Source organism: Triticum aestivum, chromosome 4A (assembly GCF_018294505.1).
Source record: "Triticum aestivum cultivar Chinese Spring chromosome 4A, IWGSC CS RefSeq v2.1, whole genome shotgun sequence".
NCBI classification, from domain to species: Eukaryota; Viridiplantae; Streptophyta; class Magnoliopsida; order Poales; family Poaceae; genus Triticum; species Triticum aestivum.
In genome coordinates this window covers 12,448,615-12,520,703 of record NC_057803.1, presented here as the reverse complement: position 1 = coordinate 12,520,703, position 72,089 = coordinate 12,448,615, and the positions used below count along the sequence as shown (strand labels likewise).

At 44.2% G+C, this 72,089-nt stretch overlaps 1 long non-coding RNA gene and 2 other non-coding genes across 3 annotated transcripts; 1 reads left to right on the top strand and 2 right to left on the bottom strand.

The window, feature by feature from the left end:
* Nucleotides 1-39,197: 39,197 nt before the first annotated feature.
* On the bottom strand, nt 39,198-39,271 carry TRNAI-GAU (transfer RNA isoleucine (anticodon GAU)). Its single transcript has one exon. It is a non-coding gene; the product is annotated as a tRNA-Ile (tRNA).
* A 145-nt stretch (nt 39,272-39,416) lies between these two features.
* LOC123084788 (uncharacterized) lies at nt 39,417-48,697 on the top strand. The gene is made up of 3 exons (XR_006439402.1): nt 39,417-39,652; nt 40,193-40,266; nt 47,897-48,697. It is a non-coding gene; the product is annotated as an uncharacterized lncRNA (long non-coding RNA).
* Nucleotides 48,698-51,632: 2,935 nt separating this feature from the next.
* Nucleotides 51,633-51,706, bottom strand: TRNAI-GAU (transfer RNA isoleucine (anticodon GAU)). The gene has a single exon. It is a non-coding gene; the product is annotated as a tRNA-Ile (tRNA).
* Between the last annotated feature and the right edge of the window lie 20,383 nt (nt 51,707-72,089).

The window sequence follows — 72,089 nt, the reverse complement described above, 5'->3', positions numbered from 1 at the left end:
ATGATCATGAAACTTCAGAACAAGATACTACTGAACCTCGTAGATCAACCAGAGTAAGATCCGCGCCAGAGTGGTACGGTAATCCTGTTCTGGAAGTCATGCTACTAGATCATGATGAACCTACGAACTATGAAGAAGCGATGGTGAGCCCAGATTCCGCAAAATGGCTTGAAGCCATGAAATCTGAGATGGGATCCATGTATGAGAACAAAGTATGGACTTTGGTTGACTTGCCCAATGATCGGCAAGCAATTGAGAATAAATGGATCTTCAAGAAGAAGACTGACGCTGACGGTAATGTTACTGTCTACAAAGCTCGACTTGTCGCAAAAGGTTTTCGGCAAGTTCAAGGGATTGACTACGATGAGACCTTCTCACCCGTAGCGATGCTTAAGTCTGTCCGAATCATGTTAGCAATTGCCGCATTTTATGATTATGAAATTTGGCAAATGGATGTCAAAACTGCATTCCTGAATGGATTTCTGCAAGAAGAGTTGTATATGATGCAGCCGGAAGGTTTTGTCGATCCAAAGGGAGCTAACAAAGTGTGCAAGCTCCAGCGATCCATTTATGGACTGGTGCAAGCCTCTCGGAGTTGGAATAAACGCTTTGATAGTGTGATCAAAGCATTTGGTTTTTACAGACTTTTGGAGAAGCCTGTATTTACAAGAAAGTGAGTGGGAGCTCTGTAGCATTTCTGATATTATATGTAGATGACATATTGCTAATCGGAAATGATATAGAATTTCTGGATAGCATAAAAGGATACTTGAATAAGAGTTTTTCAATGAAAGACCTCGGTGAAGCTGCTTACATATTGGGCATTAAGATCTATAGAGATAGATCAAGACGCTTAATTGGACTTTCACAAAGCACATACCTTGACAAAGTTTTGAAGAAGTTCAAAATGGATCAAGCAAAGAAAGGATTCTTGCCTGTGTTACAAGGTGTGAAATTGAGTAAGACTCAATCCCCGACCAATGCAGAAGATAGAGAGAAAATGAAAGATGTTCCCTATGCTTCAGCCATAGGCTCTATCATGTATGCAATGCTGTGTACCAGACCTGATGTGTGTCTTGCTATAAGTCTAGCAGGGAGGTACCAAAGTAATCCAGGAGTGGATCACTGGACAGCGGTCAAGAACATCCTGAAATACCTGAAAGGACTAAGGATATTTCTATATGGAGTGACAAAGAGCTCATCGTAAAAGGTTACGTTGATGCAAGCTTTGACACTGATCCGGACGATTCTAAATCGCAAACCGGATACGTGTTTACATTAAATGGTGGAGCTGTCAGTTGGTGCAGTTCTAAACAAAGCGTTGTGGCAGGATCTACATGTGAAGCGGAGTACATAGCTGCTTCGGAAGCAGCAAACGAAGGAGTCTGGATGAAGGAGTTCATATCTGATCTAGGTGTCATACCTAGTGCATCGGGTCCAATGAAAATCTTTTGTGACAATACTGGTGCAATTGCCTTGGCAAAGGAATCCAGATTTCACAAGAGAACCAAGCACATCAAAGAGATGCTTCAATTCCATCCGGGATCTAGTCCAGGTGGGAGACATAGAGATTTGCAAGATACATACGGATCTGAATATAGCAGACCCGTTGACTAAGCCTCTTCCACGAGCAAAACATGATCAGCACCAAAGCTGCATGGGTGTTAGAATCATTACTGTGTAATCTAGATTATTGACTCTAGTGCAAGTGGGAGACTGAAGGAAATATGCCCTAGAGGCAATAATAATGTTATTATTTTATTTCCTTATATCATGATAAATGTTTATTATTCATGCTAGAATTGTATTATCCGGAAACATAATACTTGTGTGAATACATAGACAAACCAAACGTCACTAGTATGCCTCTACTTGACTAGCTCATTGATCAAAAGATGGTTATGTTTCCTAGCCATAGACATGTGTTGTCATTTGATTAATGGGATCACATCATTAGGAGAATGATGTGATTGACATGACCCATTCCATTAGCTTAGCACCCGATCGTTTAGTATGTTGCTATTGCTTTCTTCATGACTTATACATGTTCCTATGACTATGAGATTATGCAACTCCCGTTTACCGGAGGAACACTTTGTGTGCTACCAAACGTCACAACGTAACTGGGTGATTATAAAGGAGCTCTACAGGTGTCTCCAAAGGTAAATGTTGGGTTGGCGTATTTCGAGATTAGGATTTGTCACTCCGATTGTCGGAGAGGTATCTCTGGGCCCTCTCGGTAATGCACATCACATAAGCCTTGCAAGCATTGCAACTAATGAGTTAGTTGCAAGATGATGTATTACGAAACGAGTAAAGAGACTTGCCGGTAACGAGATTGAACTAGGTATTGAGATACCGACGATCGAATCTCGGGCAAGTAACATACCGATGACAAAGGGAACAAAGTATGTTGTTATGCGGTCTGACCGATAAAGATCTTCGTAGAATATGTAGGAGCCAATATGAGCATCCAGGTTCCGCTATTGGTTATTGACCGGAGATGTGTCTCGGTCATGTCTACATTGTTCTCGAACCCGTAGGGTCCGCACGCTTAAGGTTTCAATGACAGTTATATTATGAGTTTATGCTTTTTGATGTACCAAAGTTTGTTCAGAGTCCCGGATGTGATCACGGACATGATGAGGAGTCTCGAAATGGTCGAGACATAAAGATTGATATATTGGAAGCCTATATTTGGATATCGGAAGTGTTCCAGGTGAAATCGGGATTTTGCCGGAGTACCGGGAGGTTACCGGAACCCCCCGGGAGGTATATGGGCCTTAGTGGGCTTTAGTGGAAGAGAGGAGAGGTGGCCAGGGCTGGGCCGCGCGCCGCTCCCTCCCCTAGTCCGAATAGGACAAGGAGAGGGGGCGGCGCCCCCCTTCCTTCTCTCTCTCCTCTTTCCCCCTTCCCGAATCCTATTCCAACTAGGAAAGGGGGGGGGGATCCTACTCCCGGTGGGAGTAGGACTCCTCCTGGCGCGCCCTCCTCCTGGCCGGCTGCACCCCCCCCCACTTGATCCTTTATATACGGGGGCAGGGGGCACCCCTAGACACACAAGTTGATCCACGTGATCATATTCTTAGCCGTGTGCGGTGCCCCCTTCCACCATAATCCTCGATAATATTGTAGCGGTGCTTAGGCGAAGCCCTGCGACGGTAGTACATCAAGATCGTCACCATGCCATCGTGATGACGGAATTCTTCCCCGACACTTTGCTGGATCGGAGTCCGGGGATCGTCATCGAGCTGAACGTGTGCTAGAACTCGGAGGTGCCGTAGTTTCGGTGCTTGATCGGTCGGGCCATGAAGACGTACGACTACATCAACCACGTTGTGCTAACGCTTCTGCTGTCGGTCTACAAGGGTACGTAGATCACACTCTCCCCTCTCATTGCTATGCATCACCATGATCTTGCGTGTGCGTAGGAATTTTTTTGAAATTACTACGTTCCCCAACACAGGGGGCCCACGAGGTAGGGGGGCGTGCCCAGGGGGGTAGGGCGCGCCCCCACCCTCATGGGAAGGGTGTGGCCCCCTGGTGAACTTCTTGCGCTCAATATTTTTTATATATATTCTGAAAACGTCTTCTGTGAAGTTTCAGGACTTTTGGAGTGGTGCATAATAGGTCTCTAATATTTGCTCCTTTTCCAGCCCAAAATCCCAGCTGCCGGCATTCTCCCTCTTTATGTAAACCTTATAAAATAAGAGAGAATAGGCATAAGTATTTTGACATAATGTGTAATAACAGCCCATAATGCAATAAATATCGATATAAAAGCATTATGCAAAATGGACGTATCAACTCCCCCAAGCTTAGACCTCGCTTGTCCTCAAGCGAAAGCCGAAATCAAAAAATATGTCGACATGTTTAGAGATAGAGGTGTCGATAAAAATAAAATACGGACATGAGGGTATCATGATTATTCTTAGAACAACAATTTATATAATTATTGTCATATGATCTCTTATGCTAGAGTAACAATTAAATCACAATTCCAAGTATGAATCATAAACTTCATTGAAAACTAACAAACTATAATCTCAGTCATTGGAGCAATTGCAATTTACCATAACATAGGAAAGAGTCAATATGAGAGCTTTTCAGCAAGTCCACATACTCAAGTATCATATAGTCTCTCACAATTGCTAACACTCATGCAATACTTATGGGTATGGAGTTTTAATCGGACACAGAGCAAGATAGGGGCTTATAGTTTTGCCTCCCAACGCTTTACCTCAAGGGTAATGTCAACAATAATAGTTCATGAAAACTCACATCTAATTAGCCATATATACCAGGATATTTCCAACATGTTGTGCTTGCCAAAAGATAAAATGTAAAAAGGAAGGGTGAAGATCACCATGACTCTTATGCAAGGTAGGAGATAAAAGTAAAAGATAGGCCCTTTGCAGAGGGAAGCAGAGGTTGTCATGCACTTTTATGGTTGGATGCACAAAATCTTAATGCGAAAGAACGTCACTTTATATTGCCACTTGTGATATGGACCTTTATTATGCAGTCCATCACTTTTATTTCTTCCATATCACACGATCGTATAAAGTTTATTTTCTCCCACACTAATAAGTTATACATATTTAGAGAGCAATTTTTATTGCTTGCACCGATGACAACTTACTTGAAGGATCTTACTCAATCCATAGGTAGGTATGGTGGACTCTCATGGCAAAACTGGTTTAAGGGTATTTGGAAGCACAAGTAGTATTTCTACTTGGTGCGATGAATTTGGCTAGCATGAGGGGGAATGGCAAGCTCAACCATGTTGGATGATCCATGACAATATCATTTATCTCAGATGTAAGAAAACATAACCCATTACGTTGTCTTCCTTGTCCAACATCAACTCTTTAGCATGTCATATTTTAATGAGTGCTCACAATCATAAAAGATGTCCAATATAGTATATTTATATGTGAAGACCTCTCTTTCTTTATTACTTCCTATTAATTGCAACGATGACCAAAACTATGTTTGTCAACTCTCAACAACTTTTATTCATCATACTTTTTCTATGTGAGCTCATTACTCTCCATAAGATCCATATGATCTCTTTGTTTCCTTTTTTATTTATTTATCTTTTCTTGTATTCACCTTGGATCATGGCAGAAATAATCAAGCCCTTGACTGAACACTAATCTTTATTATATATAGCTCACGGACTCGATTACATAGAGGGATCATAAAGCAAAACTCAAAACTATATCATGCTAAAAGGCTTTTATTCTACTAGATCAAGATATTATCAAAAGGATCGAACTAAGAAAACGGTAAAGATAGAAGTGATGGTGATATGATACCAGGGCACTCCCCCAAGCTTGGCAGTTGCCAAGGGGAGTGCCCATACCAGATACTCAGTTCTTCTTTGTTGGTGAAGAAGGTGGAGTTGTTGGTGATGGATAGTCGCACATCGAGCATAAGAGATCTTCTAACTCGCGGATAATGCCTTTAAGTGCGATGATATGCTCCTTCAACAAAATATTTTCACGTGTGAGATACTTATTTTGTATACGAGCTAACTCAATCATCTTGAAAGTTTCGATCTCAGTTGGGGTAAGAAGATTTTGATCATGTTGAAGGATGTCTTCTGTTGCCGGAACTTCGCCCTCCGTGGTCTTCTTGATCCCTTCATCCTTGTTGATCTCCATGGGTTCTTCTCTCTTCAGCTCTATCTTCATTAGCCAAGCATCGTTGCCCTCATGGTTGGAGGAGGAGGGAGACGACATAATGCCTGGCCTTGATAACCCTGACATAAAACAACTCGAAACAAAGACAGGAGATTTTTGTGTGATACGATGGTCAAAACCTTCGGGAGGTTATATAATGAATTTTTACCAACCAAAATACGTGTTGTGTAAGAAAATGGAGTCCAGAGAGCGCACAAGGTGCCCATGAGGTAGGGGGCGCGCCCTCCACCCTCGTGGAGGCCTTGTGTCCTTCCCGGACTGCTTCTTATTTTTCTATTTTTCTAAGTATTCCAAAACGGAGAAATATTGCCTTAAAACTGTTTTGGAGTCAGTTTACTTACCGTACCACATACCTATTCCTTTTTGGAGTCTGAAACGTTCCAGAAAGTGTCCCTTATGTATTCCTCCGGGGTTACGGTTTCAATAACATTGGTTTCAACATTTATGGGATTACCTGAGATATAATGTTTGATTCTTTGACCGTTCACCACCTTCGGATTTGTGCCTTCGAAGTTGTTGATATTTATGGCACCGGAACGATAGACCTCCTCGATAACGTAAGGACCTTCCCATTTAGAGAGAAGTTTTCCTGCAAAAAATCTTAAACGAGAGTTGTATAGCAATACATAATCACCTACATTAAACTCACGCTTTCGTATCCTTTTATCATGCCATCTTTTAACTTTTTCTTTAAACAACTTGGCATTTTCGTAGGCTTGGGTTCTCCATTCATCGAGTGAGCTAATATCAAATAACCTCTTCTCAACGCAAGTTTAAAATTATAATTGAGCTCTTTAATAGCCCAATATGCCTTGTGTTCTAGTTCGAGAGGTAAGTGACATGCTTTTCCATAAACCATTTTATACGAAGACATACCCATAGGATTTTTATATGCAGTTCTATAGGCCCATAATGCATCATCAAGTTTCTTGGACCAATTCTTTCTAGACCTATTGACAGTCTTTTGCAAAATTAATTTGAGCTCTCTATTGCTCAATTCTACTTGACCACTAGACTGAGGGTGATAAGGGGATGCAATTCTATGATTAACATCATACTTAGCAAGCATTTTACGGAAAGCACCATGAATAAAATGTGAACCACCATCAGTCATTAAATATCTAGGGACTCTAAATCTTGGAAAAATAACTTCTTTAAGCATTTTAATAGAAGTGTTATGATCAGCACTACTAGTTGGAATAGCTTCTACCCACTTAGTAACGTAATCAACAACAACTAAAATGTGTTTATATCCATTAGAGCCAGGAAAAGGTCCCATATAATCAAATCCCCAAACATCAAATGGTTCAATAACGAGTGAATAGTTCAGAGGCATTTCTTGACATCTACTTATATTACCAATTCTTTGACATTCATCACAAGATAAGACGAACTTACGGGCATCCTTGAAGAGAGTAGGCCAATAAAAACGAGATTGCAATAGCTTATGTGCAGTTCTATCTCCAGCATGGTGTCCTCCATAAGCTTCGGAGTGACACTTGCGTAGGATCTGTTCCTGTTCATGCTCAGGTACACAATGTCTAATAACACCATCTACTCCTGTTTTATAAAGATGTGGGTCATCCCAAAAGTAATGCCTCAAATCATAGAAGAATTTTTTCTTTTGCTGGTATGTGAAACTAGGTGGTATGAATTTGGCAACAATGTAATTAGCATAATCAGCATACCATGGAACAGTATGAGAAGCATTTATGACATTTAATTGCTCATCAGGAAAGCTATCATCAATAGGTAGTGGGTCATCAAGCACATTTTCTAACCTAGACAAGTTGTCTCCAACGGGGTTCTCAGCTCCCTTTCTATCAACAATATGTAAGTCAAATTCTTGTAGCAAGAGAACCCATCTAATAAGTCTAGGTTTAGCATCTTTCTTTTCCATAAGATATTTAATAGCAGCATGATCAGTGTGAATAGTTACTTTAGAACCAACAATATAAGGTATGAACTTATCACAAGCAAATACAACTGCTAAGAATTCTTTTTCAGTAGTAGCATAATTTCTTTGAGAATTGTCTAGGGTTTTACTAGCATATTGAATAATGTTTAATTTCTTATCAACTCTTTGCCCTAGAACAGAACCTACAGCATAATCACTAGCATCACACATAATTTCAAAGGGTAAATTCCAATCAGGTGGCTGAACAATAGGTGCAGAGATCAATGCTTTCTTAAGTATTTCAAATGCTTCTACACAATCATCATCAAAGACAAATGGTATATCTTTTTGTAATAAATTAGTCAGAGGCCGAGAAATTTTGAGAAGTCCTTAATGAACCTCCTATAAAATCCGGTGTGACAAAGGAAACTTCTTATACCTTTGATGTCCTTGGGGCATGGCGTCTTTTCAATAGCATCAACCTTGGCTTTATCAACTTCAATACCTCTTTCAGAAACTTTATGCCCCAAGACAATACCTTCATTAACCATAAAGTGGCACTTTTCCCAATTCAAGACAAGATTAGTTTCTTCACATCTCTGCAAAACTCGATCAAGGTTGCTCAAGCAATCATCAAAAGAAGATCCATAGACGGAGAAATCGTCCATGAAAACCTCACAAATCTTTTCACAAAAGTCAGAGAATATAGCCATCATGCATCTTTGAAAGGTAGCAGGTGCATTACATAAACCAAAAGGCATACGTCTATAAGCAAAAGTACCAAAAGGGCAAGTAAAAGTAGTCTTTGATTGATCCTTGGCTGACACAGGTATTTGAGAGAAACCAGAATAACCATCTAGAAAGCAAAAATGTGTATGTTTGATCGATAAAAGGTAAGGGGTAATGATCCTTTTTAGTGGCCTTATTTAATTTGTGGAAATCAATTACCATCCTATAACCTGTAATAATTCTTTGAGGAATCAATTCGTCTTTATCATTAGGAACGACAGTAATACCTCCCTTCTTAGGGACACAATGGACAGGACTTGCCCACTGACTATCAGCAACGGGATAGATTATACCTGCCTCAAGGAGCTTTAGTATTTCCTTTCTTACAACTTCTTTCATTTTAGTATTCAGCCGTCGTTGATGATCACGAACTGGTTTAACATCTTCTTCCAAATTTATTTTATGTTGACATAGAGTGGGACTAATGCCCTTAAGATCATCAAGAGTATACCCAATAGCAGCACGGTGCTTCTTCAGAGTTTTCAATAATCTCTCTTCCTCATGCTCTGAAAGGTTAGCACTAATAATAACAATATACATCTTTTTCTCATCAAGATAAGCATATTTAAGAGTATCAGGCAATGGTTTAAGCTCAAACACGGGATCACCCTTGGGTGGAGGAGGATCCCCTAGGATTTCAACAGGCAAATTGTGTTTCAGGATAGGTTCCTGTTTAAAGAATACTTCATCTATTTCCCTTCTTTCATTCATAAACATATCATTTTCATGGTCTAGCAAATATTGTTCTGACCAATAATTTCATCCTTACTAGGTAATTCTTCTTCACGGTGTTATCTACTAAATTTAGAGAAATTAAATTCATGAGACATATCATCTAAACCAATAGTAACAACATCCTTTTTGCAATCTATCTTACCATTAACAGTGTTTAAGAAGGGTCTACCAAATATAATGGGGCAAAAGCTATCTTGTGGGGAACCAAGAACAAGAAAATCAGCAGGATATTTAGTTTTCCCACACAAGACTTCAACATCTCTAACAATTCCCATTGGTGAAATAGTATCTTTATTGGAAAGTTTAATTGTGACATCAATATCTTCTAACTCAGCGGGTGCAATGTCAAGCATAATTTCTTTGTATAAGTCGTAAGGTATTGCACTTGCACTAGCACCTATATCACATAAGCCATGATAACAGTGATCTCCTATTTTAACAGAAATAACAGGCATGCCTACCAAAGGTCTGTTTTTATCTTTAGCACTAGGTTTAGCAATTCTAGCAGTCTCATCAAGGAAATGAATAACATGCCCATCAATATTATCAGACAAGAGATCTTTAACAATAGCAATATTATGTTCAACTTTAACTTGCTCAGGAGGTGTATATGTTCTAATATTTCTTTTACGAACCACAGTTGAAGCTTTAGCATGATCCTTTATCCTAACAGGGAAAGGTGGTTTCTCAACATAAGAAGTAGGAACAATAGGATCATTATAAGTGATAGTCTTTTCTTCAACTTTAATAAGTGCAGCTACTTTTACTTCTATGGGAGGATGATATTTAAACCACTTCTCCTTGGGGAGATCAACATAAGTAGCAAAAGATTCACAGAAAGAAGCTACTATCTCAGAGTCAAGTCCATATTTAGTGCTAAATTTACGGAAAACATCAGTATCCATAAAAGATTTAACACATCAAACTTAGGTGTCATACCTGACTCCTTACCTTCGTCGAGGTCCCAATCTTCAGAGTTGCGTTTAATTCTTTCCAATAAATCCCATTTGAATTCAATAGTCTTGTTCATAAAAGAGCCAGCACAAGAAGTATCGAGCATGGTGCGATTGTTATTAGAAAGTTGAGCATATAAATTTTGAATAATCATCTCTCTTGAGAGCTCATGATTGGGGCATGAATATAACATTGATTTAAGCCTCCCCCAAGCTTGAGAGATGCTTTCTCCTTTGCGAGGCCAAAAATTATATATATAATTGTGATCACGATGAACAAGATGCATATGATAAAACATCTGATGAAATTCCAATTTCAATCGTTTGTAGTTCCATGACCCCGTATCATCACATAGCCTATACCATGTCAATGCATCTTCCTTCAAAGATAAAGGGAAGACCTTCTTCTTAATAACATCTCCGGGTACACCTGCAAGCTGAAATAATCCACAAACTTCATCGACATATATTAGGTGCTCATCAGGATGCGTTGTTCCGTCTCCTGCAAAAGGATTAGCTAGCAGTTTTTCTATCATACCCGAAGGAATTTCAAAGCAGACATTTTCATTTTCAGTAGGTTCAGTAGGTTGAGGAGCAACTCTTTGCTCTACTGGTCGGGGTGAAGATACCCCGAACAAGCCCCTCAGAGGATTACTTTCCATAGTAACAAGTGACAGTAAATTTCAGCACACTATATAAATTTTTCCTTACCAAATTTCACCTACCAAAGGCTCTTCACTCCCCGACAACGGCGCCAGAAAAGAGTCTTGATGACCCACAAGTATAGGGGATCTACCGTAGTCCCTTCGGTAAGTAAGAGTGTCGAACCCAGCGAGGAGCAGAAGGAAATGATAAGCGGTTTCCAGCAAGGTATTCTCTGCAAGTACTGAAACAAGTGGTAACAGATAGTTTTGTGATAGGATAATTTGTAAGGAGCAACAAGTAACAAAAGTAAATAAAGTGCAGCAAGGTGGCCCAATCCTTTTTCTAGCAAAGGACAAGCCTGGACAAACTCTTATATAGAGAAAAGCGCTCCCGAGGACACATGGGAATATCGTCAAGCTAGTTTTCATCACGTTCATATGATTCACGTTCGGTACTTTGATAATTTGGTATGTGGGTGGACCGGTGCTTGGGTACTGTCCTTACTTGGACAAGCATCCCACTTATGATTAACCTCTATTACAAGCATCCGCAACTACAACAAAAGTATTAAGGTAAACCTAACCATAGCATGAAACATATGGATCCAAATCAGCCCCTTACGAAGCAATGCATAAACTAGGGTTTAAGCTTCTGTCACTCTAGCAACCCATCATCTACTTATTACTTCCCAATGCTTTCCTCTAGGCCCAAATAATGGTGAAGTGTTATGTAGTCGACGTTCACATAACACCACTAGAGGAGAGACAACATACATCTCATCAAAATATCGAACGAATACCAAATTCACATGACTACTAATAGCAAGACTTCTCCCATGTCCTTAGGAACAAACGTAACTACTCACAAAGCATATTCATGTTCATAATCAGAGGAGTATTAATATGCATATAGGATCTGAACATATGATCTTCCACCAAATAAACCAACTAGCATCAACTACAAGGAGTAATTAACACTACTAGCAACCTACTAGTACCAATCCCGGACTTGGAGACAAGAATTGGATACAAGAGATGAACTAGGGTTTTGAGAGGAGATGGTGTTGGTGAAGATGTTGATGGAGATTGCCCTCTCCTGATGAGAGGAGCGTTGGTGATGACGATGGCGATGATTTCCCCCTCCCGGAGGGAAGTTTCCCTAGCAGAACAGCTCCGCCGAAGCCCTAGATTGGTTCCACCAAGGTTCCACCTTGTGGCGGCGGAGTTTCGTCCGAGAAGATGGCTTATGATTTTTTCCTCATCGAAAGACTCCATATAGAAGAAGATGGCCATCAGAGGGCCACCAGGGGGCCCATGAGGTAGGGGGGCGCCCAGGGGGTAGTGCGCGCCCCCACCCTCGTGGGCAGGGTGTGGCCCCCCTGGTGAACTTCTTGCGCTCAGTATTTTTTATATATTCTGAAAATGTCTTCCGTGAAGTTTCAGGACTTTTGGAGCTGTGCAGAATAGGTCTCTAATATTTGCACCTTTTCCAGCCCAGAATCCCAACTGCCGACATTCTCCCTCTTTATGTAAACCTTGTAAAATAAGAGAGAATAGGCATAAGTATTGTGACATAATGTGTAATAACAACCCATAATGCAATAAATATCGATATAAAAGCATGATGCAAAATGGACGTATCATCGTCAAAGAGTCATCGATGACGGAGTACATTGCGTCCCAAAGGCTCATGTCCACGGCTGCGAAGTTCACTGGAAGAAGACGAGGAATCGAGCAATGAAGGCGACGCAACAAGACTAACTCGAGTGGATTGGGCAGAAACTAGATCCCGCCGAAATCACCGATGCCGATTATGAAAGGGGATTGGGGTTCCACAGAGACGCTTCTAAGGAAGTGTGTGATGCCCATGGGCATTCCCGTCGCTGGCAGAGACCAAGGATAGTGTAATGGTTTTCACCTGAACCCAAAACCGCCTTTGTGAGAGCCTGGCTTAATAGGAATGATAGACTACTCATATCAACAAGGAATTCCTTCTTTTTTAGAAACCCATTCGAAAAGAACTCCAAAAGTTAAGCGTGCTTGGCTTGGAGTAATTCTAGGATGGATGACCGACCAGGAAGTTGGTCCTGGGTGCGCATGAGTGAGGACAAAGTGCGCATGAAAGACTAGTGTTAGTCTATGGGCCAGTCTTGAACTCGCCACGCGTAACAGGGCATTACAGCCTTCAACATCGGACCACGAAGAGGTTCCATCATGATGCCTCCCGGGGAGAAAATGACGCCCTCGAGCGACATCATCACTGAGATTTCACCGGGAACCCGAATACCACCTTAGAAGTCCCACATCAACATCACAACACAGAGATCTAAAGGAAAGAGACACATGTGAGCTAAGGCGAGAGGAACCCTACACCTAGCAAAGAGCACACACAACAATGACCCCCGGGACGCTGAGAGCAGGGGCATTGGACTTGGAGGACAACGAGCATATGTGCCTGTCGAACGGCGTGGAAGGAGGCCAGCAAAACACCGATGACAATAGATGCGGCGACAACAGACGACTCAGACGAGAAAATGGATCTTGCCATGGAAGGGGTAGTGGACTGTGAGTGGACGGGGACGGAGGAAGCGGCGGGCGGGGAGAACCGCGCCGGTGCCGAACGCAGGCAGCAACAGTGGCAAGGTGATGTCTATATGAAGATTGCCCTTTTGAGATTGCAAGCCGCTTCACCCAGATTGGCAATACGAGCACATGCCTGTGAAATTTAATGCTCTTAAGCGTCCAGGGAGGTGAGGAGATGTTCGTCATGATAGAAATATGCCGGTTCATGATGTCTATCAAATCTGTGGCAACATTGATTCCTGGAAGCATTCTCTTGTTGAGTGAACCATGGCGAGATGTGTATGGGCCTTTGGTGATGAGGAACTTTTTGAACACTTGGTGGCTTCGAGGGAACCAAATGCAAAGAACTGTATGTTGGGGATGATCGATGCATTATCAAATGTTGTTTTCGTTAAGCTTGCGATTACACTTTGGGTTATTTGAACGACAAGAAAAAAAGTGGTCCATGACTGTATTTTCCAAAGTCCTCTATCTGTGCACCTTTTTGTGGAATGGTGTCTGGTAGAGCTGGAAGGAATCAAGTCCATATCAAGCACTCTTGTGAGTAGGCATCTACTATTCCGGCCTCTCGATAGCCTTGGCGAGCAACTTGAAAACCCCCACTCGATGGCTATGCTAAGATAAATGTGGACGGGGGACTATCCCGTAATGGTGATGTTGGAGCCGACATGGCGGTGTGTTCTGATGAAGGGGGAAACTTCCTCGGCTCCTCGGTACTCGTCCTCCCAGGTTTGACTGAATCAACTACTTTGGAGGCCATCACTTGCCGTGAAGCACTCACACTGGTGGCGGGTCTTTGATACGTCTCCAACGTATCTACTTTTCCAAACACTATTGCCCTTGTTTTGGACTCTAACTTGCATGATTTGAATGGAACTAACCCGGACTGACGCTGTTTCCAGCAGAACTACCATGGTGTTATTTATGTGCAGGAGCAAACGTTCTCGGAATGACCTAAAACTTCACGGAGACACTTTTCAGAAAATAAGAAAAATACCTGCCAAAGATGAAGGCCAGGGGCCCACCACCTTGCCACGAGGGTGGGGGGCGTGCCTGCCCCCCTAGGGCGCGCCCCCTACCTCATGGGCCTCCTGTTGCCTCTCCGACTCCAACTCCACCTCCATATATTGAGTTTCAGGGAGAGAAAAATCAGAGAGAAGAAATCATCGTGTTTTACGATACGGAGCCGCCCCCAAGCCCTAAAACCTCTCGGGAGGGCTGATCTGGAGTTCGTTCGAGGCTCCGGAGAGGGGAATCCGTCGCCATCGTCATCATCAACCATCCTCCATCACCAATTTCATGATGCTCACCGCCGTGCGTGAGTAATTCCATCGTAGGCTTGCTGGACGGTGATGGGTTGGATGGGATCTATCATGTAATCGAGTTAGTTTTGTTAGGGTTTGATCCCTAATGTCCACTATGTTCTGAGATTGATGTTGCTATGACTTTGCTATGCTTAATGCTTGTCACTAGGGCCCGAGTGCCATGATTTCAGATCTGAACCTATTATGTTTTCATCAATATATGAGTGTTCTTGATCCTATCTTGCAAGTCTATAGTCACCTATTATGTGTTATGATCCGTTAACCCCGAAGTGACAATAATCGGGATACTTACCGGTGATGACCGTAGTTTGAGGAGTTCATGTATTCACCATGTGTTAATGCTTTGTTCCGGTTCTCTATTAAAAGGAGGCCTTAATATCCCTTAGTTTCCGTAAGGACCCCGCTGCCACGGGAGGGTAGGACAAAAGATGCCATGCAAGTTCTTTTCCATAAGCGCGTATGACTATATTCGGAATACATGCCTACATTATATCAATGAACTGGAGCTAGTTCTGTGTCACCCTAGGTTATGACTGTTACATGATGAACTGCATCCGGCATAATTCTTCGTCACCGATCCATTGCCTACGAGCTTTCCATATATTGTGCTTCGCTTATTTACTTTTCCATTGCTATTGCTATCATCACTACAAAATACCAAAAATATTACTTTTACTACTGTTACCTTTTGCTACCATTATCACTACTATCATATTACTTTGCTACTAAATACTTTGCTGCAGATATTAAGTTTCCAGGTGTGGTTGAATTGACAACTTAGCTGCTAATACTTGAGAATATTCTTTGGCTCCCCTTGTGTCGAATCCATAAATATGGGTTGAATACTCTACCCTCGAAAACTGTTGCGATCCCCTATACTTGTGGGTTATCAAGACCATTTTCTGGCGCCGTTGCCGGGGAGCATAGCTCTATTCTTTGAGTCACTTGGGATATATATCTGCTTATCATTATGAAGAACTTGAGAGATCCGAAAATCAAGATCTATCCCTCAACTACGAGGGGAGGTAAGGAACTGCCATCTAGCTCTGCACTTGATTCACCTTCTGTTTTGAGTAAGCTTGCGACACCTACACCTGCTTCTGCTATTCGTTCTGATATGTCGCATATTATTGATGATGCCATTTCTGCTATGCATGATACTTATGATGAAACAACCTCTATGCTTGATACTACTATGTCACTTAGTGCTTTTCTTGATGAACAACTTGCTAGGGCTAGAGAAATTGAAAATATTGAATCTGATGATACTGATGAAAGTGATTATGAAGAACCACTTGCCATTCCTAAGGGTTATGTTTTTGATCAAGATGCTTCTTTAGCCATTTTAGCTTGCAGAAATAGAACTAAACTTAAAAGATTATTAGCTAAATGGAGTAAGCAATCTCTAAATGCTAGAACAAAATCTGACCCTGCTTTTGCTACTTCACCTATCTTTGTTACTGATAAGGATTATGAATTCTCTGTTGATCCTGATATAATTACTTTGGTTGAATCTGATTCTTTTCATGGTTATGAATTTGAAATTGTTGTGGCACATCTTACTAAATTGAATGATATAGCCACCCTATTCATTAAAGATGAGAGAACTTGCTACTTTTATATCCTCAAAATATTTCCGTTCTCATTAAAGGGTGATGCTAAGATATGGTTTAATTATCTTGATCCTGGTTGTGTGCATAATCCCCAGGATATGATTTATTACTTCTCTGCTAAATATTTCCCTGCTCATAAGAAACAAACTGCTTTAAGGGATATATATAATTTTGTGCAAATTGAAGAAGAGAGTCTCCCACAAGCTTGGGGGAGGCTTCTCCAATTACTTAATGCTTTGCTTGATCATCCTCTTAGGAAAAATGAAATACTTGATATCTTTTATAATGGACTAACCGATGCCTCCAGAGATTACCTGGATAGTTGTGCTGGTTTTGTCCGAAGAGCCAATTCCTGAGCCTATTCCTAAACCAACTCCGAAGAAGAGGGGTATTCTATTTCTCTGTCCTGAAGATATGCAAGAGGCAAAGAAATCTATGAAAGAAAAGGGTATTAAAGCTGAAGATGTTAATAATTTACCTCCTATTGAAGAAATACACGGTCTTAATTTACCGCATGTTGAAGAAACATATAATCTTAATCCTTTACCTATTGAAGAAACTCATGGTCTTGATAACCCGACACAGGTAGTAAAGGTAAATTCTCTCTATAGATATGATAAAGTTGTGATCCCATTTACTAAAATTGCTAGCCCATGCTTAGATGAGTTTGATAAATTTATGGCTAAGCAAGAAGATTTTAATGCTTATTTTGGTAGACAATTGAAATACAATTCAAATATGCTTGGACACTTGGGTGATTATATGGCTAATGTTAAAGGTGAACTTAAACTTATTAGTAAGCATGCTTCTATGGTTACCACTCAAGAAGAACAAGTACTTAAAGCTCAGAATGATTTGCTCAATGAATTGAACAGTAAGAATAATGATAATGCTGTTAGAGTTATGACTAGAGGTGGTAGAATGACTCAGGAACCTTTGTATCCTGAAGGCTATCCTAAAATAATTGAGCAAGATTCTCAGAGAAATAATATAGATGCACCTAGCTCTTCTAAAAAGAAGAAAAAGAAAAATGATAGGACTTTGCATGCTTCTAGTGATCCTATTGTTGAAACACCTGAGAATCCAAATGATATTTCTATTTCTGATGCTGAAACACAATCTGGTAATGAACCTGAAACTAGTGATAATGTTAATGATAATGTTCATGATGATGCTCAACCTAGTAATGATAATGATATAGAAATTGAACCTGTTGTTGATCTTGATAACCCACAATCAAAGAATCAATGTTATGATAAGAAAGACTTCGTTGCTAGGAAACATGGTAAAGAAAGAGAACCTTGGGTTCAGAAACCCATGCCCTTTCCTCCTAAACCATCCAAGAAAAAGGATGATGAGGATTTTGAGCACTTTGCTGAAATGATTAGACCTATCTTTTTACGTATGCGATTAACTAATATGCTCAAAACCAATCCTTATGCTAAGTATATGAAAGACATTATTACAAATAAGAGAAAAATACCGGAAGCTGAAATTTCCACCATGCTTGCTAATTATACTTTTAAGGGTGGAATACCAAAGAAACTTGGAGATCCGGGAGTACCCACTATACCATGCTCCATTAAAATTAACTATGTTAAAACTGCTTTATGTGATCTTGGAGCCGGTGTTAGTGTTATGCCTCTCTCTTTATATCGTCGACTTGATTTGAATAAGTTGACACGTACTGAAATATCTTTGCAAATGGCTGATAAATCAACTGCTATACCTGTCGGTATTTGTGAGGATGTGCCTGTTGTAGTTGCAAACGTTACTATTTTAACGGACTTTGTTATTCTTGATATTCCCGAGGATGATAGTATGTCTATTATTCTTGGAAGACCCTTTTTGAATACTGCAGGGGCTGTTATTGATTGCACTAAAGGCAATGTCACTTTTCATGTTAATGGTAATGAGCATATGGTACACTTTCCGAGGAAACAACCTCAAGTTCATAGTATCAACTCTATTGGAAAAATTCCATGGATTATATTTGGAGGTTTTGAATTTCCTCTTCCTACTGTCAAGAAGAAATATGATATTCTTATTATTGGGGATGTGCATATCCCCGTTGAGGTAACATAGTGTTATTCGAAATTTCTCCGGTTCCATGTTATTCGGAATGAGTTCGTTAACAAGACTTGATCAACCTTGTTAGTGGATTTCTTTTGATGATCATGAGATGGATGAAACTAAAAGGCACAACCTTCTGTACCCCACTTTTACTTTCTGTTATTTATATTAAATAAAATAAAAATAATTTTTTTCTGTCTGTTATTTGATTATACGTGCAATATAAAAATACCTTAAAAATAAAAGTTCTCCAAATGCCCTGAAAATCAAATATGATTTTTTTTTCTAGAATATTTGAGGATTTATGGAACTGAGAACACACTAGGGGGGTCAACCACCTGCCCACGAGGGTGGAGGGCGCGCCCCCTGCCTCGTGGGCCCATGGTGGCCCTCCTCCACTTATTCTTGTACCCATACACTCCTTCTTCCTCCCCCAAACACGAAAAACCAGCTCAAACCCGAGTCCAAGCTCGTTTTGCTGCCATTTTCGATCTCCTTGCTCAAAGCACCTCTCACAAAACTGCTTGGGGAGATTGTTCCTTGGTATGTGACTCCTCCATTGGTCCAATTAGTTTTTGTTCTAGTGCTTTATTCATTGCAATTTTGTGTTGCTTAGGTGACCCTGTTCTTGAGCTTGCATGTCAAATTTATATGGTCAAAAGTAGTTTTGATGCATGATATAGGCCCTAGGCACTTATAGGAGTAGTTGCTATCAATATTATTGAGTTTGGTTTACTTTTATTTTGAAGTTACTAAAAATTTCAGAATTTTTTCAGAAAATGATGAGGAGACTTTTGAGAGGCTCATTGAGCCAAAGCTCGAAGGAGAAGGCACCGAAGCCTAAGTATAATTTGCCTCGCACCACGGAGGTTCGGGCGTGTGAATGGCCTTCCGAGGATTTCTTGAGAGCGACCGAGATTTATGAAGATTTTCATGAATTGGCTTGGACTGCAGGCCTTACTGCTTTCCTCCACGACCAATGTGATCAGTATCTCTTGCTCACAAATACCTTTGTGCAAAACTTTCATTTCCATTCTAGGAGCTCACCACCTACGGTGGAGTTTTATTTATATGATGAGCATAAGGAGATGTCACTTTATGATTTCTGTCGGATTTGTTTAGTTCCTTTTGAGGGTAATACAGAAGAACCACATCGTGATGACGTGGAGGGATTTATTGACACTATCACTGTAGGAGAAACAAGGAAGGTTTCCGATGCACGAATCACTAGCATACACTTTCCTGTTTTACGTTATTTTGCATTATTTGCTAGTCGTTGCTTAATTGGTCGCAGAAACTGTGAAAACCTGAGTATCCCTGATATTATTATTTTGCACCACGGTTTATACGGTGATAACTCTTTTAGTATGGGCAGCATTATTGCCAAACGGTTAAGTCTGAACCGTACCAAGGGCCCCATCTTTGGAGGCATCTATGCTACACGCCTAGCTGCACATTTTAACATACCTATTAGGCATTATGAGAAGGAAGAAAAGGTGCTGCCTCGTGTTTATTTAGATTATAAAAGTATGGTAGCACATGATTTTATTGTCAAGAATGGAGAGCTTAAATATCAATTGTTCTTTAATAAACATCATCCTGAGACTATTACCTTGCCTGCTCCTTCTTTGTTTGATTTGACTGTAGGCACGTACCTTGTTCCGTTGACGGCTATCCACGCCTACTGGAACCCTGCCCCAGCCGAGGAGCCAAAGCCAGAACCACAGTTTGATCCTTCACGACAGTCTAATTACCAGTGGGATCCGGAGATGATTGCCAGCTAGTGGCAATCGAAGCCTTCCTCGTCTACATCACAGTACGACCCCAACAACTATTATTATGGATATCCGCCAGGCCAGTCGTGGCCATAGACCAACTTAGTCCAAAAACCTAAGCTTGGGGGAGTACGTATTTCTCACCAACATTATATTTATGCTCACACACTCATTGCTAGATGTCGGTGCTCATACTTTTTCATTGTATCACCCATGCTAGTTTACTTCCCTTTTATGCCTTCTTCTTGTGTGTTTAATAAACCTTAAGAACCCCCCCCCCAAATAGGTGTAGCTTTTAATTAATTTACTTTCCATGCTTGTAGTAGTAACTAAAAAGAAAATCCAAACAGATTTCATGTTCTTCTTTTGCTTGTTGGGAGCTTTCCCGTGTAAATAGTTTTATTTCTTTTGTTTTCTTTGGGGGACGATAGGAGAATACCATAATTAAATTGTTGAAGTGGCTCTTATATGCATTATTGTTGATCTGACAAAAGAGCCCATATTGCCTTGTCTTCTCCTGTTTATCGAATGCCTGCAGATTCCAGCTTAGTCCAATGCACGTGCACTATTATTATTATTGACACTATTCGGTCGTGCAAGTGAAAGGCAATTATGATGATATATGATGGACTGGCTGAGATGAGAAAAGCTAGTATGAACTCGACCTCTTTTATTTTTGTAAATATGATTAGTTCATCGCTCCTGATTCAGCCTATTATGAATAAACATGTTTGCAATGACAACTAGAGATCATAGTTTCTTGTGCCATGCTTGATTAGCTATGAGTTATAATGGTTTACCTTGCATGCCAACATGCTATTGAGATGGTTATGATGTGGTATGATAGGGTGGTATCCTCCTCTGAATGATTTAAGTGACTTGACTTGGCACATGTTCACGCATGTAGTTGAAACAAAATCAACATAGCCTTCACGATATTTATGTTCATGGTGGATTATATCCTACTCACGCTTGCATTCGATGTTGATTAATTTTAATGCATGTTCATGACTGTTGTCGCTCTCTAGCTAGTCGCTTCCTAGTCTTTTGCTAGCCTTCACCTGTACTAAGCGGGAATACTGCTTGTGCATCCAAACTCCTTAAACCCCAAAGTTATTCCACATGAGTCCACTATACCTACCTATATACGGTATATACCTGCCGTTCCAAGTAAATTTGTAGGTGCCAAACTCTAAACCTTCAAATAAATATCCTGTCTTGTATGCTCGAATAGCTCATGTATCAACTAGGACTGTCTGTATCTTCCATGTTAGGCGGGTTATTCTCAAGAGGAGTGGACTCCGCTCCTCACTCACGAGATAAATGGCTGGTCACCGGGATGCCCAGTCCCATGCTTTATGCAAACTAAATCAAAATAATTGCAAACAAAACTCCCCCTGGGACTCTTGTTAGTTGGAGGCACTCGTTGTTTCAAGCAAGCCATGGATTGATGCTTGTGGTGGAAGGGGGAGCATAAACTTTACCATTCTGTTTGGGAACCGCCTATAATGTGTGTAGCATGGAAGATATCGCCATCCCTTGGTTGTTATGTTGACAATGAAAGTATACCGCTCAAAATATTATTCACCTCTGTTTCAAAACCGAGCTCTAACACCTCTACAAATCCCTGCTTCCCTCTGCGAAGGGCCTATCTATTTACTTTTATGCTGAGTCATCATCCTCTTATTAAAAAGCACCAGTTGGAGAGCACTGCTGTCATTTGCATTCATTATTGTTAGTTTACACTGAGTATGACTTGACTAGATCTCTTTTACCATGAATTACAATGTCTAGTCAGTCATTGGTCTTTAAAGGTGCTCTGCATTTATGTTTTGCGGTCTCAGAAAGGGCTAGCGAGATACCACCTTGTTATATCATATTATGATTGTTTTGAGAAAGTGTTATCATCCGAGTTTTATTATTATGGCTCGCTAGTTGATTATGCTATTGATATGAGTAAACTTGAGACCTATGCGTTATTGCGAATGTGGTTAGTTATAATCTTTGCTGAAAACTTGAATGCTGGCTTTACATATTTACAACAAGAAGAGCAAACAGAGTTTGTAAAAGTTTTTCTTTATCACTTTCAGTTTGTCAACTGAATTGCTTGAGGACAAGCAAATGTTTAAGCTTGGGGGCATTGATACGTCTCCAACGTATCTACTTTTCCAAACACTTTTGCCCTTGTTTTGGACTCTAACATGCATGATTTGAATGGAACTAACCCAGACTGACGCTGTTTTCAGTAAAACTACCATGGTGTTATTTATGTGCAGGAGCAAACGTTCTCGGAATGACCTGAAACTTCACGGAGACACTTTTCAAAAAATAAGAAAAATACCTGCCAAAGATGAAGGCCAGGGGGTCCACCACCTTACCACAAGGGTGGGGGGCGCGCCCCCTACCTCGTGGGCCCCCTGTTGCCTCTCCGACTCCATATATTGAGTTTCGGGGAGAAAAAAATCAGAGAGAAGAAATCATCACGTCTTACGATACGGAGCCGCCGCCAAGCCCTGAAACCTCTCGGGAGGGCTGATCTGGAGTCCGTTCGGGGCTCCGAGAGGGGAATCCGTCGTCATCGTCATCATCAACCATCCTCCATCACCAATTTCATGATGCTCACCGCCGTGCGTGAGTAATTCCATCATAGGCTTGCTGGACGGTGATGGGTTGGATGGGATCTATCATGTAAGCGAGTTAGTTTTGTTAGGGTTTGATCCCTAGTGTCCACTATGTTTTGAGATTGATGTTGCTATGACTTTTCTATGCTTAATGCTTGTCACTAGGGCCCAAGTGTAAGTGCATCTAGTGCCACCCCTAGTTGGTTTTGGAGTATTGACGACAAACCTAGTTGAGGGACTAATGTGTTTGTGAGAATTGCAGGATAACACAGGTAGAAGTCCCTCATTGATTCGGTTTTCCTACCAGAGATGACCCCTAAAAATGTAAGAAGACATTGAAGTCAAAGGTGGTATGTGAAGACATTCACATTGAAGACTATGACAAGAGAAGACATCACATGAAGACTATGGAGCGCGAAGACTTAGTTCTTTCGTCGTTCTTTTTCTTCTTTGTTGAGTCATAGGAACCACCGTACTGTTAAGTGGGGTCCAAGTGAACCAGTCAGAATGACTGAAGTGATGCTTAACCAAAATCCTATGTCTTCGAGTGAAGACTATGAGAGCAAATCTTGTCCAGAGTTGGATAAGTCAGCTTTGCTTGTAGCTCAAGTAAAGTTGTCGTGTGTGTTTGAAATCTGACCGTTGGAACACGTGTCAGTTCCTTAGTGACCAAGGGTCATTTCGGACAAATCAGGTCGGGTTGCCTAGTGGCTATAAATAGCCCACCCCTACAACCATAAACGGTTGGCTGCTCAGAGTTAGTGCACGGCTTTTGTCGTTTGAGAGCAACCCACCTCGAAGCCTTTGAGAGAGAATTCCTTGCGAGGATAAAGCCCTAAACACCCAGAGCCAAAGAGTGTTAGGCATCACTTAAGTCTTCCTGTCTGTGTGATCTGAAGACTTATTACACTTGAGGACTGTGAATCCTCCAGCCGGTTAGGCGTCGCGTTCTGAGCATCCAAGAGTCATTGTGGATCGCAGGTGAACGAAGTCTGTGAAGGTTTGGAAGTCTACCTTGAAGACTTACCAGAGTGATTGGGCGAGGACTGGGTGTCCTTAGCTCAAGGGGAATAAGGTGAAGACGAGGTCTTCTGAGTTGAATCTCAGCCTCCCTAACCAGACGTACAGTTGTCACAGCAACTGGAACTGGTCCAACAAATCATTGTCTTCAACGAGTCACTGGTTTCATCCTTCCCTTCCCTTTACTTATTGTTGGTCCTTGTGAAGTCATTGTATGATTGCTTTATCTTTTGTCTTCACTGAGTGACTGCTTGTTCTGATTGGCTTCACAATATCTTCCTACCTGATCTTTACTGCCTAGCTGCTATTAGTCATTGTGCTTTCACTCCATTGAATACTTGACTATGGTTTGCCTAGTGTAGTCTACCTTCCGCTGCATGGTAATAGGTTTATTTCTATCGTTTGTCTTTGAAACTTCCATGTTTTGAAGACTTTCATAAAAATCGCCTATTCACCCCCCTCTAGTCGATCACTAGCACTTTCAATTGGTATCAGAGCAAGGTACTCCCTTGTAATTCGGTTAACCACTTGGAGTTTTAGCTATGTCGACTGTAGGGATAATTAAAGTCTCCGCTGCATGCCCCATCTTCGATGGAACTGAATATCCCTACTGGAAGAATAAGATGCGCATGCATCTTGAAGCCATTGATGTCGACCTATGGTATATCGTCAAGAATGGCATTCCCAAGGCTGGTGAAGGTGTCACCGCTGCTGATGTCAAGAAGTTCATTCAACTGGACTCCACTGCCAAGAACATCATCTGTGGTCATCTGACCAAAGGACAGTATGGCCGCGTGAGTGCTTTGGAAACATCTAAGCTAGTCTGGGACTGGCTCTCCAAGGTCAACGAAGGCGTCTCAACCCAGAGAGATCAGAGAATCAGTGTCCTTCACAACCTCTTCAACCGCTTCAAGAGAAATAACAATGAGAATGTCCAGCTCATGTTTGATCGACTCACTGGCATCACAAATGAGCTTCAAGCCCTCGGCGCTACTGAGATAACCAAGCATGAAGTCGTCAAGACACTCCTGAGATCACTTGACAGCTCGTTTGACACCCTAGCCCTGATGATTCAAGAACGTCATGACTTCAAGACACTCGATCCGTCTGACATACTTGAGAGGCTCAACACACATGAGTTTCAGCTTTCTAAAAAAAGAGATATCTACGGTCCCAACTATGGGCGAACTCGTGCCTTGAAGGCAAAAGCTGTCTCCTCATCTGAACAAGAATCTGACAGCAGTTCTGATGATCCTGAAGACATTGGAAAGGAGCTTGCTATGCTTGTGAAGAAGTTCCAAAAATTCACCAAGAAGAAAGGCTTCAGAAAGTCCTCAAGATCAAGCTCAAGGAATGATGAAGCTTCTGCTCATGACTACAAGAAGAGAACATGCCACAAGTGCAAGAAACCTGGCCACTACATCTCTGAGTGTCCGCAGTGGGACAATGAGAACAAGAAGAAAAAGAAGAGCAAGGAGTATGATTCTGACGACAAGAAGAAGAAGAAATACTCAAAGTCTTCTTCCAAGTCTTCCTCAAAGTCTTCATCACACAAGAAGAGCTCATCTGGCAAGGCTCGTGCGTTTGTTGGCAAGGAAATGGATTCGGAGGAGGAGTCCGCTTCTGAGGAGGCGGAGGTGGAGTCTGAGGAGGAGTCCGATTCTGGTGTGGCAAGTCTGGCTACAGCCTACGTTGCCAAGTCCATCTTCAACACTGAAGACAATGTCACCAACGCCGATGCTAATGACAAGGACGACTCCACTCCCACCTACTGCTTCATGGCACGCGGTGCCAAGGTAAACTCACGCGCCACTCACTATCAAACATCAAGTGAAGATGACTCTGATTGTGGTTCCAAACCCAGCTACAAAACACTTGCTAAAATTGCAACTGAACAACAGAAAGCTATGGAACATATTCAAAAACTATTAGACAAAAGCGATGACCTGTTGGACGCTGAAATGACTCGATCTCAGTCCTTAATTGAAGACATAAAAAATCTTCATGTTAAGTATGAGGAACTTGAAAGTCGTCATGAAACGCTCTCAACATCTCATGAAAAGCTTTCCTATGATTATCTTCAAAGGAAGCAAGACCTTGAAAAATTGAGAGCGGCTCATGAAGATCTTCAAAAGGAAAACGAGTCACTTCGCGCCAAACAGATCAGTTCGCTCAGGAAGGTTTTGAACCACCATGTCTTAAATGCATTGAGCGTGATAACGCTACTTCTGATGCTAAATGTTCTACTGCTGCTACTGTTGCAATATCTTCAACTGTTGATGTGATAACTAACCCCTCTGCTGAGGATGCCACTGCTATTGCTGATGAGAATGCTAGGTTGAAGACATTGCTTGAAACAGGGAAGTTCAAAAGTCTCAAAGGGCATCAGACGCTATGTGATGTCCTCAAAAGGCAGATCCTGAACCGAAACCCTAGGAAAGAGGGTGTTGGGTTCGAAAGGAAAATGAATGATGATGGCTCTTACTGGAAACCTGAGCAGTACCCCAAAACCACATGGGTTGCTGCAAAGGGACCTTTAGTGGATCCATCCACCCTATCTCGCTTCACTTGTGCTAATCCCATTGTTATTGATGAATCCTTTGGTGCAAACTATAAACTGTTTAAGAATCAGAATGATGAAGTGTTTGCCAGGTATATTGGTACTAACTGCAGGAATGGGCCACCTATGAAGAAGGTCTGGGTGCCGAAAAGGTGTTTGGAGAATCTTCCTGTGAATGTCATCATGACAGCACAAGTGAAGAAGACAAACACCAGACCACAGGCTTCATACGGCCCAAAGGCTTCATATAGACAGAGGACTCACCTGAGTCGCACTAATGCAAATGTTTTGCAGGGAAGCCATACTCAGGCCTATGAATATGAGTGCGGTTTCATCAAACCACCATGTTCATAAGACCAAGAACTATTCTGCTTATTCTTATGAGTACTATTGTCCACCTGCAAGACTTTTTGCTAGGGCTCCAAAGCCAAAGTTCTCAGATGCTGCACTTAGACTCATTGCTTCGAAGCCACCCTTGAAGATGTGGGTGGCTAAGAAAGCTTAACTCTCTTTTGCAGGGAAAGGTCTCCAGCCGAAAACCAAAATCGTCTGAAGCTATTGCTGGGGACCTTAAACATCTTGTAGGGCGCAAGATCAAATGCCCAAATGGTCTTATTATGTACTTTGTTCCTGAGTCGCTTGCTACTTGCCCTATCAGTCCTAATCTCGATCTAAGCTTTCATAATCCACTGGCTCGTCAAATGTTTTTGCTTCACAATTCTCTTCGTGAAGCCTATCCCCCTAACTGCACTGTAGGGTACGACACCAGCTGCTTCAGAATGGATTATTGATAGTGGGTGTACCAATCACATGACTGGCAAGCGAAGCCTTCTTATGGACTCAACCTTACGTCCATCTGACAAAAGTCACATCACATTTGCTGACACTGGTAAAAGTAAGGTATTGGGTCTAGGTAGAGTTGCAATCTCAAAGGATCAACACATGGATAAAGTCATGCTTGTTGAATCCCTTGGTTTCAACTTAATGTCTGTCTCAATGCTTTGCGATTTAAACATGATTGTGATGTTTGGAAAATATCGTTGCCTTGTTCTAATGGAATCTGACAAGTCTCTAGTGTTTGAAGGGTATAGGAAAGATGATTTGTACGTGGTAGATTTCTCAGCAGGACCACAGCTTGCCGTATGTCTTCTAGCAAAAGCTTCAGAATGCTGGCTCTGGCATCGGAGGCTAGGGCATGCTGGCATGAGGAACTTGCACACTCTTGCAAGAAAGAAGCATGTCACAGGCATCGAGGGCGTCAAGTTCAAGAAGGATCACTTGTGCGGTGCCTGTGAAGCAGGAAAGATGACGAGGGCCAAGCATCTCTCGAAGACAATCATGACAACGACTCAACCCTTCGAACTGCTCCACATGGATCCTTTTCGGTCCCACTCATTACTCAACTCTTACTACTACTGCTTGTCTCTATGGATTTGTCATTGTTGATGATTATTCAAGATATACTTGGGTGCATATAATCCTCTACAAGACTGAAGTGCAGGATGTCTTCAGACGCTTCGCCAATCGAGCAATGAACAACTATGGCGTCAAGATAAAGCACATCAGAAGTGACAATGGCACTGAATTCAAGAACACTGGCCTAGATACATATCTTGATACTTTGGGCATCACACATGAATTCTCAGCTCCGTACACGCCACAGCAGAATGGCGTCGTCGAACGCAAGAACAGAACACTTATTGAGATGGCTCGGACGATGCTTGATGAATACAAGACTCCAAGAAAATTCTGGCCTGAAGCCATTGATACTGCATGCCATATCATCAACCGTGTTTATCTTCACAAGCTTCTGAACAAGACATCCTATGAGCTCCTTACTGGCAAGAAGCCAAATGTCAGTTACTTCAGAGTATTTGGTGCCAGGTGCTGGATCAAGGATCCACATCACACTTCAAAATTTGCACCAAAAGCACATGAAGGTTTTATGCTTGGATATGGAAAGGATTCGCACTCCTACAGAGTCTTCAACCTCTTTCACTATAAAGTGGTTGAAACTGTGGATGTGCGGTTCGATGAGACTAACGGCTCGCAAAGAGAGCACCTGCCAAATGTGCTAGATGAAGTTCCATCCAGTGAATCAATCAAACTTATGGGAACTGGAGAAATCATACCTTCTGAAGCTCAGCCTGAAGAGGAACTTATCATCTCCGCACCTGATCAACCTGAAGACAATGATCAACCTGAAGACAATGCTCAGCCTGAAGACAATCCTTCTAACGATGACAATGATCAGCAAGAGCAAAATCTTCGTCCTGTACATCCTCGTGTTGCAAATGAAGTACAGATTGAGAGAATAATTGATAGCATCAATGCACCAGGTCCACTCACTCGTTCAAGGGCAACACAGCTAGCAAATTTCTGTGGGCACTTCGCATTTGTCTCAATATCTGAACCCAAGAAAGTTGATGAAGCCTTCATGGAACCTGAATGGATTCAAGCTATGCAAGAAGAGCTTCAACAGTTTGAGCTGAATAATGTATGGGAACTGGTTAAGCGTCCTGATCCTCGCAAGCACAATATAATAGGCACCAAATGGATATATCGCAACAAGCAAGATGAGCATGGTCAAGTTGTCAGAAACAAAGCTCGTCTCGTTGCTCAAGGATATACTCAAGTTGAAGGGATTGACTTCGATGAGACATTTGCTCCTGTGGCTAGACTTGAAGCCATACGCATACTGCTGGCCTATGCAAATCATCATAACATTCTTCTGCATCAAATGGATGTGAAGAGCGCTTTTCTCAATGGCAAGATTGACGAAGAAGTGTATGTTGCACAACCGCCTGGCTTTGAAGATCCAAAACATCCTGATATGGTGTACAAGCTCAACAAGGCACTGTATGGCCTCAAACAAGCCCCTAGGGCTTGGTATGACACACTCAAAGACTTCCTGAAGAGCAAAGGCTTCAAACCTGGTTCCCTCGACCCCACTCTCTTCACGAAGACATATGATGGTGAACTGTTTGTGTGCCAAATATATGTGGATGACATTATCTTCGGCTGCACCAATCAGAAATACACTGACGAGTTTGGATATATGATGCAAGAGCAATATCAGATGTCCATGATGGGTGAGCTGAAGTTCTTCCTTGGTCTTCAAATACGTCAGCAACGCAACGACATCTTTATATCTCAAGAGAAATACCTCAAAGATTGCCTGAAGAAATTTGGAATGCAAGATTGCAAAGGCTACACGACGCCAATGCCAGCCAAACATCATCTGGGTCCCGACGACAATGGTAAAGAGTTCGATCAAAAGGTATACCGCTCCATGATTGGTTCCTTACTTTATTTATGTGCATCTAGGCCAGATATCATGCTTAGTGTTTGCATGTGTGCCCGGTTCCAAGCGGCACCAAAGGAATCGCATCACTTAGCTGTGAAGCGAATTCTCAGATATTTGGCTCACACCCCAACACTAGGATTATGGTATCCAAAGGGCTCAGAGTTTGATCTAGTTGGATTCTCGGATGCTGATTATGCTGGTGACAAGGTGGATCGCAAGTCTACATCAGGCACATGTCATTTTCTGGGACGATCACTTGTATGTTGGTCTTCAAAGAAGCAGAACTGTGTATCTCTCTCCACTGCTGAATCTGAATACATTGCTGCTGGATCTTGCTGCGCTCAGCTTCTATGGATGAAGCAAACACTCAAAGACTATGGCATTCACCTGAAGCAAGTACCACTCTACTGCGACAACGAAAGCGCCATCAAGATTGCCAACAACCCAGTTCAGCACTCGAAGACAAAGCACATTGAAATTCGTCATCACTTTCTCAGAGATCATGTTGTGAAGGAAGATATTGATATCATACACGTCAACACTGAAGAGCAATTGGCAGATATCTTCACCAAGCCCTTGGATGAGAAGAGGTTTTGCAAGTTACGGTGTGAGCTAAATATCTTGGAATCCTCAAATGTCCTGTGATCAGGCACACATCCTAACACTTATGCATGTTGATGACTTAGATGTGCAACACACGAAGTAAAGTATATCTTCAATCAATGAAGACTTACATTCTGAGTGTGAATACATTAACGTGGAATTTGACTTCGGAGCGCCACGATAATTGTGCGCCGTGTCTGGGTCTAATACTTCCTATACGGTGGGTAACGCCACCACCAAATTCTTCTGTTTGAAGTGTTTTACCCATGGCGTTACATGTGCTATGTCTTCACATTTTGTTTGTCTTCATTTTCAACTTGTCTTCATGATTATCTTCACTATGTTGACTTGATTGTCTTCTGATATATACATACTAGTGTTCTGTCCTCTACAGCATTCACTTATAGCTACGTCTTCCTTGTTGAATCTTTTGAACTAAGTGAATGTGATCGGACCCTAATCTCTCTATGCTTTCTATCTCAAACTCTATCTGTCCAAATCATATGCATTCTATTGAAACTGTCGAATGTCTTCTCTGCGTCCTAGTCAGCAGAAGATACAGAGACAAACATTAAGTCCGTTTTCAATGCTAATTCCTTCACCTGAAACCCGGAGAAGTGGGAACGACCACCCGACAATCCAGGCGTGCGTGGGAACGTGGAACAACCTCCGATATGTTGCATGATGGCCACGTGTCCTTCAGATGTGAATCGCCAGGGGCACCTGTGTAATAACACTGTGCCGTCCCTGTCCCTATAAATACACGCCTCACCACAGTCATTATCCTTTCTTCCACTCTCGCACAAACCCTAGCGCCACCGCTAGCCCTCGACGACGCCGGCGACGAAGCGCTTAGCTGCCGCGACCTCACCGACGCCGTCTTCACGCCGGCCGCGGACATCGTCTTCTCCGCCGTCGCCGTAGGTGTCCTCCGTCGCCAAGTTAGGGCACGGACGATCGAACTGCTCGGCCTCCTCTCCCACTCCGTCTAGCAGTTCTTCGTGTGGTAAATAAAACTTCCTTTTTACGGCCCCTTTGATCCTATAGATTCATCACTTTCTACCACAAGCAGTTTCTGTTCACACAAGTTGGATCTATTTCATACTGCATCTCATAATATGCCTAGTATGTTCACTTATGCTTCACAAAGTAGTTAGATTCCTCACTTGTACTTATTCGTGGATTCGTACAAATCTGGAACCAACTCTCTATCTATGAGTGAATGTCTTCGCACTATGAGGTCAATGTCTTCTAAACTGATTTATCTTCAAAATCTTCTGAGAATGCATATGACCTCTTCCCCTTCCCTCGCACCTTAATGCTGTCACAGGTACATGTCCGTGGGAGAATCCCTTGGTTCTCATAGTCTGCATTCGTTTGCAGAATTCTTACAGCATCACATTAACTCTCCCGAAGCCAGTTCCTGTTTGACCAGAAAGCGGAAGCCTTTGAAGCCTTTAAACGTGTTGAAGCCCTTCAGTTTAAGCTTCATGGCACCAGAGAAACCTACAAGAAAGGGTGGCAGACAGCGTCGTGGCAACACCTCAAGAGATTTGCCTCCTGACCTCTATGAGCTGTACAAGACAGATCCAGAGGAGGACTACAATCAGCGAAAAACTCGAATCCAATGGATTCGAAGATATTGGGCAGAACAGTGGTTCAAGTACAGGTTCGTGACCCAGGAGTATGCTGAGAAGAATGCCATCAAACGACCATGGGGAGACATTCTATACAGAAATCTTCAACCCAAGTCCAGAGCTGAAGCCATTGAACAAGGCTTCTATCCTTGCATGGTCCGTGGACCGCAGCCTGCGGATGCAGACCCATCTTCATTACTGTGGTGCCGCGATGATAATCTGTTCAAGCGCAACCTTCAGTTTGCCAGGAACTCGGCCAAAGAGAACAAGAAGTCACGAGGCTTAGACTTCAATCCAGGCCCCTCTGCTCCTCGTGCTGATGGCACACGCGAAGCTGAACCCAATCTTGTTGGGCCCTTCTACAACCTGGAAGGTCTCATCACTCATATCATGGTTCAAGGGACAGTCGTGGATGAGCTTGCAGATGACGCTGAATCTGATGAAGCGCCCGCACCGCCGAAGCCAGAGAAACTGAAGAAGCCTAAAGCTTCAAAGCCTGCTCCTGCACCAAAGGTCTTACAGGCGAAGCCTCTGGCCACTGCACCTCTTGAACACAGTGTGCAGTCTGAAGATTTGTCACGCATCTCCAAGCCCTCGAGAGTAAAGATGCCCTTGCAACCCACCAGCCAAGAACTGACTGCTGCTGCTATTCTGCGCAACGACGCCATTGATCTGTCCAGTGATGAAGATCTTGCAGATGACGCTCTTGAGCAACTGATCAAGAGCAAAGAAGAAGCAGAAATCTTCAATGATTTGCCTCTCTTTGACGTAGCAATCCTCCACAACTTCATTGATGAGTGGTTTGAAACCCCCAATCTCAGCTTTGATAATCTACTACTTCCAATTGGCCTCAGCGCCGCCTTCACTGGCGCCATTGCTTCTGAGCTAGCTCTAGCTCAGCGCATCGTCGAACTGGAGCAAAAGATCGACTATGAGAAATCTCAGTTCAAGAAGCACATGGCCAAGCTCAGCGTGCAAGATGTGAAAAACTTCAAGATTATGTTGCACGAGCTCAAGGAAGCCTTTCTCAAGAAACGTGAAGAAGCTAAAGGGTCTCGTGAGCGCATGAAGAGTCTGGCTGACAAGTGCGTGCAAGCCTACAATGAAGCTGAGAACCGCAAGGCTCTTGGGCGTCCTGGCATTGACCCCAGAATGGCTGCAAAGAAGAAGAAGCCATCGACTGACACATCTGCACCTTCAAGGCAGGAAGAACCCCGCATTGTCTTCCCAAGCAGCATGTCCGGCTCGAAGCCAAAGGTCACTTCCACCGCTTCAGAACTAAAGAAGACAAGGGCTGCCGAGGCTGAAGCCAGAAAGACGAAACATCCTGAAGCTTCTGATGTCGCTCCCTCCAAGAAGAAGCACAAAACCAAGAAAGATCGGGCTGCTCCCACAGAGCCCCTTATTGTTGAGCCCATCTCGGTTGCTCGTCCTGCCTCTTCGCATCAAGAACGACGGATGGTAATTCATGAGCCTGCTTCCACAGAGGCTCCTGAAGCTGAAGACATTCCAGCAGTTGACCCCACCGCTGCTGAAGACATTGGTCACCATGACAATGTTGAAGATGATGAAGTCCTTCCTCAGATCGAGCACCAATTGGTATCATCGCTTGTGCTTACGCACAACGAACTCATCAGCATCGGTCGTCCTCTGACGCCAACTGCTCAGGATGCATCGTGGGCTGATCATCCATAGAGACAAGACACTCCAAGCTCTCCCCAACCGCAAGCAACCCCATCAGTGCAAGAAGAGGATGACTTTGAGGCCCAGCCAACTCCATCTTCACAGGCGTCGCCAGCGTTACGCAGGCTTCGCAAAGGACCAAGGCCCCAAGTCTCTCTTTCGAGCGTTTCAGAAGGAGAAGTGCACCACCAATCTGTTGCACGTTAGGTGTTCCCCAAAGCCACTCCTACTGTGAACGTTTCCGAGTCTGAAGCTAAAGTTGCTGAAGACAATCCGGCTGCATCAGCCGAAGAAAAACAAGCAGAAGAACGTGTCCCTACTTCCCCCATCACTGAAGAAGTTGTTCCTGAAGTGAACGTGTCAGTGCCCGACCCTCCAGCTCCTCAAGTGGAGGTTGAGAATCCTGAGGCTGCCACCACTAACACCACTGAAGCCAATGACGTGGTCATGGCTGAAGACACTGTGGAGCCTGCACCTAACACTGTGCCAGAGGCCAATGAAGCCAATGATGCACCTGCAACAGATGTGCAGCCTGACGCCTCTGTTGATGCCACTGCTCCTGTTCCGCCACCAAGGCCACATACTATTGAGCAAGCATACAACTATGGTCAGCTCATCACTGTCAAATGGCCTCTTCTTGTTCCTCCACCTGCTGCTGGTCCCCAATTTGACTATCACGTCGAGCGCAGGCCTCAGGTTCAGAAGCCAATGCCAAGGCTGCCTAGGTTTCCAGGCACTGCATCTGCACCCGGATCGTTCAATATCAATGGCTTCAAAGCACACAACACCTTCTTCAATAGCGCCAAGAACCCCTACTCAAAGGCAAGAATATCTTCTGATCGGTTCTGGAGCTATCAGCAGCGCAGTTATTACTCATGCATCTTGTACAATCAAGGTCGCATTTTTCCCCATATGCGTCTTGACACTGAAGCCATAACTGGTCTGCCCTGTTTGGAAGAAGCGCTGGATTGCTTCAGAGAATCTGGTTTGTTGCAGTTCGTCACTGACAAGGAGCACTGGAACGAAGAATTGCTGCTCCAATTCTATGCCACTCTTCATATTCGTGGCTACAACAGGGATCCGAAGACTTGGGTCCTTGAGTGGATGACAGGCAATGTTCATCACGAAGCCAAAGCCTTTGATATCATTGAGCTCACTGGCCTGCCCACTCCAGGAGATCTTTATGAACCTGGTTGTCAGCTTCACAGTGCTGCTATGGAAAGCATTTTTCACAAGCCTGAACCCAACATGAGTCAGATGCTTAGCATGATGAAGCCTTTGCCTCCAGATGCTGAATATCCTAAGGAGTTCTTTGTTGAAGACCTTGAGTATCTGCCACGCACTATCTATCACATCATAAGGCGAACTCTCTGGCCCATCAAAGGACATTCTCCACATGCAAAGCTGGAAGGTGCAATGAAGACTTTGGTCTTCCATATTCTTCACGGCAAAAGCTTCAATGCACAAGACTTCTTCATCCGCCAACTTGCTGCATCCGGATCTGATCTCTTTGGCTTGAAGTTTTACGCCCCATGGATTATGCGTCTGATCAAACTACACTCAGCTGTCACCTATCAGCCCTCTGCTCGCAATCATCGGATTTTTCTGCCTGACGTCGACATGTCAGTTGAAGCCATCTATCCAGAGCCTGCCAAGGAGCCCCTTAGTCTTCAGAATGCTGATAAGCAAAGTTTCTCTCAACACATTGAAGGCGACCCAGCAGTCACTCGTGTTTATCCTCTGGCTGGTACTACCCGTGCACCTCATCGTGCCCTCACTGAAGCCACTGAAAGCACCATTGCACAACGGCCCAAGAAGCGATCCCGTGTTCTCAATGACCGAGAGCTTCTGGTTGCCCTTCATCAGAAACAGGACAAACATCACGACTGGCTTAAGCGTCAGATGCAAAGCCTCTTGGTGGATGTCAACCGCATTCACAATCTTGCCACCAAGAAAGCCTTTGTCACTCATGAAACCTATCAGAGGTCATGGAAGAGTTTGACCCTACTGAGTGCTGAAGCTGATCTGCACGACGATGGCTTCACTGAACACTTCAAGTTTGACTCAACTCCTCCCAGAAATGCTCACTTGCGTCGGACTCCCTCACTTGAAGACTCTGAATACTTGTCCTCAGCTACGACCGTAAATGCCAGAGTCATCGATGACCAAGATGATGCAACTTCACCTCCTCCAACTTCAGCGCGTGACAACACTGCACCAAGTTCCTCTGCACCACCGGATCTCACCGACGACCCTGCTGCCTCGCTCGCACCTCATGGGAACGAGTAGGCGCTCTATGTCTTCAAACCTTATTGGTCCTCACTGACAAAAGGGGGAGAAGCATATGAATTGATAGTTTTCAACCGGGTCCATATGGGTGGTTACTTTACTTTTTGCTACTTTTGCCAAGTGCTTACAACTCTCATTTTCGATACATTTGGTTCTTTGAGTTGTAACACTTAAACTCGATGGTCGTCTGCTACTTATTTGCTATTCTGTGATGCGATGATAAATTCCGCATGTGCGACGGTAAATTCTGCACTTAGATCATTTTGCAGACGTCCATTTTTCATTATGCATGTCATTATCTTCACATACTTTTCTTGCATGATGAATTGTCATCATAAGTTGAAGAGGATCTCCACAAGTACAACCTGCCATGTGCATTTGCATACCAAAAGCAAATTACTTATATGCACATCTTCAGGGGGAGCCTTTGCCACTTATGATGACAATCCCCTATCCTTTATAATTTCACATATTTTATTCCCCGTTGAAAACTTCAACTAGTTTGTCATCAATCACCAAAAAGGGGGAGCTTGTAAGTGCTTCTAGTGCCACCCCTAGTTGGTTTTGGAGTATTGATGACAAACCTAGTTGAGGGACTAATGTGTTTGTGAGAATTGCAGGATAACACAGGTAGAAGTCCCTCATTGATTTGGTTTTCCTACCAGAGATGACCCCTAAAAATGTAAGAAGACATTGAAGTCAAAGGTGGTATGTGAAGACATTCACATTGAAGACTATGACAAGAGAAGACATCGCATGAAGACTATGGAGCGTGAAGACTTAGTTCTTTCGTCGTTCTTTTTCTTCTTTGTTGAGTCATAGGAACCACCGTACTGTTAAGTGGGGTCCAAGTGAACCAGTCAGAATGACTGAAGTGATGCTTAACCAAAATCCTATGTCTTCGAGTGAAGACTATGAGAGCAAATTTTGTCCAGGGTTGGATAAGTCAGCTTTGCTTGTAGCTCAAGTAAAGTTGTCATGTTTGTTTGAAATCTGACCGTTGGAACACGTGTCAGTTCCTTAGTGACCAAGGGTCATTTCGGACAAATCAGGTCGGGTTGCCTAGTGGCTATAAATAGCCCACCCCCTACAACCATAAACGGTTGGCTGCTCAGAGTTAGTGCATGACTTTTGTCGTTTGAGAGCAACCCACCTCGAAGCCTTTGAGAGAGAATTCCTTGCGAGGATAAAGCCCTAAACACCCAGAGCCAAAGAGTGTTAGGCATCACTTAAGTCTTCCTGTCTGTGTGATCTGAAGACTTATTACACTTGAGGACTGTGAATCCTCCAGCCGGTTAGGCGTCGCGTTCTGAGCATCCAAGTGTCATTGTGGATCGTCGGTGAACGAAGTCTGTGAAGGTTTGGAAGTCTACCTTGAAGACTTACCAGAGTGATTGGGCGAGGACTGGGTGTCCTTAGCTCAAGGGGAATAAGGTGAAGACGAGGTCTTCTGAGTTGAATCTCAGCCTCCCTAACCAGACGTACAGTTGTCACAACAACTGGAACTGGTCCAACAAATCATTGTCTTCAACGAGTTACTGGTTTCATCCTTCCCTTCCCTTTACTTACTGTTGGTCCTTGTGAAGTCATTGTATGATTGCTTTATCTTTTGTCTTCACTGAGTGACTGCTTGTTCTGATTGGCTTCACAATATCTTCCTACCTGATCTTTACTGCCTAGCTGCTATTAGTCATTGTTCTTTCACTCCATTGACTACTTGACTATGGTTTGCCTAGTGTAGTCTACCTTCCGCTGCATGGTAATAGGTTTATTTCTATCGTTTGTCTTCAAAACTTCCATGTTTTGAAGACTTTCATAAAAATCGCCTATTCACCCCCCTCTAGTCGATCACTAGCACTTTCACCAAGTGCCATGATTTCAGATCTGAACCTATTATGTTTTCATCAATATATGAGTGTTTTTGATCCTATCTTGCAAGTCTATAGTCACCTATTATGTGTTATGATCCGTTAACCCCGAAATGACAATAATCGGGATACTTACCGGTGATGACCGTAGTTTGAGGAGTTCATGTATTCACCATGTGTTAATGCTTTGTTCCGGTTCTCTATTAAAGGAGGCCTTAATATCCCTTAGTTTCCGTAAGGACCCCGCTGCCATGGGAGGGTAGGACAAAAGATGTCATGTAAGTTCTTTTTCATAAGCACGTATGACTATATTTAAAATACATGCCTATATTATATCAATGAACTGGAGCTAGTTCTGTGTCACCCTAGGTCATGACTATTACATGATGAACCACATCCGACATAATTCTCCATTACTGATCCATTGCCTACGAGCTTTCCATATATTGTGCTTCGCTTATTTACTTTTCCGTTGCTATTGCTATCATCACTACAAATACCAAAAATATTACTTTTACTACTGTTACCTTTTGCTACCGTTATCACTACTATCATATTACTTTGCTACTAAATATTTTGCTGCAAATATTAAGTTTCCAGCTGTGGTTGAATTGACAACTCAGCTGCTAATACTTGAGAATATTCTTTGGCTCCCCCTGTGTCGAATCATTAAATTTGGGTTGAATACTCTACTCTCGAAAACTGTTGCGATCCCCTATACTTGTGGGTTATCAGTCTTTTTCTAGCGAGGATTTTTATCGCGTGTGACTCTAGATCTTTAGTACAGGACATCAACGAAGGAAGTGACGGTATCTTTGCCTCCATTATCAAAGAGATCAATGCTAGGAGATGCTTTTTGGCAGCTGCATCATAATCTTTGAAGGCGTGCTTCAAATCATGAAGCCCACAATCTTGTTAGATTTTATCTTTCGCTCATCTAGGGTCGTCACTTGTGGCTTGCTATTTCTCATAACCCTATTTGTATCCCTATAATCGATACCGTTGAGCAATAAAGTTTGGTTTATCCCTAAAAAAGCAAGAGAAATAACATAAAACTCCACTTTAAAGCTCAGTATATGATGTCTATGAAGATTAAAAAATGAACTAGAGTTACCAAAATCGTGTAGCCATGGGCTTATAATGAAAGATTGTATTTTTACAAGATTTATTTTTTATTCTGGTGTCTTTCACAAAAAATTCAAGCTTATTTTCAGCTGGCACAACAACAAAAATATTATATGCCCTAAAACAATTACAGAGAATACTAAAAAAATAATTGTATTTAAATTTATAAACTAGCGTTATCAAAATCATGTGGCCATGAGCTTATATACGATAAAGAAAAATATGGTGTTCTTAGAAGATTTATTTATTTTAGTTTTGATGTCTTTCATGAAAAAATCAAAACTTATTTTCAGCCGGCACAACAAAAAAATAGTATATGCCCCGAAAAAAATGATGTGAGAATACTTGAAAAATAATCGTAATTAAATTCGAAACCAAAAAAAAAAAATTGGTCCCGATGGGGCTTGAACCCATGACCTTCCGTACATCGGACGGAAACTCTAACCAACTGAGCTACGGGACCTCAACACATAAGCGTATTCTTAAGCAAATAAAAATTAATAATCAAAGGTTTAGAGAAAATGATGGCGAACCGTATAGTTATATCATACTCCTAATGACGCACAAAATTTCTGTCGCTAACCATCCGATGATCCGATCCGCTGGATAAAACTGGACGGTCGGATCGGGCCGTCTCCCACTCTGCTCGCAGCCTCGCCGAAACCCCACGAACCCCGAAGGCGATGGCGATCCATGGCGGCGGCGGGTTGGCTCCGGCGAGCGGCATCAGCGGCGGCGTTGCCTCGCCTATCTTATGGACTCACCATCATCCCAACCCACAGAGAAGAAGCTCTCGTCGCTTATCCTCCCGTTATATTCCGTTTTTTGTTCCTGACACCTACATGTGCGTGCTCTGTTCTCGGTGATCCCTTTGCCATTGCTGTTACGTAGTACCAAGAGGATGCACACTAGGTGTTCGGCGAATTGCCTAGTGCGGTAGAAACTGGAAAGCGCGACCTTCCTAAATGTTTCAACATAGTCGACAGCCTTATGGTGCAGATCGCCTGTTTTGTTGATTATTACTTGGCAGGTATAAGTGATAGATATAGTGTTTGGCAGCCTCAGTTAGAGCAGTGTCTTATTCAGGGTAATGTTGCTGTTTGAAGACATAGGTTAATGTAGATGCAAATTTGACAGAATGTGATTTACGAATTAGTATTAATAATATTAACAACAACATATGAAGAACCTACAATCGTGCATCATCGGTGCTACTTAGTAGGATATCATGCCTACACTCCCGCATCCTCAACGCTACGTAGTAGGATATATCATATTTCGGCCTGCTATCTATGTGTTCTTCAGATAGATAGTTCTTGTTGCCGGCTTGTTATCCTTGTAGACAATGGCCGTTGCTGCCCTAATACTATCTTGTGCATTTCAGATCTAGAAATATAAGAAGGGTTTGAGAAATGGGCCCAAAGCCCTGAAGCCTGTTCCAGTAATTGCCCGTTGCAGGTACGGTTTTGGAACTTGAGATATCCTTGTCAGTGCTTCTAATTCTTGTGCTTTTACTAACGTAGTAATATTCATCTTTGTGTAAAATTAATAAAAGAAATCAAACGATTAGAGAAAACGATGGCGGATCTTAATTAACGCAATTCTGCCGCTAGCCGTAATAATTCATCTTTCATAGGCGTTTGACTTGATTTCGTTTCATGTTTGTGTATGTCCTACTGCGTAATAAATCTTGATGAAAGTGGCTCCCTCCTATTTATTAGAAACTTGTAACTTAAAGAAAATTTGAAATCACAAATATTGGAAACCTTCCGGAGCTGCCGACGGTGTAGTACAGCAGCTGTGGACGGATGCCAAGCTTGGTGAGGTACACACCGAGTAGCACCTACCTTGCGGTGAGATAGAGATACGCGCTTTATGGAGCAAGCTCGATTATACATTCCGATCTTATCGGTCGTGCGGGAATATGGCAATAGGCGGCAAAAAATGCACACTTTCACGGGGCTAGCCTAATGAAGCAGACAGCTTGATTGATTTCGATGACCGCAAAAAGAAAAAGAAAAAGAAGCTTGATTATTGATTTCGCGAGGAGGCTTGCTAGCTAGATATGCCAAGCACCAAAACCGATCGCGACACCCAGCTTCGCCGGAACCAAACTACCTAGGTCCACCACAACACTTAACGCTTGCTGAAGGGTGCTGCGACCGGCAGGGCGTCCAGGCCGTTCCAGCGCGGAGCTGGCCACCATATTTCGACGGTGATGCCATTGGCGTGGACGCACCTGGAGAGAACTAGTGTATATCATGTCGCAAGGTTGTGGACTGAAGTGAAACCGTGGAACAAGTTAGTGTACTTCCAGTAGAATTACCTGTTTCGTTACCCAGTTTACAAAGAGTAGCGATTGGTAGGAGAAGAGATGCTCACGCAAGAAAGGACACAATGGGATGTACGAACTGAATGACCAGTTTGACAGACAGAAAAGAACATCTGAGAGTGCATGGCAGTCTGTGGGAGGGACTAAAACATTTGGATTATTCCAGCAAAACCTGCAACGAAGTTGAACAACAGAACCCACCAGCAAGAAACTTGCTGTATGCATGCACTGAAAAAGAAGAGAGGAAACATTTGATTTTAAAGCATTCATCGTCAGACTGACCATTCAACTTCATGTACATTTATGCAACGTTACTTGGCAAATTGGCAACAATACCCTGCTCATAAATAAACTTCTCGAACAGCAGATAATATCTGACTAGATTACAAAATGGTACTCCCTCCGTCCCATAATGTAAGTGTCAAAAACGTCTTACATTTATGGGACGGAGGGAGTAATAAATTGCAATAACACAAAACACAATTTGAAAGAGGCTTGTATCTCAGCATGCCATTTGATTTGAGAGATTGGTCGGATCGTAAATAAGGCAAAGGAAGAATGGCATTGTTCCATGATCAGGAGGAGCATTGTTCCTCTAGCTTTAAGACAGATTCATTGATATGGCTGGAAATTTGCTGCCGCAAATCTTGCTCGAGTTCATCATCATAGGAACCATTAAGCCACACTTCTTTCAGATGCAGTAAATTCTTGAGCTCAGAAACCATCAATGACGACCCACGAGAGCAATGAACCATCAGCACCTCAATAAAGCTCACTCGTAATATCCACGAGAAACATGTAACCTGGAGGTGCAATCAATCTAGAGGATCCGGGACGACAAGACGTTCCCAGACCACGACATAGAGTGCGGCTTACCAACCTGGAGTGCCCCATCTTGAATCGGTTTCACACAAAGACAATGAAAGCCATCTTTGAATAGCAACTCTTCAAGGGCGTCTGCATCCTCTTGCATTAATATGGTCATCTCAAGATTACCCTTTTTGAGGTTGTCAAGTTGCTTCATCCAGATTGGCAATGTGAGTACATGTCCATGAAACTTAATGCTCTTGAGGGTCTGGGGAGGTGAGGAGATGTCACCGAAACGGGCGAAATGACCCTCTTTGTCCTTATCGAGTTGCACTGACAAGGACTCCAAATGGGCATGGCCTAAGATGGCAAAACACAAGTCATGCCAGTTTCCCCGGTTGATGCCGGATACACCAAGCTTGCGCATTTGGTTAAGGGTTTTGAGCTCCTTCAGCATTGCTTTCACACCAAGAGTATGTAAAAATGTAAGCTTTCCAATCCCGACAGGAACCTTCACACCGCCATTATTAAGTAGGCATCTTTGGAACTTCAACAACCAGCCAGATGCCAAACTATGTGGCCTGCAGATCCAAGATGGTGTTGATGTCCTGACATTACCTCCTACAGCTCGGATCATCGATGTGTCATAAATGTCCTCCTGTGATGGTGATGATGTCTGGTTTACAACAGTCTCATTGTCTTCATCCCACAACCAGTATTGCAGCTTTTGTAGTTTGATGATAGCCAGTGGCAGTGTGACAATGGAGGTGTGTCTGACATCTAGAGTATGTAGCTGCCTAAGGCCATCCAAGGATTCTGGCAGCCGACTAACCTCTTTACATCCTCGTGGGCAGAGGAACTTAAGGCAAGGTAGTAGTTTCCCGATATGATCAAGGTCGTCACTTTTTACACCTAATGCGTCGGCTAAATCCAACACCCGAACCAGCCCCATCTTATCAGATATGAGGAATGATTTCCAATCACCAAACACAGCCAATGATCGTATCCGTGAGAAATCAATGCCCTTGAATACAATCTCATCTCTGCCCAGCTACTCCTTATGATGAGGTGTTGTCCTGAATGTTGTGAGTTGAGGTTGCAGTGCCCCTCCAGTGCAAGGACAAGGTTATCTTCCATTGGTTGTGAGAAGATGTACTCATGGAAGAAACCATTTACTTGGTATTGGGCCTTGGATTCTGGCTGTTGGGTTATGCTCAAATTGACAAGCTCAGAAAACAAGCTCTCCGCATTTTCCTCAGTCACTCTACCAGATGTATTCCTAGAGTAACATTCTGCAATCCAACGCCTTAGCAAATGCCTCCTTCTGATGTGTTTTGCAGGAAAAACAGAAATATAGAAGATACATGGCTTGAGTGAATCAGAGCAAGGCTCAAAGTAAGACTGCATCCAAAGCAAATAGGCCCCTTAAACTATGGAATAATCTTCGGTCCCTCTCCAGGGTTCCTATAAAGTCAACATTTATATCCTTCAACACATATGTGGTTGCCGAGGAGATGTCTTCAAATTGGGTTATTTCTTTTTCTATAGCTGCTATAATCTTGAGAATCCCCCCACACTTGTATACAATATGTTTTGAGAGCTCCATCTCGTTATGAGCCATTTCCTTGCTGCTACAAATTATCTAAAATTCGAAACAATAATTACTTTTGGGAGCAACCAGTTAAACCGTTAAAAATATATTTATATAATTTATTTGATTTCATCACGAAAACTAAATACAAGGGTGTATTTTCAAAAGAGAATTTTAGAATCAAATTCAAAGGTAATAGAATAAAGAGTATATGGATGTATTTCCAACATCGGCCATGGTCCGAAAACTAGATGTTGAAAAACAAAACCCAAAATTACCAAGTTTAATCTCATCCAATCCAACTTGTGAATTTTCTTGATCATCCCATCTAGTAATATTTTTGAATTTTTTTGCAAGAGCTAGACCTACACATGGACAGACGATCCCAACCGGATCCGATTTCTGCAGCGAAGCTCAGACGAGTCTTATTAATTAAAGTACACCATCAGATCTCTATCAAGATAACAAATTGATCATCATCAATATGTTCTAATCCATGAGCATAAATATAAAATTATATAGAGTTTTCCCAAAAAAAAATCCAGCATTTTTGCTATCGTGAAATATCAAAAAACTTATTTCTGGCCGGTAAAGTAAAAATATTATGGTCTCACATAGGCTTGAGAATCTAAAAAAACATTAATCGCAATTAAATTAAAATAAAAAGTGGGTCCCAGTGGGCTTTGATTGCAATTAAATTAAAAAAACTTGGTCCCCATGAGGATTGAATTAGATTCTGGACACGTGTGGCCTGACGGATCTCGGGGAAGGAGTTGGACTTTTGAGAAAAAAGTTTCTGGAGAAACTTTTACTAAAGTGCGGCTTGATAGAAGTGTAGCAAACATGGCCTGCACCCCCCCCCCCCTTGAAGATTTAAATATGAAGTGTGCTGGGAGAGCGACCCAGCGCTGGTGGATGTTGTGCATGCCGGATGGACAAAAACCCCGAGTGATTCGGTAGCACAGGTGGGGGACAAACTCAGAAACCTGGCTGGCGACCTCACACATTGGGATCGGGTGCACTTTGGCAATATTCGGATGCAGATTCGCCAGCTCCAGGTTCAGCTACAGGAGATGTGTGACTCTCGAGGAAGATCGGGTCCCTCATTGGCTGAATTAAAAACTGTGGACAACCTGATAGAACTTTTTTACCGGGAGGAGATATTGTGGCGCCCGAGAGCCAGAATAGAATAGCTTATGCATGGTGATAAAATACCTATTTTTTCACCTTCGGGCCAGCCGTCGTAGGAGAAAGAACCAGATGAAATCCCTCCAGCGGCTAGATGGGCAGTTGGCCACGGGATGAGATGGAAACAATGACCACATACTTCTACAAAGACTTGTATACATCTCAAGGGGTTCATGACATGGACAGGGTTCTAGACACAGTGCGTCGGAAGGTTACGACAGCGATGAACGATAGTTTAAACGCTCCATACAGTGCCCAGGAGGTCAAAACCGCACTTTTTCAAATGTATCCCACAAAGGCACCGGATCCCGATGGCTTTCCAGCTCACTTCTTTCAGCGTCACTGGGATGTGTGCGGAGATGAGGTCACCAAAGCAGTCCTTAAAATTGTTTAGGGGAAAGAGTCACCGGAGAGCATCAACGAAACTACTTTGGTTCTTATTCTAAAGGTGAAAAATCCTACACTTTTGTCCCAATTCCGGCCAATCAGCTTATGCAATGTACTTTACAAGATTGCTTCAGAGATAATTTCAGAGGAACAGTCAGCCTTTGTACCCGGCAGGCTGATTACTGACAATATTATCATGGCCTATGAATGTCTACATTTTATGAAAAGGAACAAAGCAAAGAAACACCAATCCTGCGCCTTAAAGCTAGACATGATGAAGGCTTACGATAGAGTTGAGTGGGACTACCTCAAGGCTATTATGCTAAAGTTGGGTTTCACCGGAAACTGGGTAAGTATTGTCATGAGCCTTGTTACCACAGTTAATTTTTCTGTGTTGTTTAATGGAAAGAAGCTTGAAGGTTTTAAACCATCCAGAGGAATCAGATAGGGGGGCCCAATATCCCCGTACTTGTTCTTGATAACAGCAGAGGGCCTGTCGTGCCTGTTAAAATTGAGAAGTGAGTCATCCAACTTGGAGGGGTTACAGGTGGCACCGTTGGCTCCACCAGTTAACCATCTCTTATTCGCTGATGACAGCCTGCTGTTCTTCAAGGCAAATAGTGCGGGTGCTACTGAGGTGAACCAAGTTCTGGAATATTATTGCCAAGCTTCGGGGCAGAGAATAAACAATATGAAGTCATCAATTTATTTCAGCAAGGGGGTTCCGGAGAGTATTCGGAACGAAATAAAGATCCTGTTAAATGTACCCAACGAAACCCTTAATGAAAAGTACCTTGGAATGCCGTCTGATATAGGTAACAGCAAGAATGGTTCCTTCAAGAATCTTAAAGATAGACTGTGGAGCAAAGTCCAAGGCTGGATTGAGACCACCATGTCGACAGCAGGTAAAGAGGTACTTGTCAAATCAGTAGCTCAGGCGGTGCCAGTCTACTCAATGTCATGTTTTAAGCTTCCTCGAGGCTTGTGTGAACATCTCAACAAGCTTATTAGGAAGTTCTTGTGGGGTAGTAAAGAAGGAAAGATGAAATCTCATTGGGTCTCTTGGAAGGAGATGACTCAGCCAAAAGGAATGGGGGGGAGGGGTCTGGGCTTCAAAGATTTCAAGCTTTTTAACCTCTCAATGCTTGCCAGACAGGCTTGGCACATCTTGCAGAACCCTGACAGCATGTGCGCTTGCTTGCTCAAAGGTATTTACTATCCCAATGGAACCATTTTAAATGCTCACCTCGGCAGCACCCCGAGCCAAGTGTGGAGAGCAATATTCGAAGGTAGAGACATCCTGTAACAGGGTTTGATCCGTCGCATTGGTAATGGAGCGAGCACAAGAATATGGGAAGACAACTGGTTGCCCCGACCAGAGATGATGAGGCCTTATGGCTGTTTGCTTAACGACCCACTGAATTATGTTTCAGAGTTGATTGATATGACCTCGGCTACATGGGACAGAGAGAGGGTTCAAGCAACCTTTCTGGACATGGATGCTAAAGTCATCTTGGGTATCCCTTTGTGCACAATGAATGTTGATGATTTTTGGAGCTAGAGCCAGGAGAAGAATGGCATCTTTTCCGTCAAATCAGCATATCGCATGCTAGTGGAGTGAATTGCAAAAAATATCAACATTTCAGGCTAGGTTTATAGGAACCACACATTTACGGAATTGTGCCAAAAAGCACTATTTTTTTCATATTTTTTTGCAAAAATCACTAGTCGTGGGCTTAGGCCATTCTGAGCACGACTATGACAGGTGGGTCCTGCCAGAAGGGGTGAGGTGGCACAACATAACGGTTCGCAAAAAGACAGAATAACAGGGACTGATTTGAAAAAGAGCCTGAGAGGATAAGGTCATCTTTCAAATAAAAAAAAAGAGGATAAGGTCATCTCCTCAGCCGTGCGCACGAGCTCCCGGCCGGCGAGCTCGGCATGGACGACGGCTCTGCGACGCCCCTCCTCCTCCTTCTCCTCCTCTATTCCCCCGCCCCCACCTTCCTCCCACTCCCCGGCCTCGGCCTCCCCTTGTTGCTCACCTGCATCGGCTCCGGCAAGGAGAAGAGGACGCGCGACGGTGGCCGCGTAGGCGTGAAGAGGAGGCGCGACAACGGCGGCCATGGATGAGCTCTGGCCGGAGCTGCGCATCAACGAGGCAAATCCACTGACGGTGGGCATGGAGGTGTGGTCCATGTCCCTCGACCGTGAGCTCCGCTGTCGGCGCCCCTATCTCTCCCATCTCTCTCTGAGGTCGGTGCCTTCCCCAATCTCTCCCGTCTCTCTCTGATGCGTGCCTGATGCTCAAGCCGACGGCACCGGAGCTCAATCATGGTTGCTCGATGCCCAAGCTGGATCAGCCTGAGCTCATCCATGGCCGCTGATGCTCAAGCCGCCGCTGGAGCTCCATTGCCTCGCCGTCCTAACCGACACCGCCGCTGGACCCACGCCCTCTTGCCCGTCCGAGACCACGCGGACCTCCCTGTGCCCCGTCGCCGGCGTCCACCACCGAACTGGAGGACCCGATTGCTTTTTCTTCAGGGGTCCTTTTGCAAAATAAAACTATAGCGGGATGTAATTGACTATTTTTTTGCCATGTCACTCCTTCTGACGGAACCCACCTGTCATAATTGTGCTCAAAACGGCCTAAGCCGGCGACTAGTGTTTTTTGCAAAAAATTATGAAAAAAAGTAGTGCTTTTTGGCACAATTCCGTAAATGTGTGGTTTCTGCAAACCTTACCTGAAGTGTTGATGTTTTTTGCAATTCACTCCATGCTAGTGAGTACAAGACAGAGGCGCGAAGCGTGGTTGGAAAACAGGGTTGGGCCCTCCAACACGGCGACAGAAGAATTGCAGTGAAAAAGGCTATGAAAAACAGAAGTACCGGGGAAGGTTCGCATGTTCCTTTGGAGGTTATCTAAACACTCTATACCAACTAATGACGTTAGGGCGCATCCACACATGTCAGACTCCAGCGCATGCGGCATTTGCGGCGCCCCAGATTCATGGAGACATTTCCTCTTGAAATGCGGTTTCATCAACAGGTATCTTCAAGATCTGAACCTGCTGGCTGCACCTACTCTTAACCAGACTCAACAAGCTGCTCATTTGGCCAATGCAAATACTCGACGCCCAAAAGCACCACCAGCGGGCCATGCAAAGATTCATGTCGATGCTGCTTGTCGTAAGGGACTAGGAGGCGCAGTGGCAGCTGTTTGCTGTGATGAAACGGGCGCTTATCTGGGAAACTCAGCCCTCGTGATTGCAGGAGTTGACGACCCTGAAATTCTGGAAACAATAGCCTACAGGGAGGCGCTAGCATTGGCACAAGATCTCAACATCCAAAGCCTTGTTGTTGCATCAGGCTCTAAGGGAGCATATGGAGCTATCAACAACAGAAACGATGGAACCAATGGTGCAATCATCTCGGAGATTCATAGTATAGCTTTTACTTTGAGTTGTAGTTTTACATTTGAAGGTCGTGCCGTTAATGTTGAGGCATATAGATTAGCCAAGTATACATTTTCTTTAGGTCCGGGGCGACACATTTGGCTAGGCCAACCCCATGACCAAAGATGTATCCCACTTTATGTGGTCTTTGCTGAATAAAACTTGGTTTTATCTCTAAAAAAAGATTCACGAGAATCTAAAATGTGTATAACACACTTGCCAATCACCACCGTCAGCGGAGGACAGAATCATGAGAGAAATGATGCAAATTCTACTTTAAAGTGCACATCGAATCTCTATCAAGATAACAAATTAGTTGGCATCAATATGTTATAATCCATGAGCTTAAATCTAAAAATATATCGTGTTTTCCCATGTTTTTACATCATTTTTGCTGTTGGAAAAAATAAATTAAAAACCTTATTTTGGCCTGCAGAGTAAAAGTATTATGGTCACAGAGGCTTGAGAATCTAAAAAACATTAATCACAATTAAACTAAAATAAAAAATGGGTCCCGATGGGCTTTAATCACAACTAAATTAAAAATAAAAACTTGGTCCCGATGGGGAATGAGTTAGAGTCACGAGAATCTAAAATGTGTATAACACACTTGCAAGTCCTTGCAAATCACCACTGTTAGCGGAGGAGAAAATCACGAGAGAAATAAGCAAACTCTACTTTAAAGCGCACCATCAGATCTCTGTTAAGATAACAAATGAGCATAAATCTAAAAATATTGTGTTTTCCATGTTTCTTACATCATTTTTGCTATCGTGAAAAAAAAACTACTTTTAGCCTGTAGAGTGAAAATGTTATGGTCTCGTAGAGACTTGAGAATCTGAAAACATTAATCGCAATTAAACAAAAATAAAAATCTAGGTCCAGGTGGGCTTTAATATGAATTAAATTTAAAACAAAAAAATTGGTCCCGATGGGGATTGAGTTAGATTCATGAGAATCTAAAATATGTATAACACACTTCCCAATCACCACTGTTAGCAGAGGAGAGAATCATGAGAGAAATAATGCAAACTCTACTTTAAAGCGAATCATCGGATCTCTATCAAGATAAAAAATTAGTCATCATGAATATGTTGTAATCCATGAGCTTGAATCTAAAAAATATGTGTTTTCCCATGGATTTTTACATCATTTTTGGTATCGTGTAAAAAAAACTATATTTGGCCTGTAGAGTAAAAATATTATGGTCTCACAGAGACTTGAAAAAACTAAAAAACATTAATCGCAATTAAATTAAAATAAAAATGTGTCCCCATGGGCTTTGATCGCAATAAATTTTAAAATAAATCAACTATCCCTATGGGGATTGAGTTAGATTCACAAAAATCGAAAAAGTGCATAACACACTTGCCATTCCCCACTGCTAGCAGAGGAGAGAATCACGAGAGAAATAGTGCAAGCTCTACTTTAAAGCGCACCATCGGATCTCTATCAAGACAACAAATTAGTCGTCATCAAAATGTTGTAGTCTACGAGCTTAGTAAATCTAACAATATACCGTGTTTTTCTATGGTTTTTCACATCATTTTTTCTATCGTGAAAAATCATAAAACTTATTTTTACCATGTAGAGTAAAAATATTATGGTCTCACATAGACTTGAGTATCTAAAAAAATTAATCAAAATTAAATTAAAATTAAAAAAATGGGTCCCAATGGGCTTTAATTTCAATTAAATTTTAAACAAAAAATTGGTACGATGGGGATTGAACCCGTGACCTTCCACATATCAAACGGATACTCTAACCAACTTTTTTTTGAACACGATACTCTAACAAGCTAGGCTATGGGACCTCGACACATAGTCGTATTATCAAATTAATATAAATTAAAACCAAAGTTTTAAAGAAAATGATGGCGAACTTTAATTTAAATTAACTTTTTTTGTCACTAACCATCTGATGATACTAGAAGATACCTCACGCATTGCGCCAGAAATCCAGCAATGGAGAGATATGAAAAAAAGGAAAATGGTAATGTGTGATCATTATTAGATTGACACATTTCAGTGCAAAAAAATTAACATTGACCCATTTTCTCAATTCAAAGTTCATCAAACTACAGAAATTGCAACGTAAATCTGGAGCTCATTTAGAGGGTTTGAAGAATATTTCGTTGTGACTTACAGTGAGGAGGTTAGTAGAAGATTGGCCAGAAAATTGTCGCATTTTTTTTAACATTGACCCATTTTCTCAATTTGAAGTTCATCAAACTACAAAAATTGCAGCGTAAAACTAGAGCTCACTTAGAGGGTTTGAAGAATATTTCGTTGCGACTTACAGTGAGGAGGTTGGCATAAGATTGGCCAGAAAATTGTCATGCTTGCAAACTAAATTTGACATCATCGCGCCAATATAAATCGGCCATGAAAAACTTCATGTTTGTTATCATTTTCAAAAATACATTGTCCCCCTAAAAAATTATGAAGAATACTGAAAAAAATATTGTGCTTGCAAACTAAACTTCATGATTTTTAATGTTTCTAAAAGTATATTTGTGCCCCTAAATAATTATGAAGAATATAATAAAAAACTGGTCCCGATGGGGCTTGAACCCATGACCTTCCGTGTATCAGACGGAAACTTCATGATTTATTTATTTTAGTTCCGATGTCTTTCATGAAAAATTCAAAACTTATTTTCAGCCGACACAAAAAAAAGTGCCAATATAAATCGGCCATGAAAAACTTCACGTTTGTCATCATTTTCAAAAATACATTGTCACCCTAAAAAAATATGAAGAATACTGAAAAAAATATTGTGCTTGCAAACTAAACTTCATGATTTTTAACGTTTCCAAAAGTATATTTGTGCCCCTAAATAATTATGAAGAATATAATAAAAAACTGGTCCCGATGGGGCTTGAACCCATGACCTTCTGTGTATCAGACGGAAACTTCATGATTTATTTATTTTAGTTCCGATGTCTTTCATGAAAAATTCAAAACTTATTTTCAGCTGACACAAAAAAAAGTGCCCCCCCAAAAATGATGTAAGAATACTTCAAAAACTAATAGTAATTAAATTCGAAACCAAAACAAAAAATTGGTCCCGATGGGGCTTGAACCCATGACCTTCCATACATCGGACGGAAACTCTAACCAACTGAGCTACGGGACCTCAACACATAAGCGTGTTCTTGAGCAAATAAAAATTAATAATCAAAGGTTTAGAGAAAATGATGACGAACCTTATTTATAATACTCCTAATAATTAACAAAATTTCTGTCGCTAACCATCTGATGATCTGATCCGCCGGATAAAACTGGACGGTCGGATCGGCGCGTCTCCCACTCTCCTCACGACCTCGCCGAAACCTCATTCCCAAGTCCTAAGAGCAACTCTAGCAGACCCCGCATCCCGTCCCGACTCGTAAAATAACTGCCAAAATGCGGGTTGGGGCGGAAAAACCAGCCCAATCAGACCTCGCATCTCGCCCTGGCCCGCAAAAAATTTTAGGGGGCGCGACAAAATCCGGAGCCCAACTCGGGAAAACGCGGGTTTCCCCTTCGCGGCTGCAGTGCCTTGCATATAAGCAGAAGCGGTTGGTGGGGGGAGGGCATTTCATCCCGCGCTTTCTTTCACCAACCACCCCTCCTCTCCTCCCTCGCGCCGCCGCCGGCCGCCGCCCAAGATTCTGACGAAAGCAGCCGGCAGGAGCACGCCGAAAGGCCGCCACGGGCACGAGGCCTCCCCTCCCTTCCCCCCTGCGTCAGCGGGCCGCCGGATTTTGCAGATCTGCGGCACTTCATCGCGAGCCGTCGGATTTGGCTTTTCCGGCCGCCGGTTGTTGCCCCAAGCGATGCAGTGGTCGGGGAGCCTCCCCCGCAGCCCAGGCAAAGGCGCATCGCCGCATGCAGATACTGCTTCGTCCGCCCGCCGCCACGGAAGGTTTGCGGGCATGGATTCGTCCGGCCGTCCACCGGGCTCGACGCTCGCGCAACGTCTTTGTGGCTTGCCGCGCTCATAGAGTGCGACGACTGCACGCGGAAAGTGTTGCGGCTCACTTCGGGCACGCCGAAGCACCCCGGATGGGTGTTCTTCAAATGCGAAAACGACGGGGTACGTGCACTTGTGGTAGCTTATTTTGATAGCTCATTATTTGGTTCAATTGCGATAGCTCATTTTGAACATGCTCACTCATGTGTGTAGGAAGATGGATGCTCATTTTGGTTTTGGAAAGGCGAATACATTGATTTGTTGATAGAAAGAAACATAATAGACGTTGACGCACTCCTTAGAAGAATCGAAGGCAATGATGCGACTGCATGGGAAACTAGAGGGAAGCGACGTCTACTTCTTTTGAACCAAGGATGAAGAAAGAAGAATGCAAAATCAAGAATCCGCAGATCAACAATGAATGCATGGAGAAGATATTAGTCCAACTAGTGGGAACAGTTATGGGAGTTGGAAATATTCTAAAATACATACTTGTGGTTCTTGTTTTCTTTGGTCTTGCTATTCTAGCAAACATTTGGTGATGTCTTATCTATCCAATATTATTGAAAAAGCAAAGAAATGCATTATGTTGGATCAAATTAAGGTGCAAATTTAGATTTTTCTGGTCGGGACGAGTTGTGCCAGATCAGATCCCGCAAAACCGACCCGTAAAAAAACATGTTCCGTGAATATCCTTTTTACGGGTCCGTTATGCGGGGTCTGCATCTACGGCCGTCCGCGTCGTCCCATAAAAGTGGTTTTGCGCGAACTGCAAACGCATTTTGTGGGCCGCCGGATGCAGGGCCTGCTAGAGTTGCTCTAACCCCACCATTTAAACAAAGTCCTAAGAGCATCTCCAACCGTTGGCCCCCCAGGGGGCGCCTAAAATCGCCCCCTGGGGGTGAGCCGGCGCAAAAACTCGGCCCGGGGCCGAGTTGGTCCCCAGCCGCCGGTCCCAGGGCCGTCCCCAGGCACGGTAAAAAAAATTTAAATATGTTGCAAAGTTCAAAGTTCGGCGAAGCTCGGCATATATTACATTTAAAAAGCGGGTTTTTATTACATATATAATTAAAAAAAGAACTAGCTAAAAGCCGAGTAGTCGTCGTCGTCGTCCGGCTTCTCCTCCTTGACGCGGCCGTCCCTGGTGGACCCCTGACCGGCATCGCCTATGCGGGCTGGTGGCGGCGGCGCGGCGTCGTCGTCGCTGTCCTCGATGACGACGATTCCTCCCTCGTCGCGGCCTCGGCGGCGCTGCGTGAATCGCTGCAGGGCGGCGCACTGGCGCTCCCTCGCCATCTTCAGGGAGTCCGCACGCGCCCATTCTAGGGCCGCGTCGTCGTAGAGCTCGACGTCGGCGCCGTGCTCCGTCTTCACCTCGGGGAGGCCGGGCTCTGTCTTCACCGGCACCAGGCCCGGCTCCGTCTTGGGCTTGTGAAAGTGCAACTATCCCTAGGTGGTTTTGGTAATTCATAACAACATATAGCTCATTGAGCTAATGCTATTCCAAGATGACTATTTCAGGAAAGCTCAATGATTGGCATGGCATGGATGCGAAAGTGGAACCCTCAAAATGCTAATGACAAAGGATTGGCTCAAGCTCAAAAGCTCAAGACTCTTCATTTTATATTTTAGTGATCCAAGATCACATTGAGTCTTTAGGAAAAGCCAATACTATCAAGGAGGGATGAGGTGTTGCTTAATGAGCCTCTTGCTTCATGTGCTTAGTGATATGCTCCAAAACCCTCAACTACTTTCCCATATCCACATATGACCTAAACCCTAAGCCAAACTCGGTCCTACCAATTCTTTCTATCCGGCGCCACCGAGTTTCACTTGTCATAGGCCACTGCCAAACCCTAGCAATTCGGTTCTACCGATAGGGATTTCGGTCTCACCGAGATGGGATTGCAAACTCTCTGTTTCCCTTTCGTAACTTTTCGGTCTCACCGAAAGAGCGAATCGTTCCCACCGAGATTGCAATGTAAATTCAGTGTTTCCTTTTTGTAACTTTTCGGTCTCACCGAAAGAGCAAATCGGTCCCACCGAGTTTGCCTGACCAACTCTCTGGTTAGCTAATTACCAAAATCGGTCTCACCAAGTTTGTGTAATCGGTCTCACCGAGATTACGTTATGCCCAAACCCTAACCATATCGGTCCTACCGAGTTGCATGTCAGTCCCACCAAAAATCTCTAACGGTCACTAGGTTTACCTTTTCGGTCCGATCGAGTTTGTTGATTCGGTCCCACCGAGATTGGAAAACTGTGTGTAACGGTTGGATTTTGTGTGGAGGCTATATATACCCCTCCACCTCCTCTTCATTCATGGAGAGAGCCATCAGAACACATACACAATTCCAACTCATATGTTCTGAGAGAGAACCACCTACTCATGTGTTGAGACCAAGATATTCCATTCCTACCATATGAATCTTGATCTCTAGCCTTCCCCAAGTTGCTTTCCACTCAGATCTTCTTTCCACCAGATCCAAATCCTATGAGAGAGAGTTGAGTGTTGGGGAGACTATCATTTGAAGCACAAGAGCAAGGAGTTCATTACCTACACACCATTTGTTACTTCTTGGAGAGTGGTGTCTCCTAGATTGGCCAGGTGTCACTTGGGAGCCTCCGACAAGATTGTGGAGTTGAACCAAGGAGTTTGTAAGGGCAAGGAGATCGCCTACTTCGTGAAGATCTACCGCTAGTGAGGCAAGTCCTTCATGGGCGATGGCCATGGTGGGATAGACAAGGTTGCTACTTCGTGGACCCTTTGTGGGTGGTTGCTTCTTCGTGGACCCTTTGTGGGTGGTTGCTTCTTCGTGGACCCTTCGTGGGTGGAGCCCTCTGTGGACTCGCGCAACCGTTACCCTTCGTGGGTGGAGCCCTCCGTGGACTCGCGCAACCGTTACCCTTTGTGGGTGGAGCCCTCCATGGACTCGCGCAACCGTTACCCTTCGTGGGTTGAAGTCTCCATCAACGTGGATGTAGGATAGCACCACCTATCCGAACCACGGGAAAAACATCCGTGTCTCCAATTGCGTTTGAATTCTCCAAACCCTTCCCTTTACATTCTTGCAAGTTGCATGCTTTACTTTCCGCTGCCAATATACTCTTTGCATGCTTGCTTGAATTGTGTGATGATTGCTTGACTTGTCCTACAATAGCTAAAATCTGCCAAGAACTAAAATTGGGAAAAGGTTAAGTTTTTATTTGGTCAAGTAGTCTAATCACCCCCCCCTCTAGACATACTTTCGATCCTACAAGTGGTATCAGAGCTTTGGTCTCCATTTGCTTTGATCTCCATAGCTTTTGGTGGTCATAGCCTTGGTTTCACAACCTAGGAGAGTATGGCATCTAGCGAGGGAAATTATCACCGTAGAGGTCCTTACTTTGATGGTACTAATTTTGCTAGTTGGAAGCATAAAATGAAAATGCATATTCTTGGACATAACCCCGCCGTTTGGGCTATTGTGTGTGTTGGTTTGCAAGGTGACTTCTTTGATGGGAAAGAACCAAACCGTGAAGCTACCGCGGATGAGTTGAAGATGTTGCAATACAATGCTCAAGCTTGTGATATTCTCTTCAACGGATTGTGCCCCGAAGAATTCAACAAAATCAGCCGTCTTGAGAATGCAAAGGAAATTTGGGACACTTTGATTGATATGCACGAAGGTACCGACTCCGTCAAGGAATCCAAGTTGGATGTGCTTCAAAGTCAACTTGACAAGTTCAAAATGAAGGATGGTGAAGGTGTCGCTGAAATGTACTCTAGGCTTACTCTCATCACAAATGAGATTGCCGGCTTAGGAAGTGAAGAGATGACTGATAGATTCATCATCAAGAAAATTCTAAGAGCCTTGGATGGAAAATATGATACCGTGTGCACATTGATCCAAATGATGCCCAATTACAAAGATCTCAAGCCAACGGACGTGATTGGAAGAATAGTTGCTCATGAGATGTCACTTAAGGATAAAGAGGAACTTCACAACAAATCAAGTGGTGCCTACAAAGCCTCATGTGAAGTCCCTACATCATCAAGTGAGAAACAAAACTTCAATGAAGAATTGAGCTTAATGGTGAAGAACTTCAACAAGTTCTACAAGAGTAGAAGCAAAGATAGAAGCTTCAAGTCAAGGTCCTACAATGACAAAAGATCTTCTAGTCGAGAGCGAAACTGCTACAGTTGTGGAAGACCCAGACACTATTCCAATGAGTGTACGGCTCCCTACAAGAGAAGAGAAGATTCTCCAAAAAGAAGAAGCAAAGAATCACCACCAAGAGAGAGAAGGAGTAGAGATGATCGTTATGAACGAAGATACTCACGGAGAAGCAAGGATTCAGAAAGGAAGGAAAAATCATCAAGGAGCTACACAAAACAAAGACATCAAGCTCATGTTGGTGAATGGGTATCCGGCTCCGACTCCAACAGCCACTCCGAGAGAAGTTATCACTCCGACTCCGAAGATACTCAAGATGAAGGTGTTGCCGGTCTAGCACTTGTGTCAACCAACTCCTACGACATCATTGACTCACCAAATGAAGGAATTGGAAGATGCTTCATGACCAAAGGTCCTAAGGTAACACACCCTGAGTATGTTGATTTCAATAGTGATGAAGATGACTTGTTAGGTGATGATTTGCTTGTTGACAACTCTAGTGATGAATACTATGATGAAACGTCAATTAATCATGCTAATCAAGATAAAACGAATGACAATGATAAGGAGAAGATTGAGGCTCTAACTAAAGAACTAAACACTCTTAAGTTAGCTCATGAAACTATCTTTGAAGATCATCGAGAACTTTTAAGAGCTCATGAGAAATTACGCTTTGAAAAGCTCAATCTTGAGCAAGAGCATGAGTTCTTAAAAGCAATCAATGATGATCTCCGCAAGAAAAGTTCTCCTTACATTGCCAAGCGTTTACTCTTATTCACTTACATGCCTCAAGTCAAGTCTAGTAACAAGAACAAGAAAGATTCTTCCTCTAGCAGTAACAATGATCATGCTAAATCCAATATTGTTGCTTCTAGTAGTTCTCTTGATTACACTAATGATTCTCTTAGCCAAGTTACACTCGAGCAAGAAAATAGCTTATTGAAGGGAATTATAGAGAAAGGAGTGTACAAAAGCCTTGCCGGGAGTAAGCAATTCGAGAAAATTGTGCGCAAGCAAGGAATGCACCGGAAGAATCAAGGTGTTGGTTTTGAACGAAAGTTCAATGTCAATGGAGTTGAGTGGGAAGAAGATCAATACCCCAAGACAAAGTTTGTTCCTCAACAAGAAAATTATGATACTTCTTTCAAGGGGACACAAGCTCAAGATGATCTTCCACCACAAGACTACAAGCAAAAAGGCAAGGACAAGCTTCAAGAGGAAATTGATGCATTTGAAGAAGCTCCTAAGACCTTAGTCAAGTGGATTCCCAAGACTACTTCAAGTTCCACTTCATCAAGTACGACTACAACTCCAAGGATTCCCATCAAGATGGTGTGGATCCAAAAGAAGAAGAACTAGAGAGTTCTTGAGGGTGACTCCGCCAACATACTTCACTCTTATCATTTTGGCAAGAACAAGTGCAATCAACTTCCACATCTTGCACTAGTTCAAGGAGTCACAAACCCTCTTGTTGGTAAGACAAGGGACAAGGTAACCTAAAAGTTTTCATGGACATCATCTTGTGTGTGCATCACTCTATGTCTATGGATATCCTTGTTTGTTCCTTGCGGGACTAACCCATGTAGGTATTGAAAGTGCAATTCACTCAAAGGGATAGCTCCAAGTGATCTACATCAACATTGAGCATCCACATCTTCAACATCTATATGAAGTCATCATCGACAAAATCCGAGGTTAGTTCATCCCTCTAAGGGGGGATATCACATCTAGGGGGAGCTTTACTCTAAGACTTGAGCTAAAGCAACTCTAAAGATGTGAACACAACAATGCTTTATGTAAAAGTGGTAACCCCACTTGAGCTTAAACGATGAGTATGACCTATGATCAAGTGTTCTCACTTGACTCCTAAGTCAATATACTCATATATAGATGACCTTGTCATCGCAAATTGCTTGGTAGATGCTAGAATTGGTTGTGCATGCCTTGTCACATATTTCATTTGCCATCTTATTGTGTGAGCATGCTGGTTGCATATTTTACTCATTCGAGGACATCCACTTGTTGTTTTGATTGTTTGGTTTTATTTCCTTTTGCCAAGTGGATGGACAAGAATGCCTAAGAACCTCCTCTAGCTATCTATGATTTTCTCGTCTCAAACTCTATTCATGCTACATCACAAAATTTGATCAAGTCAGATTCGAACCACTCTGTGTGAGGAGCGCTCGGAGTCCCCTATTCGTCATAGACTTAAACTTCCAAAACCTCTTTATGATTCTCGGTCTGACCGATACCCTACTTTCGGTCCTACCGAGATCATTAAGTTGATCTATGTTTTCGATCTCGGTGCAACCGATTTGAACCATTCGGTCACACCGAGTTGCAATAACTGTATACAGTTTTGCATCTCGGTGCCACCGAGTCGTTCCACTCGGTCACACCGACAGGGTCGGGCTATATATAGTCACGGGCAAAAATTTGGAAATTTCTCCGAACCCCTTCGCCCGCGCGATAGCCTGCTCTGCCAACTTGGTCTCCGGATTGTCTCCTCGCCGCCAGCCGCCTCTAGTCGCTGGTCTCCGTCGCCGTCAACGGAATTCTACCCCGCCGTTGCCGCCGTAGAGAGTCTCCGCCGAACTAGGGTATGGACTCGATCTTTGTGCTATTCCCCAATCCGATTCTTAGCACATTGTGGTCATCATGATTCTTGCCACGATTGAAACACTCCTATCCAGTCAATGCTTTCATAGATTAGGTTTGATTCGAAAATTTTAGGGTTAGGTTTCCGCCGAAACCATCTCGGACCCACCGAGTTGAAAAACTCGGTCCCACCGATTTGGCTTATGCCATTGCACAAGTGAGACTCGGTCTGACCGAGAATTACTTATCGGTGTGACCGATTTTGGAACTCTGTGAAACCCTAGCAGTCTCGGTGCCACCGAACTGTGACTCGGTCTGACCGAGTTCACTAGTTTAGGTGCCAAAACTGCTTCGGTATCACCGAGTTTAGAAATCGGTAGATCTGAGATGCTTTCAGTGGGAAACTAAAACTAAGTTTTTGAACTATTCTTTTGCAAAAATCTCTGCATTATGTGATGCTCATCTATTCTACCTCATCTATAAACTATTCACAGGGTCAACAGTCAGCTTGTTCATCATGTCAGACCAAAGTGATAGCCAGAACATGTCAGAAGAGCAAGTGCAGATGAGTGAGGGCACCAGTCCCTCCAGTTCTTCAGATGATGGCAGCAGAAGTACTCCTAGCAATCTGCCAAAAGCTGCCACCAGACAGAGGAAGAAGAGAACTTCAGATTCTGAGGATGAAGATTATGTGGCAGAGGAAGAGGAAGCCACATCAAAGAGAGTTGAGCCAGCACAGGGCACAAAGCCAGGCTTAAAGATCAAAAGGCCAGCAGGTAGGCAGCCTATGCCAAAGGCCAGAGTTTCAACTCAGATTCCTGAAAATCCTGCACCCATAGAGCCAGTTGCTGTTGAAGGCAAGAAAAGAAAGGAAAGGGTCAAGAAGACCGTAGCCAAAGTGCTTGGAAAGGCTTCCATCATGGAAGATGAGGATGAAGAAGAAGAGGTTGCTGCACCAGCACCTAAGGCACCCAAGCTGATGGGTGATGCCATAAGATCAGGGTTAACTGCTTCTAAGGCCAAGCCAGTTCCAAAGCCAAAGCAAAAGAGGAAACAAGAAGCATCCCAGCTGCTGAGAAGAACAAGGCCCCAGTGCCTGACATTGCTGAAGAAGAAGAAGGTCAAGTGCTCAGAAAACTCAAGCCCAAGATCCCAGGCCACAATGATGCTCATCCTGTGGCTGAGGACATGAAGCTCAGAAGAGATTCAGGGCTCAGGAAGTGGAGAGAAGCAGACCCGTATGCTTCAAGGAGAAGAACTGCTGTGGATTACAGGTTTCACACCAAGGAACAACAAGATTTCTATGAGACAGTTTTGTTGGACAAGAAGCCAATTGTATGTGATATGAGATGGGTCGACTGGGAATACATCAAGGAAAATGAGGAACACTACCCTGGAGTGCAGGACAGCTTCAAGGCATGTGGAGTAGAGGACTTTGTTGGGCAGAAGCTCACAAAGTGGAATGAGGAGCTTATCATGCAGTTCTACTCCACAGCCCATTTTTATCCAGATGGTAGGATAACTTGGATGTCTGAAGGTACGAGGTACCAATCTACAGTTGCTGAATGGGCTCAGCTGATCAATGCCCCAGAAGAGCAGGAAGATGACTTGGATGTATATGCCAAGAAGAAGATGGACCACAACTCTATGTCCAACATGTACAAGGAAATTCCAAATGAGGCACTTGATACTTTCAAGTTTGGGTCTGTGCATTATCTTCTGTCAAGGCTGCCAACCATCAACTGGATTCTTAGGCACACCCTATTGCCCAAGTCTGGAGATCACAAGATGATCAGGGGCCACGCGATCAACTTGCTTCATATCTTTGACGTGCCATAGAAATTCAAAGTCATGAGCCTTATGATTGAAACAATCAAGAGGACAGCAGCAGACCAGAAGAGGAGCTGTGGATATGCCCCACAGATTCAAGAGCTCATCAACTCTAAGATGGGCACGGGGATATACTTATTGGACAAGGAACACCTGCCCATCCGTCCAGATTTTGAAGATAATCAAGTTGTCATGACTGAGAATGAACCATCATATGCACAAGCACAAGCAAAGAAGGAGAAGGCAAGGAAGGAGAAAGCTGCCAAGATGCCAACTCAAGAGGAGGCATCTGAGTATTTCTTGAAAACCAAACAAGAGCAACTTGGTTACTTGATTGCATCCACCCTGCGGATTGAGCAAGGACTAGCTACCCTAACTCAGAACCAGGCAAGCTTAGAGAGGATCATGGAACAAAAGTTCTATGACTTGGATGTCAAAGTGACAGAGATTCAGACTGCAGTGGAGCAGCTCCAGGATGACATGCAGGAGAGGAGAGGCAAGACTACAACTGATGCCTTTGCCAGAGTGCCACGAGGTCCGAGGTCGTCTGCAATGCCAGTTGCTGACCCCAGAGCCACCACGTCTGCACCAGCTACAGCCTCAGTTCCACCAGCTCCAGCGTCCACTTCAGCCTCGACTCCGACCACATCTACAGAAGGCTTCGTCCTTGGAGTGCTCCGGACTCCACCACCACCTGAAGATCAAGCCTGAGTGTCGACCTAGCACTATGCATTTTCTAGGAACTTTTTGGTAACTTGTTGCCAAAGGGGGAGAAAAATGTATAGATCATAGGCTTCGAGAGAGAGAGTGTTGCTTTTTTCTCTCTTGCTTTATTTGGTGGTTTTCGAACTTTGTTTGCTTCTGAGTGCTTGAGATACTATGTCATTGCTCGTGAGACATTGATGATCATGTGTTTGATCATAAGCTACACTTATGCATGCTTGATATATCTTATCTATCTTATGTGATCATTCACTATTCTTGGTGATGAGTGCATGTATTTCATTCTTATCATTTTAAGCGCTCCACCAAGATGTATGTGACATGGAAGAGTAACCCATGACTCTAACTCCTTGTGCATTTGCAGTCCAAAGCAAATTTTAAATATGCACAAATTTAGGGGGAGCTCTTACTTGTCACATACTTCTCAAAGCGACGATATATTTCATGCTTATTATCATTTGTCGAAGCTTTGATCTATATGTTGTCATCAATTACCAAAAAGGGGGAGATTGAAAGTGCAACTATCCCTAGGTGGTTTTGGTAATTCATAACAACATATAGCTCATTGAGCTAATGCTATTCCAAGATGACTATTTCAGGAAAGCTCAATGATTGGCATGGCATGGATGTGAAAGTGGAACCCTCAAAATGCTAAGGACAAAGGATTGGCTCAAGCTCAAAAGCTCAAGACTCTTCATTTTATATTTTAGTGATCCAAGATCACATTGAGTCTTTAGGAAAAGCCAATACTATCAAGGAGGGATGAGGTGTTGCTTAATGAGCCTCTTGCTTCATGTGCTTAGTGATATGCTCCAAAACCCTCAACTACTTTCCCATATCCACATATGACCTAAACCCTAAGCCAAACTCGGTCCTACCGATTCTTTCTATCCGGCGCCACCGAGTTTCACTTGTCATAGGCCACTGTCAAACCCTAGCAATTCGGTTCTACCGATAGGGATCTCGGTCTCACCGAGATGGGATTGCAAACTCTGTGTTTCCCTTTCGTAACTTTTCGGTCTCACCGAAAGAGCGAATCGGTCCCACCGAGATTGCAATGTAAATTCAGTGATTCCTTTTTGTAACTTTTCAGTCTCACCGAAAGAGCAAATCGGTCCCACCGAGTTTGCCTGACCAACTCTCTGGTTAGCTAATTACCAAAATCGGTTTCACCGAGTTTGTGTAATCGGTCTCACCGAGATTACATTATGCCCAAACCCTAACCATATCGGTCCTACCGAGTTGCATGTCAGTCCCACCGAAAATCTCTAACGGTCACTAGGTTTACCTTTTCAGTCCGACCGAGTTTGTTGATTCGGTCCCACCGAGATTGGAAAACTGTGTGTAACGGTTGGATTTTGTGTGGAGGCTATATATACCCCTCCACCTCCTCTTCACTCGTGGAGAGAGCCATCAGAACACATACACAATTCCAACTCATATGTTCTGAGAGAGAACCACCTACTCATGTGTTGAGACCAAGACATTCCATTCCTACCATATGAATCTTGATCTCTAGCCTTCCCCAAGTTGCTTTCCACTCAGATCTTCTTTCCACCAGATCCAAATCCTATGAGAGAGAGTTGAGTGTTGGGGAGACTATCATTTGAAGCACAAGAGCAAGGAGTTCATTACCTACACACCATTTGTTACTTCTTGGAGAGTGGTGTCTCCTAGATTGGCTAGGTGTCACTTGGGAGCCTCCGACAAGATTGTGGAGTTGAACCAAGGAGTTTGTAAGGGCAAGGAGATAGCCTACTTCGTGAAGATCTACCGCTAGTGAGGCAAGTCCTTCGTGGGCGATGGCATGGTGGGATAGACAAGGTTGCTACTTCGTGGACCCTTTGTGGGTGGTTGCTTCTTCGTGGACCCTTTGTGGGTGGTTGCTTCTTCGTGGACCCTTCGTGGATGGAGCTCTCCGTGGACTCGCGCAACCGTTACCCTTCGTGGGTGGAGCCCTCCGTGGACTCGCGCAACCGTTACCCTTTGTGGGTGGAGCCCTCCATGGACTCGCGCAACCGTTACCCTTCGTGGGTTGAAGTCTCGATCAACGCGGATGTAGGATAGCACCACCTATCCGAACCACGGGAAAAACATCCGTGTCTCCAATTGCGTTTGAATTCTCTAAACCCTTCCCTTTACATTCTTGCAAGTTGCATGCTTTACTTTCCGCTGCCAATATACTCTTTGCATGCTTGCTTGAATTGTGTGATGATTGCTTGACTTGTCCTACAATAGCTAAAAGCTGCCAAGAACTAAAATTGGGAAAAGGTTAAGTTTTTATTTGGTCAAGTAGTCTAATCACCCCCCCCTCTAGACATACTTTCGATCCTACAGCTTGACGAAGCGCGGAGGAGCCGACGAGGGGGCGCGCCGGCCGCCCTCATTGATGACGATGCCGGCGATGCGAGTGCGCCGGCCGAGCGGCGTCTCCGCCGCGGGCTCGGCCTTGACACTGAGCAGCGCCGGAGCGCCGGACGAGTGTGAGGAAGAGCGGGAGGAGGAGGAAGAGGAGGCGCCGAACCTCCTGGGCAACCATTGCCCGTCGCGTCGGCGGTGAGCCGTGGCTGTGTCAGCCGCCCTCGCCAGGGGGTATGCCAACGGCGGGTCGTTGCCGCCCTCGAGGTACGTCAGAACGCCCTCGAGGGTCCGGCCGGGGACACCCCACCACAGGCGGCGTCCATCGCTGTTCTTCGGTCCGGCCACCATCGGCGCGCCGTTGGTGGACGCCAGCCTCTGCTGCTGCCGGCGCTGGAAGTACGCCGTCCACGCCGCTGTGTTGTCGGCAGCGTACTCGGGGAGGACGAGCTGGGCGGCGGTGAGGGAGGCGCGCACGACGTCGACCTCGTCGGTGAAGTAGCCAGGTTTCGCCACGACGTCGGGCAATGGGGGAATGGGCACTCCCCCGTTGCTGAGTCTCCACCCCGTTGTCCCGGCGCGCATGTCCGGCGGCGCCGGGATGTCCGCCTGGAACAGGAGCCAAGACTCCTGTTCGCGGAGCGATCGGCGGCCGAAGCCGTTGGCCGCGGCCTCATCGCCGAGGAATCGCTCGGCCATCGGGAGAGGGAGGGCTCGGCGGCGGCGCTCGGGAGAGGTAGAGGGCGGGCTAGGGCTGGTGTGGCTGGTGTAGCCAGAGGCGAGGGAGGCCACCGGCTTATATAGCGGCGCCGCCCCGTGTGTACGCGTGCGTGGGAGGGGAGGCGTCGGCGCGCCGCCCCGTGAACGCGCCGTCCGTGAGGAATCACTGGTAAGGCTGACCGGCGGCAGCCTTGCCATTGATTCCCCGCGGAAAACCGAGGCGTTCGGGGAAGAAAACACGTGGTGTCGCTGACGCGGCGGGCCCGCGGCTCTTTCGTGCCAAAACCGCTCGCCCCGGCGCCCCCGAGCGTCCCCCAGCGCGCCGGATTCAGCCTAGGTCCGCCGACGCTAAATTCGGGCTCCTGAGGGCGCTGGGCCGATTTTTAAGCGCCGGCGCGAAAAAAACGCGTGGGGAGGCCTTTCCGGGGGCGCGGCTAGAGATGCTCTAACCCCACGAACCCTGAAGCCGATCCATGGCGGCTGCGGCGGCGACCTCGTCGGTGAAGTAGCCCGGTTTCGCCACGGCGTCGGGCAATGGGGGAATGGGCACTCCCCCGTTGCTGAGTCCCCACCCTGTTGTCCCGGCGCGCATGTCCGGCGGCGCCGGGATGTTCGCCTGGAACAGGAGCCAAGACTCCTGTTCGCGGAGCGATCGGCGGCCGAAGCCGTTGGCCGCGGCCTCATCGCCGAGGAATCGCTCGGCCATCGGGAGAGGGAGGGCTCGACGGCGGCGCTCGGGAGAGGTAGAGGGCGGGCTAGGGCTGGTGTGGCTGGTGTAGCCAGAGGCGAGGGAGGCCACCGGCTTATATAGCGGCGCCGCCCCGTGTGTACGCGTGCGTGGGAGGGGAGGAGTCGGCGCGCCGCCCCGTGAACGCGTCGTCCGTGAGGAATCACTGGTAAGGCTGACCGGCGGCAGCCTTGCCATTGATTCTCCGCGGGAAACCGATGCGTTCGGGGAAGAAAACGCGCGGTGTCGCTGACGCGGCGGGCCCGCGGCTCTTTCGCGCCAAAACCGCTCGCCCCGGCGCCCCCGAGCGTCCCCAGCGCGCCGGATTCAGCCTAGGTCCGCCGACGCTAAATTCGGGCTCCTGAGGGCGCTGGGCCGATTTTTAAGCGCCAACGTGAAAAAAACGCGTGGGGAGGCCTTTCCGGGGGCACGGCTAGAGATGCTCTAACCCCACGAACCCCGAAGCCGATCCATGGCGGCTGCGGCGGCGGGTTGGCTCCGGCGAGCGGCATCATTGGCGGCGTTGCCTCGCCTGCCTTCTGGAATCACCCTCACGCCCCCCTCCCTCCTCTGCTCTCTCCGAGGCTCAGCCCATGTGCTCCCCTGCCTTGGCGCCGCCATCGCCCCTGCTATGGAACTCATGGCCGTCCCCAAGAAGAAGGTCTCGTCTCTTTTCCTCCCCGTTATATTCCGTGTTTGTCCCTGTCACTTACATGTGCGTGTCTGTTCTCGGTGATCTCTTGGCCATTGGTGCAACTTAGTACTAAGAGGATGCACTCTAGGTGTTCGGTGAATTGTCTGTTGTGTTTCACACGTGGAACATAATTGATAGGATTATGGTGCAGGTCACCTGCTCTTGGATTACTTGGTAGGTCAGTGATAGATATCGTGTCTGGCGTTTAGCCGGTTTCAGTTAGAGCATAGAGTCTTATTCATGGGCTATGTTGGTTTATACTGCTGTTTGAAGACATAGGTTCCGGTAGTCAAACACATTTTGTCATTCATGTGCATGCAAATTTGCAAGAATGTGATGAACGAGCTAATATTAACAACATATGAAGAACCTCCAATCCCACATCCTCAACACTACCTATTAGAATATATAGCATGTATTGGCTTGCTATCTGTGTGTTCTTCAGGCAAATTATTCTCTGGTTTCTGCTTGTTATCCTTGTAGCTCATCGCCATTGCTGCCAAACAGAAAAGGCAGCATCAAGATAATTTGCATTGAACCTGAGCGGATTAAAATTCCACTATTTGATTAACCAATTAAAATTTTCATATTTGATTGCCAAACAATGTTGGGAATTTTTAAAAAAATAATCACATGTCTCATATCTTCATATATTTATAGAAATAACGATCATTCTATAGTAAAAATAGACAGGTGCGGCCACGGTCTGCGCCGCAGGTGATTGCTGATTGGTTCACAATCCAGTTTGGACCTTACTTATTCCGTGCAAGTCTAGTGACGCCCTTTTCCATGCTAGTTTATTTTGGAAATGCACTTTATGTATCAAATGAAACTGCCGGTGTGACACTCCCTTACATATAGCTTTCAGCTAGGTTGCTCTTGTACAAAATAATCAAATAAAAATGAAATATCTGATTACTGCATATCCCCACACCTCCTCGTATGGTAATATGTAGTTATTTTTTATTGTATTTCCTAACTAATAATCCTTGTTAGCACTCTTCTCCCATGAATGTGATGCACTCCACAAGAAATGGCGTTCACCTAATTCTTCTTTGTTGCTGAACATGCCGAAGCTTTGGGTAGAGCAGTAGAGGCATGTGAAGATTTCATTAATGCACCATGTATACAATGTACAATGCAATTTGTGTCTCCTGCTACATGTTTATTTTTCTGTTGTTTATCTCTTGGCAGAACTGATTAGTTATAATTACTATAAACACTGGTGTGTATGTTGTCATACCAAGCCAATTTGTATCTATGAACCTCGAGATTTACCTTGATCACTGAATAATGTATGATTATGTTTATGTAAATTCAATATGTTTTGTCTAACCATTTATTTAATAAATTTCACATAATTGTATTGTATAAACAGATGGGACGCAGCATCGTGTGCTATCGATGATTAGTCATATAAAGAAAACTCTTAGCTAAAGGAATGTCTCGTGTCATCTAAGGGCTCCTTTTATTCAAAGGGATTATATAGGAGCTTGGTAGGATTAGAATCCTTAGGGAAAAAAAATTCTACGTCGGTCGTTTAATTCATTGGATTGAACCGTGTAGGAATTTTTCCAAAAAAGATATATATCATGTGTAGCACTTCCTCCATTCCTAAATATAAGTCTTTTTTAGAGATTCCACTATAGAGAGTACACTCGGATGTGAATATAGACGCCTTTTAGAGTATAGATTCACTTATTTTGCTCCGTATGTAATCCATAAGTGGAATCTCTAAAAGGACTTGTATTTAGGAACGGGGAGTACATTTCATCAGACTTTTTATAATTCATTTGTTTTTTCTCTGGTAGCAAACACTCTATACTAATAATATAGGATTCAAGTGAACATTGTCACTCCAATCATGTATCTTTTTTTCCGTATTTTTGCGTTTTGAGAATCCTACCTACGAATCGAAGAGGGCCTGATCTTCTTTATTGACTCCCTTCTCAAACTCACACATACATGTGGCCGGGCTATGTATACATACACGGGCGACCCACTAGGATTGAACATACTCAAACAACAAGCTTATTGCTTTCCTGAACAAGGCTAGCAACTCCACGGTTTGCTGATCGATCGAGGACCAGCACTCAGTACATGACTTTGAACGCTTGGACAGTGTTACCCGCTGGCGCACTTGGCCTCGCAGTCCTTGACGCAGGCGTTGAGGCAGTCGTTCATGCCCATGCTCCAGCAGCCGTTGCATCCCACCTGCCCATCCCCTCTGCATAGGGGGGCGCACTGAAGGCCGACGGTGGTCTGGCACGTCGAATTCATGGGGCAGTAATTCCTACAGTACTCACCGCATGATGCTTTCGCCGGGGCCGGGGCTGGGACAGGAGCCGGCGCCGGTGCTGGCGGGTCGAGTGGCGGACGGCAACGCCCCAGGGAAGGCAGAACCAGCGTGGCGAGGAGGGCGGCGACGACGGCTGCCTTGAGCGTGAGAGTCGGTGAACCTGAAGCCATTGGCTAGAGGGGAGAGGAAATGGAGCAAGAGAAGGTGTGTACAACTGTACACAGCTAACACAGGTGATATGTAGAAGCGGGTGCGATGCTATTTATAGCCAGGCGTCTAGGAACTCTAGGTAATTTGCTATCATAGTTAACTGACTAGCTATGAATACATGGACGGGTTACTTATCGATCGACGCAAAATGCACATGGTTACAGCTTACAAGTCAAGATCTGAGCCATGGCTGAGTTTACCAATTGCAAGTTGCACTTGTAAGAGAAAGTTGGCTTGAGGATATAGAAGTATACATAAACAGCTTGCAAAACAATCTTATATTATGAGATGAAGAGAGTACTTGTATGTTCGAACAAGGCAGATTTTAGGGGAGGAGCATACGACTTCCAAGGCAGACTTCGTTTGAGCAAGCCATTACGTGCCACACACTTTTTTTTTTCTGACATGTGGCACTAAGGAGTATAAATTACTCATTTGGTAGCGCTAGATGGGGGTCAATCCGAGCACCCCCTGGCTAAGAGCAACTCTAGCAAACCCCGCAAAATGCCGGCCCGCAAAACGCGTTTGCAGTTCGCGCAAAACCGTTTTTGCGGACCGGCGAGGGCTAGCACAGATGCAGACCCCTCAAACGAACCCGTAAAAAAGTATATTTGCGAATATGTTTTTTTACGGGTCGGCTATGCGGATTTTGGTCGGGCAACAACGCAACGACCCGCAAATAGAAAAACTGCAAATCTGAAATTTGTTATAGGGTTTCACAAACAAGTTCAAATTCAAATGACATAAACAGTTTGCGCGTGAATAAAAGTGAAGTTCATTACGCAAAAGAGGGCATGCAAAGGTATGCGCCCATGTCCGGCATCATCTTGGGGGTCGATCTTCACTCGACGCCATGGAGTCCATCTTGAAGTTCATCGGCGCCACCATAGCCACCTCCGTCGCTTGTTCCAACTCCCGCACCGAAATCATCCACATTGCCACCGTATGGAGCAGAGAAAACATCACCGGAACTGGCAGATGGACCGGCCGAGGCGACCATTCTCCTCTTCAAGATCTCTCTCCTTGCCATATCATGCCATGTTTTGGTGACGTCATCCATGTCATTGCGGTTCATTGACATGATCTTGTTCTCTTCGGCGAGCAACAATGACAGCGATTGTTTCCAGAGACGCGTACTTTTCTCTCCTCAATGGCAGCTCTGCGCAGCCCCTCTTCCTTGAGCATTTGCCATTTTTCTTGCTTCTCTTTTGCCTTCTTTTCGGCCAACTCTTTCTTGATCTCCAACGACTTCAACAACATTACCTCGTTTGATTGCACCATGGCATCAATCTTGTCCCTCAAGCTCGATGCTTCTTGCTCTCTCTTTATCTTCTCTCTAGTCTTCTTGTCGCCATTGGGCTTGTTCAAATTTCTTGGGCCATCATCATTCTCATCTTCATCCATGTTTGTAAGTGAGCCTCTCTTTGGTGGGGACTCTTTGTCGATCAACTTCCACTTGTCGCACTTTTGGAGCAACTCCCAACAATGCTCTAATTTGAAGAATCTTCCTTCCGAAGCTTCCATGTCCTTGTATCTTTGTTGATCAATCTTGTCCTACACAATGCGAACAAGGTGATGCAATCATTTTTCATGATACATTATGATGATGCACAACTTGAACAAAGGAAAAGCAAACTCACATAGTCGAACTCCATGGTGCCACTTGGAGGTGCCTTGCGTACTTGCTCCAAGCAAGCTGCACATAGGCTTGATGTTCTCCCAACGACCTTGAAGCGACCGAAATGTGCGTGGAGTCTTGTTGGGGTAGTTTTTCATAATGCGGAAGTATTGATCTTCGATCCTTGCCAATATCCCTTGGCGGTTTGATTAGTACCCGTGCATGCATCAAGAGACACCGCACTCCATGCTTTGATCAAAGCTTGATCTTCCAAGATGGTGTAGTTCTTCGATCTTTGGCTTTTCGCAGCTTTTGCTTGTGAATTCTCAAACGCTTCTGCTTCGATCTCCGCCAAGTCATCCGCACAACCATGATTGTCCACGCCGCCCTTCGTTCATTGTAGTCGAAAGGTTCGAAAGGGGCTTGATCAATGTCAACCGCGTTCGTGTCCAACAAGTTCACGAACTCGGTTGTTGCATTGTTCGAACTACCGCTATACCGAACGATAACAAGTCATGAGCTATCGAAAAACAATGGCGAAAATGAAAGAGAATCACCAAAGTCCGAAGAGATATACCTTCCGGCCATTTCGTCGAACACCTCGCTCGCTGGGGGAGCGGCACCGTTGAACGGCATCGCCGGAGCACCTCCTTGCGGGGGGATGGAGTGAGAGGTTGAAGAAGATTTGTTCCTTGAAGTCGGAACCTTCCTCCGCTTTGCACCCGCGGCCTTGCCGGCCTTCTCCGCCACCGGCCGGGATCGCACAACGGCATTGGCGCCCGGAGCGCGGGCCATCGCGGCGGGGGTAGCCGGATTCCCGCCCTGCACAAGCACGTTGCCCTGCCGCTTGCGGGCAGGCATGGCGTGTGCTTGGGTGACGCTGGCGGGGCCTACATGGCCGGCGACGAGATCCGCCCGAGGGGAAGGGGCGTGCGCGACCTCGACGGTGACGGGGGACAGCATGGGGTCGTCCATGGCGGCGAGGGACGGCCGGGGAGGAGCAGCCGGAGCTTTCGGAGGGGGGGGGGGCAATGGTGGCCGAGGGTGCAGGGAGCGGGAAAGGGGTCGCGGAAGTCCCTCCCGCCAAATCTCGCGCCGGATGGGGGTTGAGCTCGGGTCGGCCTCCCAGCCCGTGAAGATAGAGGTTCGGGGAGAAGATTTGCCGCGCCCCGCAAATTTTTTTGCGGGCCGGGGCGTTTTGCGGGGTTTGCTCGTGTAGATTTTTTGGCCCCGACCCGCAATTTGGCGGTTATTTTGCGGGCCAGGCGTTTTGCGGGGTCTGCTAGAGTTTCTCTAAGGACTATAAATTACTCATTTTCACCGGGCAACCATGTTGCTTCATGCTACTGAACAGATCAAGATCTTTTGTCATTTAGACGGGCAAGGATGTGATAGGTAAAAATGTGCAAATGATTATTTATGTAAAAATATGCAAAAAAAATGTTGAGGCTGTCCAGAATGCAAAATGAATGCTTCAATTGATATATATAGGTTAGGCTTCGGTTTGAACAGAAGTTCTGCAAAAACTAAATCGAATAAGCCAATAAAACCTCGCGTTGGATGACAAATTGACAATGGATCAACGTGCCATTCAGCTGGGTGCTTCAACATTGTAGGAAGTACTCAATAC